This window comes from Aquarana catesbeiana, linkage group LG08 (assembly GCF_042186555.1).
Source record: "Aquarana catesbeiana isolate 2022-GZ linkage group LG08, ASM4218655v1, whole genome shotgun sequence".
Taxonomy (NCBI): Eukaryota; Metazoa; Chordata; class Amphibia; order Anura; family Ranidae; genus Aquarana; species Aquarana catesbeiana.
This window is the reverse complement of record NC_133331.1, coordinates 174,267,849-174,339,937: the sequence shown is the minus strand read 5'-3', so window position 1 is coordinate 174,339,937 and position 72,089 is coordinate 174,267,849.

Here is a 72,089-nt window from a genome sequence, read left to right as displayed (position 1 = left end):
ATATTAATTCGCTTTTCTAACACCTGGGTGGACTGTGAGCGCCAAGCATGGCACTCGCAGTTCACCTAATTTGAAGCCTATTAAAGCCTATGGCTCTAATCAGGTGCTTAAAAACAAAAAAAAAGCCTGCGTTTTTTGTCTGACCAGACGGAACCCCGGCCATCACTCTCAACACTTCCTTCAACATCAGCTGAGGCTCCTGAGGTCCAACCTGGGCCTTCCACCCAGGAAGAAGATGTGCAGGAGCCCAGCTTGACCCAGGTATAGCATTGTTGAAGATATTTCTTGTCAAAAATTGAATGATGTTAACTAGATGTTATTGATCACAAATTTCTGATTTAACAAAGTGGTTTACATATCAATAGACAGAAGAAGCCAAAAATTATTGGGACATGAATGAAAAATGCTGGGGTCAGAATGATAGTCTTTCCTATTTGTTAACATTCAATTTGCAACAGTCATGAGCTCAAAACTGTGTGTGATTGATGACCAAAAATCTAAAACTATGTACCATTTTCACACACAGGAAAGTCTCAGAACTATGTACCATTTTCATACACAGGAAAGTCTCAGCCTGGAGGAGGCCATGGCAAGCAGCCTGACCGAATCACAGGTTCCTCCCCTCCGCCCTCCAACCAAAAGGACCAGGAAGGTGAGGAAGCCACGGCTACTTTCCTAAAACATGCTACTGTAGCAATTAGTGTGGTCCCTGATGGCCAGGAGGCGTTTGGATACATCACAGCAAATAAATTAAAACGGATGGAGGAGTCCCAGCGCACTATATCCGAGGAAATAATTCTGCAGGCCCTGAACAAGGGGATGAGGGGTGAACTCATCCATCAAACACACCTCTGTGAGTTGGACCATGCTCCTCCACCACCTCCACCAACAACACAGCCACCCCACCCACCACAGGAGCATTGAAGGAAGTCTGGAAGGAAGTGTTGAGAGTGATGGCCTAAGCTTGGTGTGGTCTGGCAAAAAATGCAGGCTGTTGTAAGACCACAGCCTCAGGACATATATGTCATCTGCTGCTGCTCCCAATTTCTTGGAGTCCTGGACCGTAGTGTGCTCCCTATTAAATGGACTCCTCAGGTTACCAATTTTGACAGTCAAATCATTGATGTCTGCCCTGGGGTACAAAGGCTTCACCAATTCCAACTGTTTCTCCATCATTGCCTTCCTCTTTATTTTGATATGACCTTCTTCCTATTCAATTTAAATTTTTCGTTTTGACAAATACTGTGTTTTACTTCAAAAAGGACAGTTTGTCTGTGAGTAGGCAGGTACATTTCAAAAATACAATGTCAAATTAATAAGGGACACCAACATAGTTGTATCCTTGAGGGTAAAAAATACAAGATAATTATGGTGTTGTGGTAACTTGACACACAAAACCAAAAAAATATATTCTGGAGATCACTAAAAAAAACACCCAAAAAAATTATTATTATGGCGATCGCTAGAAAATAAACACAAAAAAAAAATATTATTCTGGAGATCACTAGAAAAAAAAATATGTTTGTCAGAACTCTGTGAATATCAGCAGCAAAGCAGCTCCATTATTATCCCATTATAAAGAAATCTCCATTACGAACGCTAGTTTTACAAGACCGAGCGCTTCCAGCTCGTCCTAGCTTCCGAGCATGCGTGTTTGTACTTTGGACTTTTGTCTGGAACTGGAATCCAAAGTGGATCGTAATCTCAACCCAATGGTACAACACTTTAGGGAACAACATAATGGAAAAACAAAGGGCTTGAAAGTGACGAACATAATAGCCCTAAAGCTCCCACAAATGAGAGGAGATTCTGATAGAATCCTCCAACAGTTTGAAAAAGGTTGGATTTTTGAACTGGGTACACTTTTTCCAAAAGGAATGAACCATGAATTACATTTTAGTGTCTTCCTAAAGAAATTAACAAATCTGGGTAGGCTCATGATTGAGTAGACTCCTATGTTGAGGTTTAAATATGTATTCTGTAAATGAAGACCAAATATCGTCTGTTTAATAAATGTGTCATATGTCCTTGTTCCACTATCTTTTAACTTATTTTCCAATTTGAATCTTTAAGGAAGTATTTGTCCAATGGTTGTGTGGTCTCCAGTGACACATAATTATGCCTATGTATTAACAGACTGAATTTTAACTTTTGTATCCCCCCTTCTTCTGGGCAACTAAAGGGTTAAGGTTTAAGGGCTCCCATTCATTTGCATTGCCCATAGGGCCTGTGGATATTTCAATTAAGGAATCTTCCTTAATTAGACCCTAATTTGTTGCCCTCTTTTGAGGTTCTGAAGAAGCTTGCTAGAAAACTGGGCAGGCGAAACATGTCAACCCAGGGGTACACTACTTGTAGCCTTTAAGCCAGTGGCGTAACTAGAACCTTCAGGGCCCCGATGCAAGAAACCATGAAGGGCCCTCCTGACCCCTGGACAGGGCTCTTTTCTCCGAGCCCGATGGCGGAACACTAGGGCCCGGTCACAAGTGGGTAGCTGCATATAAAGGAACCGATTTCTCCATTTCCCCCTACTTCTCCTCCTCTCCCTCCCACAGGAATTCAGCGGCTGAAGGAGGAAAATAGAGAGATGGGTTCCTCTATGTCGGCGTTTCTCAATCTTTTTCCAGTCAGGGCACCCTTGAAGTATACCCCTAGGTGAATGGGGCTGCACTGCAACCACCTTGCAACTGTGTGCATTGCATGCAGTTGCAGAATAGTGATGATGCATTTAAGGGGTTAAAACAGGCGGTCAGTAGGCAACATATTGCCTCTTTACCGGCTGTCAAATGCCTCTGAAAAGTGAACTGAGCATGGATCGCTTTTCGGAGGAACAGCATTTTTCTGCTGGTACTATGAACAAGCAAAAAAAAAAAAAATCGGTTCTGATTGTACACATAGGGGGTCAGGATTAAAAGCGTATACCTAAAATGTGCATACATACATGTAAACACACACACACGCACGTATAAACACACACACACACACATATATAAAAACACACACATATATATATAAATGCACATATGCACGCACATCCAGTGGCGGCTGGTGCTCAAAATTTTTAGGGAGGTGTAAGCAAACTGAGAAATTTAAAAAAAGAAACATCAATTGCAGCCACTGTGCCATCAAACGCCACCACTGTGCCATCAAATGCCGCCACTGTGCCCATCAAATGTTGCCACTGTGCCCATCGAAGTCTGCCACTGTGCCCATCGAAGTCTGCCACTGTGCCCATCAAATGCCGCCACTGTGCACATTAAATGCTGCCACTGTGCCCATCAAATGCTGCCAGTGTGCCATCAAATGCTGTAACTGTGCCATTGAATGCTGCCACTGTGCCCATTAAATGCCGCCAGTGTGCCCATTAAATACTGCCAGCATGCCATCAAATTCTGCAACTGTGCCATCGAATGCTGCCACTGTGAATCCCCCCTGCTCGCTCGCTGTCTGCCCAGCACTTACCCTGTCTTGGTGGGGCAGCAGGTGATGGCCACGAGCGGGGTCCTCCATGCATCTCCTGCCGTCCTCATCTCCCATCCTCTCCTCCTGATAGGCGTCCAATAGCTGCGCCTATTGTTTCAGCCAATCAGGTGACGGGTAACAGACCCGCACACCTGATTGGTGGAAAGGTGGTTCAGTGTTAGGAAAGTGAATATTAATTTGCTTTTCTAACACCTGGGTGGACTGTGAGCGCCAAGCATGGCACTCGCAGTTCACCTAATTTGAAGCCTATTAAAGCCTATGGCTCTAATCAGGTGCTTAAAAACAAAAAAAAAGCCTGCGTTTTTTGTCTGACCAGACGGAACCCCGGCCATCACTCTCAACACTTCCTTCAACATCAGCTGAGGCTCCTGAGGTCCAACCTGGGCCTTCCACCCAGGAAGAAGATGTGCAGGAGCCCAGCTTGACCCAGGTATAGCATTGTTGAAGATATTTCTTGTCAAAAATTGAATGATGTTAACTAGATGTTATTGATCACAAATTTCTGATTTAACAAAGTGGTTTACATATCAATAGACAGAAGAAGCCAAAAATTATTGGGACATGAATGAAAAATGCTGGGGTCAGAATGATAGTCTTTCCTATTTGTTAACATTCAATTTGCAACAGTCATGAGCTCAAAACTGTGTGTGATTGATGACCAAAAATCTAAAACTATGTACCATTTTCATACACAGGAAAGTCTCAGAACTATGTACCATTTTCATACACAGGAAAGTCTCAGCCTGGAGGAGGCCATGGCAAGCAGCCTGACCGAATCACAGGTTCCTCCCCTCCGCCCTCCAACCAAAAGGACCAGGAAGGTGAGGAAGCCACGGCTACTTTCCTAAAACATGCTACTGTAGCAATTAGTGTGGTCCCTGATGGCCAGGAGGCATTTGGATACATCACAGCAAATAAATTAAAACGGATGGAGGAGTCCCAGCGCACTATATCCGAGGAAATAATTCTGCAGGCCCTGAACAAGGGGACGAGGGGTGAACTCATCCATCAAACACACCTCTGTGAGTTGGACCATGCTCCTCCACCACCTCCACCAACAACACAGCCACCCCACCCACCACAGGAGCATTGAAGGAAGTCTGGAAGGAAGTGTTGAGAGTGATGGCCTAAGCTTGGTGTGGTCTGGCAAAAAATGCAGGCTCTTGTAAGACCACAGCCTCAGGACATATATGTCATCTGCTGCTGCTCCCAATTTCTTGGAGTCCTGGACCGTATTGTGCTCCCTATTAAATGGACTCCTCAGGTTACCAATTTTGACAGTCAAATCATTGATGTCTGCCCTGGGGTACAAAGGCTTCACCAATTCCAACTGTTTCTCCATCATTGCCTTCCTCTTTATTTTGATATGACCTTCTTCCTATTCAATTTAAATTTTTCGTTTTGACAAATACTGTGTTTTACTTCAAAAAGGACAGTTTGTCTGTGAGTAGGCAGGTACATTTCAAAAATACAATGTCAAATTAATAAGGGACACCAACATAGTTGTATCCTTGAGGGTAAAAAACACAAGATAATTATGGTGTTGTGGTAACTTGACACACAAAACTAAAAAAATATATTCTGGAGATCACTAAAAAAAACACCCAAAAAAATTATTATTATGGCAATCACTAGAAAATAAACACACAAAAAAAATATTATTCTGGAGATCACTAGAAAAAAAAATATGTTTGTCAGAACTCTGTGAATATCAGCAGCAAAGCAGCTCCATTATTATCCCATTATAAAGAAATCTCCATTACGAACGCTAGTTTTACAAGACCGAGCGCTTCCAGCTCGTCCTAGCTTCCGAGCATGTGTGTTTGTACTTTGGACTTTTGTCTGACGGACTTGTGTACACACGATCGGAAAGTCTGACAACAAACATTTGTTGGTGGAAAATTTGAGAACATGCTAGCCAACATTTGTTGGCGGAAAGTCAGACAACAAATGTCCGATGGAGCATACACACGGTCGGACTTTCCACCAACAAGCTCACATCCAAAATTTCCCGTCGGAAAGTCTGATCATGTGTACGCGGCATTGGATTGCGTATCATTGAACATATTCGAGCCATTAAGAAGAAAGAGAAGGAACTGGAATCCAAAGTGGATCGTAATCTCAACCCAATGGTACAACACTTTAGGGAACAACATAATGGAAAACCAAAGGGCTTGAAAGTGACGAACATAATAGCCCTAAAGCTCCCACAAATGAGAGGAGATTCTGATAGAATCCTCCAACAGTTTGAAAAAGGTTGGATTTTTGAACTGGGTACACTTTTTCCAAAAGGAATGAACCATGAATTACATTTTAGTGTCTTCCTAAAGAAATTAACAAATCTGGGTAGGCTCATGATTGAGTAGACTCCTATGTTGAGGTTTAAATATGTATTCTGTAAATGAAGACCAAATATCGTCTGTTTAATAAATGTGTCATATGTCCTTGTTCCACTATCTTTTAACTTATTTTCCAATTTGAATCTTTAAGGAAGTATTTGTCCAATGGTTGTGTGGTCTCCGGTGACACATAATTATGCCTATGTATTAACAGACTGAATTTTAACTTTTGTATTCCCCCTTCTTCTGGGCAACTAAAGGGTTAAGGTTTAAGGGCTCCCATTCATTTGCATTGCCCATAGGGCCTGTGGATATTTCAATTAAGGAATCTTCCTTAATTAGACCCTAATTTGTTGCCCTCTTTTGAGGTTCTGAAGAAGCTTGCTAGAAAACTGGGCAGGCGAAACATGTCAACCCAGGGGTACACTACTTGTAGCCTTTAAGCCAGTGGCGTAACTAGAACCTTCAGGGCCCCGATGCAAGAAACCATGAAGGGCCCTCCTGACCCCTGGACATGGCTCTTTTCTCCGAGCCCGATGGTGGAACACTAGGGCCCGGTCACAAGTGGGTAGCTGCATATAAAGGAACCGATTTCTCCATTTCCCCCTACTTCTCCTCCTCTCCCTCCCACAGGAATTCAGCGGCTGCAGGAGGAAAATAGAGAGATGGGTTCCTCTATGTCGGCGTTTCTCAATCTTTTTCCAGTCAGGGCACCCTTGAAGTATACCCCTAGGTGAATGGGGCTGCACTGCAACCACCTTGCAACTGTGTGCATTGCATGCAGTTGCAGAATAGCGATGATGCATTTAAGGGGTTAAAATAGGCGGTCAGTAGGCAACATATTGCCTCTTTACCGGCTGTCAAATGCCTCTGAAAAGTGAACTGAGCATGGATCGCTTTTCGGAGGAACAGCATTTTTCTGCTGGTAGTATGAACAAGCAAAAAAAAAAAAAAAAATCGGTTCTGATTGTACACATAGGGGGTCAGGATTAAAAGCGTATACCTAAAATGTGCATACATACATGTAAACACACACGCACGTATAAACACACACACACACATATATAAAAACACACACACATATATATATAAATGCACCTATGCACGCACATCCAGTGGCGGCTGGTGCTCAAAATTTTTAGGGAGGTGTAAGCAAACTGAGAAATTTAAAAAAAGAAACATCAATTGCAGCCACTGTGCCATCAAACGCCACCACTGTGCCATCAAATGCCGCCACTGTGCCCATCAAATGTTGCCACTGTGCCCATCGAAGTCTGCCACTGTGCCCATCGAAGTCTGCCACTGTGCCCATCAAATGCCGCCACTGTGCACATTAAATGCTGCCACTGTGCCCATCAAATGCTGCCAGTGTGCCATCAAATGCTGTAACTGTGCCATTGAATGCTGCCATTGTGCCCATTAAATGCCGCCAGTGTGCCCATTAAATACTGCCAGCATGCCATCAAATGCTGCAACTGTGCCATCGAATGCTGCCACTGTGAATCCCCCCTGCCCGCTCGCCGTCTGCCCAGCACTTACCCTGTCTTGGTGGGGCAGCAGGTGATGGCCACGAGCGGGGTCCTCCATGCATCTCCTGCCGTCCTCATCTCCCATCCTCTCCTCCTGATAGGCGTCCAATAGCTGCGCCTATCGTTTCAGCCAATCAGGTGACGGGTAACAGACCCGCACACCTGATTGGTGGAAAGGCGGTTCAGTGTTAGGAAAGTGAATATTAATTCGCTTTTCTAACACCTGGGTGGACTGTGAGCGCCAAGCATGGCACTCGCAGTTCACCTAATTTGAAGCCTATTAAAGCCTATGGCTCTAATCAGGTGCTTAAAAACATCCCCCGCCATTGTAATTCAGGTGCCCGGCGCCCGAAAAGGGGCCGAACACCTAAATATGGGGTGGCAGCGGTGGCCATGGATAGATTCATGCTATGCATGAATCTATCCATTGGTCATAGAGGGAGGGGGTGGCTGGAGAGAGGGGGCGGAGCCTGTGCGCCCTTATGGATGCACCGCCACTGATAAACACATGCACATACATGGACACTCACATACATACATACATGCACACTCACATACATACATACATACATGCACACTCACATACATGCATACATGCACACTCACATACATACATATGGATACATACATGTACACACACATACATATGCACACACTAGTGCATACATACACACACATACATACATACATACACACATATAAACACACATACAGTAGATAGATAGATAGAAAGATAGATAGATAGATAGATAGATAGATAGATAGATAGATAGATAGATAGATAGATAGATAGATAGATAGATAGATAGATAGATAGATAGATAGATAGATAGTCTTATAAAAAAAAAGTCAGACCTTTACCTTAGCTCTTCCTGCCGGGTACTGCACTGTAGGGGAAGACAAAGAGCACAGCACACGCTGTGCTTTCACTTTGATGAGCTCCCTGCACAGTCAATGCCGATTACAGTTCGGCTGACGAGCTTGTCTCAGCCGCCCCTGCCGTTCCTCCCATCGAAGAGTACAGGGGGTCCTCAAGGGCCCCCTGCAGCAAGGGGCCCGGTCCCCATGGCAATCTCAGTGACCCCTTTAATTCCGCCACTGCTTTAAGCACTTTTACAGGATACCAGGAGGGTGAAGATTTACATTGATTCCAGGACTAAGATTAAAGAGATGCAGAAAGGAAACGCCCGCCTGTAAACACAAATGATCCTTGAGAGCCATGCAGAACCCTGTAACAGGCTGACTCTGGACTGACAATCGATATGTTCAGCTGAGACATCCGTGCACGGACAATTTATCTTCCTCACTATCTTCTACCAACCGTGAGTTGGCTATATGTCAAAATTACATCATCTACAGCTGATATAGCTGTGGCCGCAGAGTGTATGTGCACAATTAGACTGTATTGCAATCGAGGGGATCGGATCTGAGGGATACAGTTATTCCCGCCCGAGCATCTTACTAATTGCTGTCTTTGATGCTTGATACAGCTGAGGATCTGTGCCTTATACATGTGTCGCAGTCTCTGCTGTGGAGTTCATATGCACGAATAGACTACACTGGTATCGGCAGAGAAGATCATAGCTGAGAGAGAGAGATTTATTTTCATCTGAGCATTTAACAAATTTGCTGGTTTGGGCGGTTGTCACAGCTGAGGATCTGTACTGCCTTGTTCATCCCTGGATCTTTTTGTTACCTTATAGGGCATCTTTTCATCATTATTAGCCCCTACCTGTATCCATAGGAAGAGAGATTGGTCTAACATACATCGCTACACTTGATGATGGCATAGATACCTATTTTCTCTCAGACTGACACTCCTTTGAACGGGCGAGTGCTAGTTTGGATTCTCTTGTTGCCAACCTCGGATCGGAAACTCAGCCCGTCTTGAACCCGGACTGTCACTGACCACTCTGCCTGTCTGCCAACCACAAGTACCTGTTCACTGTGGCCAGCTTGTGCCTCCCCTGGCATGGTAGCCAGGCACTATGGCATTGTGTATAAGACCTGGGGGTAACTGAGTATTGGTAGGCCTGCTTGCCTTATGGGAAAGGGGGTGTAACATACCAGGTGGTGGAGTCTGAAGTGCAGAGATAGGCCTCTCTTACAGCTCTGGCTCAGGAGCCCTGGTAAGGTAATAGGAAACACCAGAGCACAGAGTGGCACAAGTGGCTGTAAAGTCTTTTGCTGGCAGAAACTGATGTGCATTTCGGATACGCAGAGATGGCTGGCTGGATGCACACAGGTGAAATGACCAGAGCTAGAGGCAGGCACAGGTCAGTTGATGCAGGTGTAGGTAGGAGAGCCAAGGCAAGGTAAGACAGTCCAGGTCAGCAACGTACAGGCAGATCAAGGTGCAGACAGCAGGCAACAGAGTGGTCAGAAACCAGGCCATGGTCAGTAACAGCAAGGCAGAAAAACCAAGGGAGCAGGCAGGCAAATAGTCTAGAGGCAAGCCAGGAGTTGGTACAGGCATCGTTCAGGCAGAGTCTGTCAGATGAAGTCAGCAACAGAGAATCAACACAGGAACAGATATTCAGGAGTATAATAGACCAAACAGCACTGACACAGGGGACTAGTGCAGTTTAAATAGCCCACCTGGCGCCAATGCACACTTGCACATGCGGGAGGTCACTTATGCATCTGTGTTTATGCATACATTTTCCCTGTCACAGGGCTGCTATAGGTTAAGAACACAGAAACCAGCTATAGTGCCTGACCACCCATGCTATTTTACCACCTCAATACTAGGCACTTTCACCCCCTTCCTACCCAGACCAATTTTCAGCTTTCAGTGCTCTCACAATTTGAATAACAATTACTCAGTCATGCTACATTGTATCCAAATTAAATTTTTATAATTTTTTTTTACCCAAATAGAGCTTTCTTTTGGTGGTATATATTCACCACTAGATTTTTTATTTTTTGTGATATAAGCGAAAAAAGAGTAAAAGTTTTGAAAAAAAATATTTTCTATTTTTTGTTTTTAATAAAATCAAATAAAATCAAATTCTGTCATAAATTTAGGCCAGAATGTATTCTGCTACATGTCTTTGGTAAAAAGAAAATCCTGATAAGTGTATGACAATTGGTTTGTGTGAAAGTTATAGTGTCTACAAGCTATGCTACGTATCATAAAATGTCAGGACAGTACAAATACCCCCCCAAATGACCCCTTTTTGTAAAGATGACAGTCCTATGTATTTAGTGAGAGGCATAGTTTTTTGAAGTTGCAATTTTTTTTGCCCACAATTGTTTTAAAATTAAGATTTTTTTCCACAAAATTGTCATATTAACAAGTTATTTCTTGCAATAAACTTGCAATTACACCCCAAAATATATTCTGCTACTCCTCCTGAGTATGGCAATACCACATGTGTGAGAATTTTTCACAGCCTGGCCAAAAACAGAGGCTCAAAATCCAAGTAGCACCGTCAGGCATTCACATTTTTTAAGGCCCTGGAGCACCATGACAAAGGAATTACCCACAAAATAACCCCATTTTGGAATGCAAACATCCAATGTGTATTCTGTGAGGCATAATGAGTCTGTTGAACATGTCATCTTTTTCAACAAGTTTTTGGAAAATGTGGAAAGAAAATGAAAACTTAAGATATAAGATATTTCTAACATACAGCATTTACATAGCAAAAATTGCACCCCAAAATACGTTCTGCTACTTCTTCTGAGTATGGCGATACCACATGTGTGAGACTTTTCCACAGCCTGGCCACATACAGAGGCCCAACATCGAAGTAGCATCATCTGGCATTCTAAAGGCATAAATTACAAATTTAGTTTCCTGACTACCTATCACATTTTTGAAGGCCCTGGAGCACCAGGACAATGGAATTACCCACAAATTGACCCAATTTTACAAAGCAAACACTCCAATGTATATTCAATGAGGCATAATGAGTCTTTTGAACATGTCCTTTTTTTCCACAAGTTTTTGGAAAATGTGGAAAGAAAATGAAAACATATTTTCTTTCTCGTACATCACGGGACACAGAGCCACAGTAATAACTGATGGGTTATATAGGGTATCGCTAGGTGATTGGACGCTGGCACACCCTAACCAGGAAGTTCAACCCCTATATAATCCCTCCCCTTACAGGGATACCTCAGTTTTTTAACCAGTGTCTTAGGTGTTGGACGTGTAAAGATGTCCTGTGCTGAGCTCCAAAGGGAATATCCTATATCCTATACTGGGGCAAGCCAGGTGAACCGGATACATTTCAAAGTGTCCTTTCTAGGCCGAATTGGATTGTACCCAGGCCTCGTGTCCGAAGAAATGAGGTTTTACCTGTAACGCTTCCTCTTTTTAGAGAGCTGGACCCCGCATTTCAGAAAATGGTTTTTCTAGCCTTATTTCTGGCCGGGTGCTTTACAGGCCCAGAACTGCGGATCCCCCTATCCGTAGGGGGCCCTAGTCTCTGAAGGTTTTTCCAAATGGAGCCCACTGTGAGAGGTGAAGATTGGGTCTGTATAACAGAACCCTGTGGCTGGATAAGGTAAGGGAGATTCTACAGAATTTTTTAATTCTAGTAGGTTTCTCCTTTAAGTAAATGCATGCTATGCCTATTGTCGCTACCAGGGGCTGCCAAGAGCACATACCTTCTCATGCTGACTGTCTGTCTCGATGTTCATGCTGCACAAGCTCCTCCAGCATGCTCAGACGCCCACATTGCCAGCTGCAAGGCTATAAAAGGCACACTTTACAGGTGCACACAGCCTTTTGAGGGACACAGAGCTGACAGTCGCATGTAAGGTGGGACACGGGCATTCTCTAGGCAGCATTTACTAAGAAAACACTAGACTGGGCATTGGTAGCAGGGCTGTTGCTAGACTACATTGCGCAGCAATCCGTGTTCATTTTGTGATACCTCCACTTTGTTGCTTTGCACTATGGGTAGAAGAGGTTCAAATACCCCAAGAACCAGAGGCTCTAGGGGATCTCCTTCAGGTTCTGAGGACCCCCTTTCTGCAGCATCCTCCCCCCCGAGGAGCCAGGGACGGCTAGCCAGGGAGAGCCGTTGGGGTCAGGGGCTACACCTGCTTCTGGCACTTCAGCCCCTGTATAGATTACACAGGAGGTTTTTTCCTCAACCATTAATGGTTTAGAGGAAAGATTAATGGCCGTGATCACATCTTCACTCAGTGGAAGAAAACGCACTAGGCCTTCCTCTGCTACCCAGGACCCTCAGGCAGAGGAGCTCTGGGATAGGGGAGAAGAATCCCTTTCAGAGGATCGGGATGGGACGGATGATTCAGGTGGAGAAGGGCCCTCTTCAGCTTCTCAGGATGAGAAAGTCTTAGTGCAGATCCTTGCTGGATTGGTCCAATTCCACATTTAAGTTGCCCGTATCTGAAGCAGTTAAAGAACCCTCTTCTTCTTTGGGGTCACTGAAGCCTCCTCAAACAGCACATGCTTTTCCTGTTCATAATTTACTTGGAAAGCTCCTTTATTCTGAGTGGGATCACCCAGATAAATGTTTTTTTCCACCGAAAAAGTTTTCAACACTTTATCCTATGGAAGAAAAGTTTATTAAGATGTGGGGAATACCGGCCGTTGATGCCACCATTTCCTCCGTAAATAAAAGTCTGACTTGTCCTGTAGACAATGCTCAGATGCTCAGGGATCCTGTGGATAAAAAGATGGAATCCCTGTTGAAGGATGTTTTCGCCTTAGCAGGTTCAGTGGCTCAACCTGCAGTAGCAGTGATCGGAGTCTGTCAATACTTAAGAGACCATGTTAAGCAGGTCATCAAAGTTTTACCTGAACAGCAGGCCCAGGGGTTGGCTAACCTTCCAGCGGCCTTATTTTTTGCCATCAGAGATTCTATCATGCAAACCTCTCGTCTTTCACTTGGGTTGATGCATATGCGTAGAATCTTAGGTCCTGCTACCCAGGACCCTCAGGCAGAGGAGCTCTGGGATAGGGGAGAAGAATCCCTTTCAGAGGATCGGGATGGGACGGATGATTCAGGTGGAGAAGGGCCCTCTTCAGCTTCTCAGGATGAGAAAGTCTTAGTGCAGATCCTTGCTGGATTGGTCCAATTCCACATTTAAGTTGCCCGTATCTGAAGCAGTTAAAGAACCCTCTTCTTCTTTGGGGTCACTGAAGCCTCCTCAAACAGCACATGCTTTTCCTGTTCATAATTTACTTGGAAAGCTCCTTTATTCTGAGTGGGATCACCCAGATAAATGTTTTTTTCCACCGAAAAAGTTTTCAACACTTTATCCTATGGAAGAAAAGTTTATTAAGATGTGGGGAATACCGGCCGTTGATGCCACCATTTCCTCCGTAAATAAAAGTCTGACTTGTCCTGTAGACAATGCTCAGATGCTCAGGGATCCTGTGGATAAAAAGATGGAATCCCTGTTGAAGGATGTTTTCACCTTAGCAGGTTCAGTGGCTCAACCTGCAGTAGCAGTGATCGGAGTCTGTCAATACTTAAGAGACCATGTTAAGCAGGTCATCAAAGTTTTACCTGAACAGCAGGCCCAGGGGTTGGCTAACCTTCCAGCGGCCTTATTTTTTGCCATCAGAGATTCTATCATGCAAACCTCTCGTCTTTCACTTGGGTTGATGCATATGCGTAGAATCTTATGGTTAAAAAATTGGTCAGCTGAAGCACCATGTAAGAAGCTCCTGGCTGGGTTTCCATTTCGTGGTGCAAGGCTGTTTGGAGAAGACTTAGATAACTATATCCAAAGGATCTCTAGTGGGAAAAGCACTCTTTTACCTGTTAAGAGAAAGAGTAAGTGTCCCTCTTTCAAACGGACTCTTTCCCCAGTGTCTGGGGCGTCAGCCTCCAGGCAGTCGCAACGGCCTCCTCCATCTGGGTCAAGAAATAAGAGTCAACCCCAGGGACAAAAGAAGTCCTGGGGGAAGAAGTCTACTAGACAGGACACTAAGGCCTCTTTATGAAGGGGCGCCCCCACTCGCTCGAGTGGGGGGAAGACTGCTACATTTCTTAAAGCTCTGGCAGGAGGACTTCCAGGACAGATGGGTAATCTTCACGGTAACCTTAGGTTACAAACTGGAGTTCCAAGAATTTCCCTATCCTCGTTTCCTCAGATCAAATGTCCCCAGGGATCCAGAGAAAAAGCAGTCGCTCCTTCTAGCATTTGTCGCAAGAGGTCATTATGGTGGTTCCCACGAAGGATCGAGGATTGGGCTTCTATTCCAATCTTTTTACGGTCCAAAAGCCAAATGGGGTTGTCAGACCCATTCTGGATCTAAGGGATCTGAATCGATTCCTAAGGATTCGGTCTTTCCGCATGGAATCAATTCAGACAGTAGTCTCCATCCTGCAGGGAGGAGAATTTCTGGCATCGATAGACATCAGAGATGCATATCTGCATGTGCCCATTTTTCCTGCTCATCAGAAGTTCCTGCGCTTCGAGATAGGAGGGCGCCATTTCCAGTTCGTGGCTCTGCCTTTCGGGATAGCCACTGCACCTCAAGTGTTTACAAAGATCTTGGCTCCTCCTCTGGCCAGATTAAGGGCTCAAGGTATAACTGTCATAGCATACCTAGACGACCTGCTCTTGATAGACCGGTCCGGTCGGTAGCCTCTTTGAACGGGAACTTGAGGACCACAGTCAAGTATCTGGAACACTGAGGTTGGATTCTCAACCTAGAAAAAATCTTTCCTAAAACCAGTAAGAAGACTGGAGTATTTGGATGTGATCATAGATACAAGCCAGGAGAAAGTATTTCTACTTCAGATCAAGATCAAGATCACTGCTTTAAGGGAGCTGATTCTGGTAGTCAGGACCAAGAAGGGTCCTTCTGTCCGCCTTTGTATGAGGCTGCTAGGAAAGATGGTGTCTTCATTTGAAGCAGTTCCCTATGCTCAGTTTCATTCAAGACTGCTGCAACACAGTAACCTGTCAGCCTGGAACAAGAAGGTTCAGGCATAAGACTTTCCGATGCACCTGTCTCATGCTGTGCGTCAGAGCCTCAATGGTGGTTAATACCCGAAAACCTGCAGAAGGGGAAATCCTTTCTACCGGTTACCTGGACGGTGGTAACAACGGATGCCAGTCTTTCGGGTTGGGGAGCAGTTTTGGAACAGTCTGCGGTCCAGGGGGTATGGTCCAAAACCGAGAGGACCTTACCCATCAACATTCTGGAGATCCGTGCGGTATATCTAGCCCTAAAAGCCTGGACTCTCAGGCTACAGGGTTGCCCAGTCAGGATCCAGTCCAACAATGCCACAGCAGTGGCTTATATCAATCATCAGGGAGGCACCAGGAGCCGAGCTGCTCAAAGAGAGGTGGACCAGATCTTAGTCTGGGCAGAGAAGCAGGTGCCATGCATATCGGCAGTTTTCATTCCAGGGATAGAGAACTGGCAGGTGGACTATTTAAGTCGCCAGCAGTTACTCCCAGGGGAATGGTCTCTGCATCCCGACGTCTTTTGGGCCATATGCCAAAGATGGGGGGTCCCAGGTGTAGATCTCTTTGCATCCAGATTCAACAAAAAGATAGACAGATTTGTAGCAAGGACAAAGGATCCTCTTGCATATGGGACGGATGCGTTGGTGATTCCGTGGCATCGGTTCTCACTGATTTATGCATTCCCGCCTATTCTGCTACTGCTGCGACTTCTTCGCAGGATCAGGCAGGAAAGGAAGTCGGTACTTCTGGTAGCTCCCGCCTGGCCCAGGAGGACTTGGTATGCAGAAATAGTAAGGATGACGGTGGGTTCCCCATGGACCCTACCGTTATGCCCAGACCTGTTGTCTCAAGGTCCAGTGTTCCATCCTGCCTTACAAACGCTAAATTTGACGGTTTGGCTATTGAAACCCACATTCTGAAGAATCATGGGCTTTCAGGTCCTGTGATATCTACCTTGATCAATGCAAGGAAGCCAGCTTCCAGAGTAATTTATCATAGAGTCTGGAAAGCTTATGTATCCTGGTGTGAATCCAGGGGTTGGCATCCCAGAAAATATGTGATAGGTAGAATTCTTGATTTTCTAAAATTGGGATTAGAGATGAAGCTGGCCTTGAGTACCATCAAGGGCCATGTCTCGGCCTTATCAGTATTATTTCAACGGCCACTTGCTTCACATTCTTTGGTCCGAAACTTTTTGCAGGGGGTGACGCATCTTAATCCTCCGGTTAATGCGCCCCTAAACCCCTGGGACTTAAATTTGGTTCTGTCTGTTTTACAGAAACAGCATTTTGAACCAATACGTCAGATTCCTTTGGTCTTGTTGACAAGAAAGTTAATTTTTCTGGTAGCCATTTCTTCTGCTAGAAGAGTATCAGAATTAGCAGCTCTTTCCTGTAAAGAGCCTTATTTGATTGTACACAAGGATAGAGTGGTATTGCGCCCTCATCCTAGTTTTTTACCGAAGGTGGTTTCAGATTTTCATCTAAACCAAGATATTGTTCTGCCTTCCTTTTTTCCAGATCCCTGTTCTTCGGAAGAAAGGTCACTACATTCTTTGGATGTAGTAAGAGCAGTCAAGGCCTATCTGGAAGCACCTGCTCAAATTCGCAAAACGGATGTTTTGTTTGTGCTGCCAGATTGTCCCAATAGAGGACAGGCAGCGTCAAAAGCTACCATTTCTAAATGGATTCGACAAATGATTATTCAAGCTTACGGTTTGAAACAGAAGATTCCTTCGTTTCAGATCAAGGCACATTCCACAAGGGCTATTGGTGCTTCTTGGGCAGTGCATCACCGGGCCATTATGGCTCATATCTGCAAGGCCGCAACCTGGTCTTCAGTCCATACATTCACCAGATTTAATCAGGTGGATGTGGGAAGGCATGAGGATATCGCCTTTGGGCGTAGTGTGCTGCAGGCAGCGGTACAGGGTCCTCAGGTCTGATTGCACCCTACTTGGTTGTGGTTCCCCTCCCCTCAGATAGCATTGCACTGGGACATCCCATCAGTTATTACTGTGGCTCTGTGTCCCATGATGTATGAGAAAGAATTTTTTTTATAACAGCTTACCTGTAAAATCCTTTTCTTTTGATGTACGTCACGGGACACAGAGGTCCCGCCCCTCTTCTAATACACTTATATTGCTTTGCTACAAAACTGAGGTATCCCTGTAGGGGGAGGGAATATATAGGGGGTTGAACTTCCTGGTTAGGGTGTGCCAGTGTCCAATCACCTAGTGATACCCTATATAACCCATCAGTTATTACTATGGCTCTGTGTCCTGTGATGTACATCAAAAGAAAAGGATTTTACAGGTAAGCTGTTATAAAAAATCCTATTTTATTTACACAAAGTTGTCAATTTATAAGATATTTCTAACACATAGCATGCGCATACCAAGAATTACACCTTAAAATACATTCTGCTTGTCAGGGACTGGTGTTACCAGAAATATGTGGACTGTCACAGAAAATGCAGAGCACAGGTTCAGTATAAATAATGTAATTTATTAAAAGGTAAGTGAATACACAAAAGTAAATGCACCTCCAATATGGCAAACAGTGTACCAAACCAGCAACCAAAACCACAGTGACACACACCAAATGACTACCTAAACCAAATGTCCATATATGTGTAGGATACAATTGTGATCATAACAAGCCAGGGTCACACATGGGAGATCAAGCAGATAGGGCTAGGAGCAAGACAAGACAAGGAGAGCATAACAGGAGACAGAGAGAGCAGATGGGAAGGGATCCGGCTACAGGGCAAGGGTCCAGGAACGGATGCAGGGTTCAGGCTACAGGCTTCAGGATACAGGAACACAGGATTCAGGAACACAGGTTAGGGCACATGGATAAAATTACAAGGCGAGGTGTGCTAGTAATCACCAGGTTTAGGTATACTTCCTGCAATAAGTATCAGGTGATGCCTGATTGCAGAAGATAATGTCAGTTCCTGACTGCCAAGATCCAACCGCTGGTGGACACTGGAACTGCAGCCCATATGTCTGGGAGCCACAGTGCCACCAGCAGATGAAACCTTTTCTAACACTGTTACTCCTACTGAGTATGGTGATACTGAATTATGAGACTTTTCCACAGCCTGGCCACATACATAGGCCCAACATCCAAGTAGCACCGTCAGGCATTTTAAAGGCATAAATGACCCTTTTTATTTTCCTGACTACCTATCACATTTTTGAAGGCCCTGGAGCACCAGGACAATGGAAACACCAACAAAATGACTACAAAAAGCAAACACCCTAATGTATATTCTATGAGGCATAATGAGTCTTTTGAACATGTCATTTTTTCCCACAAGTTTTTGGAAAATGTGAAAAAAAATGAAAACTATTTTTTTTACACAAAGTTGTAAATTTTTCAAATATTTCTTACATAGGAGGCGTGGCTAGCCGACGGAGCAGATGGATGCACACTGAAAAACCTCTGATCCATCCCAGGCAGTACAGGGGTTTTACAGCAACTACAAGCCTTATTTTTAGTCACCAACTAGCACATCTAGAACGGGAACACTCTCTGATGCCAGCCCGTGAGACAAAATATTGTGCTATACCGGGGAAGATGACGGACTTCTTCACAATGCCTCGCAATCTCCACAGCCAAAATGGCACTGGCAGGCATAGAAAAGAAACGCGCGGCTCATACAAGCAGCACAGAAAGGCTCTGAAGCAGAACAGAAGCCGCAGCAATAATAACTACAAACAGGGGAACGTTCACTACTCCCCACCTCTGTCAGCTTCCTCCAGCCCAGCAAAGAGCAAACAAAAGACATCTACAGTGCTGACAGACACTGAGGAGGTAAGCGGTTTCAATCCTTTCCTAGATGACACCAGGGAGTTACAAGACTCCATTACTGACTTCCCCACATTGAATCAACCAGTTCTAGACACAACCCTTGAGGACATGCTGGTGTCTCTTCGCTCCACTTTACATGCTGATATAATGGCTATTACACAGCAATTCAAGTCAGAGATGTCTGCAGTTTCTAACAGAGTTTCCCACATTGAATCCAAAATGGGAGAATTTACAGCCACATTCAATGACATGGTTGATGCCCAAAATGACAGAGACGATGAGATCATGACAATTAAAACCAAATTGGCCTATTTGGAAGACGGATCTAGACGTAACAACGTTAAAATTCATGGGATCCCCGAATCAGTCAAACCCCCAGATCTGAAAAACTACTTTGTTAACCTCCTGAAAGCGGCGCTCCCAGAAGTACTGCTAGAGGACCTTGTCATTGATTGCATACACCAGCTACCAAGGCCTAAAAACATCCCCTCTCATCTACCAAAAAACACTATAGTCCAAGGTTTATTTTTATCACATAAAAGATCAATTCATGATGGCTGCAAGATGATGGATCTAACTCCAGAACTGCAGGATTTATCCTTCTTTGTAGATCTTTCAGCATTCACCTTGCAACAACGCAGGCAACTGGTCACCATTACTAAACCGTTGAATAACCACCACATCCCATACAGATGGCTTTACCCAGCCAAACTTCTGGTCACCAAAGACGGCAACACATATGTGATAGCCAGTATCAAGGAAGGCCTCCGACTCCGATGAGAGACCGGCAAATTCTAGACCCAAACAACACTGAGGAGGACGCGCAGCACTCTCATCCATCTACTTGGGCTAGCTCCAATGCTAAAATAGGCTGAAAGCCTAATTCTTCAACATTCCAGCATTACATCCCCTGATGGCCCAGGAGAATGCCAAACAGTTCTTTTCTTGTTTTACCCCCCAAGTTATAGCGGTTGCTTTTCCGCACAGATTCCACACGGAATTGTTCATTTTTATAACTTTGATTATTTCTTCCTCTTGTTTTTCTTTTACCATTCATCCCCACAGGACTGACACCACTGGACTTCCATATTGGATCGTACAGGCACACGGGACCACCTTCTCCAGCTCCCTGCCTCATTCTACCACAGCAACAAGGGCAAAAGAACCAACGCCAGGTAACATGATGTTACCGACCCAAATACATTCTACAGCACGGTATGTACTTTTTACACCTCCAAGATGGCATTAAACATTACCTCATTTAATGTGAAAGGCTTGAATAGCCCTCACAAAAGACAAATGGCCTGGAAGGAAGCGACCAGGCTCAAGAGTGACATTATCTGTTTTCAAGAGACTCACTTTATCTATCACAACCCCCCATCCTTTAGCCACCATAAATTTCCTCATGTGTTCATGGCAAATGGTCCCAAAAAGAAAGGAGAAGTTGCAATTGCCGTCAGAGACTCCATTCCTTTCATTCAACTTGCAACTCATTTAGATGCATCAGGCAGATACATCATTCTTGTGTGCGAGATTTTCAAACTCAAGTACACATTGGTAAATATATACCTACCAAACACAAACCAACTACGTTTTTTGAAGAAGATTTGGAAAAAAGTAGAAACCATAAAGCAGGGTCATGTGATCCTGTGTGGGGAATTCAATGCAAATCCAGACAAAGACTTAGACCTCTCCAACCCCATGCGTTCTCAACTAAGATGGGCAACTTTGTCCCAGTTTCTTGCATCTTCTGCTCTATTTGATGTGTGGAGATGCCAACACTCCTCGGAAAAGGACTTTACCTTTTTTTTCTAACGTACATCATACATACTCACATATAGATTTATTTTTGGTGAATAGATTCATGTTGCAAAAGATTGTTAAATCAAATATTCATGTTATATCCTGGTCTGATCATGCTCCCATTTCCATCAGTGTGGGGGATTGTGGTACTGAAACAAGAGCAAACAGATGGAGGAATGATATATTTACCCTCTCCCAACCTGAAAACTCAAAACTAATTAAAAATGCTCTAAAGGAGTTCTTTGAACTCAGTGCTCATTCGGTTGATGATCCCTTCACGCTCTGGAACACACATAAGGTCTATGTTAGAGGTTTGCTCATACAAATGAGCACTAAGCTCAGAAGGCAGCGGACAAAGCGGCTCAACGACTTGTTGACCAAAATTCAAAATCTTGAACTCATCAACAAACAAAATTGTCAGCAAGATTTCTGATTTCTCGCAAATTGAAAGCCAATACCTACCAATGTGGCAATAAGGCGGGGAAAATGCTGGCGAATCAGTTGAAGGATAAAATAATCAAACAAAAAATCCAACATGTGACAAATCCCAAATCGGGAAAATTAGTGTAAAACCCCAAAGTAATAGCAGGCGCTTTTAGCGCCAACCAATTCCGCCAGTAACCGTCATGGTTGCGCCAGATGAGTTTCCGTGTGCCTGCGTGCACGCAGATGCGCGACAGCCAGACCATGGCAGTCTGCACGCGCCGTTGCGCGCACATGTGCATGCACACGCGCATGCACACGCGAGCGCACGCCCTGATCTTGTGGGCACACCCCCCCAGCCTATTTAAACCTGCCACTGACACTTAAAGTTTGCTGGATTATCAAACAGCTTCCTGTGTTCCTGTGCCTTGTATACTCTGAAGACCCCTGATTTGACCTCTGCTTGGCTTGACCTGTGTTCCTGTTTATCTCCTCACTCTGACCCCGGCTTGGCTGACTACTCTCCGATCCTCTCGTCCTGTGTATGACCTGGCTTGTTCCTGTACCTCTCTCGGACTGTCTTCTGGTATCTGATCTCTGGCCTGGCTGCGGACCCTGTTCCTGGTTTACCCTGCTGTTGCTACTCAAGACTTCTCTCTGCATGGCTGCCACAACGCACTCTAGCTACTTACAGCCAACCAGCCAGCTTGCAGTAACCCTGGCAACCCGTGCATCTTTGGGCATTGCATCCCCTGTATCAAATCCAGGGAAGCGATGCACTAAGCCGCAAGGGACGCCCTCTCAGCAACCCGGCCTCACACAGACTTGACAGTATAATCCAGCCATGACTGAGGCTGGCAGAGGTGCGTCCCCGTTAAAGATTTTATGTCAACAAGCCACTATTCTGACCCAAGCAGTTCAGAAGTTACAGGAAGGCTATCTTCCAATAACGGATAAGTTGTAATACCTGTCAGAGTCATCTGCTCATGAACAATCCTCTGCGGCTCCTTTGATGATGTTCCCGCCTCCAGAACCCCAAGTTCCCATTCTGGAGCGATTCTCCGGGGAGACCGGAAAAAGTTCAGATCCCCCCAGACTGCCCGCTTCTTGTACCTAGCCCTGCAGTCCCGGACTTTTGCTTTGGAGACTGTTAAAGTCGGGTTCCTCATCTCTTTGCTGTCCAATGAACCTCAGGCTTGGGCCCATAACTTATGGGAACAAAAGAGTCCAGTCATTTGCACGGTGGACACGTTCCTGGCAGCTATGGCACAACCCTATGAGGATCCCCAGAGTACTGCCACTGCTGAAGTCGCCCTACATTCTCTGCAGCAGGTTAGGTGACCAGTAGAGGACTATACCATGGACTTCCGTCGGTGGTCCGCAGACCCAGCCTGGAATGAGACAGCTTTACTACACCAGTTACACCTAGGACTCTCTGAATCCCTCAAAGACAAGTTGGCTAGGATCGGGATTCCCACTACACTTGAGGGTCTCATCCAATTATCCATCCAACTGGATCAACGTTTTGCAGGAGAGACCGTCTGAATGATCACGAACCTGCAGACCCGCCAGTACATCCACCTTTGGATCAGTTCCTAAGCAGATTGGCCTGTTACGTTCCGCACTAACTCCTGATGAAAGACGGCGTCCTATCCTAGCCAATCTCTGCCTTTATTGTGGAGGAAATGGACATTACCTATGTGACTGTCCCAGAAAGTCCAAGAAGCCACCCACCTACTCTCCAGTATATTTCCAGGTTTCCGGGACTTCTCCCTCACAACTTGTTCTCCCCATCATGCTGCAGTTGGGAGAAGAAGAGATCCAGCTCCAGGCCATAATCGATTCTGGAGCATGCAGTTGCTTTGTGGACTTGAACCTGGAAAGAAACCTTAGATTGCCCCTCCTCCACAAGAAACGGGGTCTGGAAGTCCGTTTAGCAGATGGCACATTACCTAATTCTAGCCTTGTTACTCAAGAGACTACTCCTCTCCTTATTACTTCTCCTGATGGCCATCGGGAATTCATACGTTTTCATGTCTTGAGCTCACCTATGTCTCCAATTATCTTGGGTATTCCTTGGCTCCAAGCCCATAACCCCCAGATCGATTGGATCAAGAAGGAAGTCCTGTTCACTTCCCCCTATTGCCAACAACATTGTCTCATCCCTGAATCCAGAGATACCACCAGTTGTCTGACAGTCCAGTCTGTATCCCCCACTAACCAGAATGTACCCCGGGACCACAAATTCCTGGATGTCTTTGATAAGAGAAAAGCCAATGTTCTACCACCACCACGGCCATATGGCTGTCCTATCGAACTGCTTCCAGGGGCCGAGATTCCATTTGGATATATATTCCCCCTCTCTGAAGTGGAATTAGGAACACTACGACAATACATAGACGAAAACCTGGCAAAGGGCTTCATCCGTCCTTCTTCCTCTCCTGCCGGTGCTGTCATTTTCTTTGTCGAAAAAAGATAAGACTTTAAGACCATGTGTGGACTATAGGGAACTAAATAAGATCACCATAAAAAAACAATATCCACTTCCACTGGTCCCCAAACTCTTCAGCCCAAGTATTCACCAAACTTGACCTCCAGGGTGCCTACAACCTCGTTCGCATCCGTAAGGGCGATGAATGGAAGATGGCATTCAGAATGAGGTTCGGGTACTTTGAGTATTTGGTGATGTCGTTTGGGCTCTGTAACGCTCCGGCTACTTTCCAGCACTTCATGAACAACATCTTCTGGGAATATCTTGACTACTTTGTCATCATCTATCTGGATGACATCCTTATATTCTCAGCCCCCTTGGAGCTCCATCGGACTCATGTAAAAACAGTATTACTCACACTAAAGAAACACGGACTTTACGCAAAAGCAGAGAAGTGTGACTTTGAGAAGAAATCAATACAATTCCTAGGGCTCATCATCTCTACCGGTGGTGTAGTTATGGATCCACAGAAAGTGCAGGCAATCCTAGATTGGCCAACTTCGTCAGATAAGAAAGGGGTACAAAGGTTTGTAGGCTTTGCAAACTTCTATAGAAGGTTTATAAGGAACATAACCCAAGAGACCCGCTTACATGTTCATTTCCTGTGGTCCTCCGAAGCCCAATCTGCTTTTGAAAAACTGAAGTCTTTGTTTACCTCTGCACCAATTCTTCAACATCCTGATCCTGCCCTGCTCTACATTTTAGAGGTCGATGCCTCAGAGGTAACTACAGGAGCAGTACTTTCACAGCGCCTGGGACCCAAGTCTTTGCTTCACCCTGTGGCCTTCCCTTCCCATAAAATGAGCCAGCCCGAGAGGAATTACGAGGTAGGTGATCGTGAGCGTCTGACCATTAAGACAGCCTTAGAAGAGTGGAGATACCTTCTTGAGGGAGCCACGCACCCTATAATGATATTCACTGATCACAGAAACCTCGAGTACCACACAGATGAGGTTTCCCTCCCGGAAATTGGGACCAAGATTTATCGGCCCATTCAAGATTAGACGGGAGATTAACCCAGTAGCTTTTGAACTGTCACTTCTGAGTTCTTACAAAGTGCACCCTGTGTTTCATGTTTCCCTACTTCAAGCTGTTATCTCTAGTCCTTTTTCAGGAAGAGAAGAAGACCCTCCGCCTCCAGTTTCTGTGCGAGATGAGACAGAGTTTGAAGTTGAAGCCATCCTGGACTGCTGCCGGAGGGGTAGGATCATTCCATTTTTTATAAAGTGGAAGGGTTACCCAGCAGAAGAAAGTTCTTGGGAACCTGCAGCCAATATTCATGCTCCTAGACTTCTGCAGAGATTCCAAGTTCGTTATCCCTAAAGATGTGCCCGGTTGGGCATCTGGAGGCTGCCCCTTGGGGGTCACTGTCAGGGAAATGGCCGTGTTGTGGGTAATTCCGCCAGTAACCGCCATGGTTGCGCCAGATGAGTCTCCGTGCGCCTGCGCGCATGCAGATACGTGACAGCCAGACCACGGCAGTCTGTGCACGCCGGTGCACGCACACGTGCATGCACACGCATGCACACGCCCTGATCTTGTGGGCACACCCCCCGGCCTATTTAAACCTGCCACTGACACTTGCAGTTTGCTGGATTATCAAACAGCTTCCTGTGTTCCTGTGCCTTGTATACTCTGAAGACCCCTGGTTTGACCTCTGCTTGGCTTGACCTGTGTTCCTGTTTATCTCCTCGTTCTGACCCCAGCTTGGCTGACTACTCTCCGATCCTCTGCCTTCTGTGTATGACCCGGCTTGTTCCTGTACCTCTCTCGGACTGTCTTCTGGTATCTGATCCCTGGCCTGGCTGCGGACCCTGTTCCTGGTTTACCCTGCTGTTGCTACTCAAGACTTCTCTCTGCATGGCTGCCACAACGCACTCTAGCTACTTACAGCCAATCAGCCAGATTGCAGTATCCTTGGCAACCCGTGCACCTTTTAGCATCACATCCCCTGTATCAAATCCAGGGAAGCGCTGCACTCAGACGCAATGTACGCCCTCTGAGCAACCCGGCCTCACACTACAGACTTGACACCACTGTTCCTCCTGATTACACACAACTTGCTGCATACAAATATCTCAATAGACCATCCTACCATATGAGCATCCTTACATGCTTGGACATACTTAAAAGAAGCAACAGATCCAACAGTACATTTTACTAATGTCCCCATCTCACTGGACACCCTACATTTGTTGATCCCGAACATATCCCGGAATCACTGGCTGAGGAAGGATATACAACTATTAAAAGACCTTATGAAGGATGACAAACTGATGTAATTCTCGGACATTCAAGCAAAATTTTGTATTCCTTCATCAGAGTTCCTGACATATCTACAGATATCCTCCTTGAATTAACAACTGAACACAAACTATACTCCAATCCCCACTCAGTTTTGGAAACACCTAAACTCCACTAATCCTAAAGCAAAAGGAATTTCCCTGTTATACGATTTACTCAACTCCAAGTCAGTCTTTATCAAATCCAACCCACTAATTAAGTGGGAAAAAAGTTAGATAAGGTTATTACAGAAAAACAATGGCTCTTAGTGATTAAATGTAACCATCAGTTTTCTAGGTGCTCCAATTATGACGAACTAGCATGGAAATTTCACACTAGATGGCACTTTAACCCATACATAGTCACCAAATTTTCAGATGTTAACTCAAATCTTTGCTGGAGGGGATGCGGACAACTGGGAACGCTGGTTCATGTGGTATGGGTGTGTCCTCACCTCCGTGGCTTCTGGTTAGAAGTTTTTAGGCTGATTGCAAAGGTCACTGGGGTCTTTACACAACCTTCTATAGAGAAAGCAATCCTGAGTATTAACATGTCGGAGTACCCATTATTGGTAAGATCCATAGCAATGCATATTATTTTTGCTGCCAGATCTCTAATGATGAGCAAATGGAAAACCAACGAGATCCCCAGCATGAGAGAACTAATCACAAAAGTCAATACTGTGGCAGAATATGAAAAGTTACTGGCATACAGGGATGGTTCCAATGCAAGATATGTTTCCAATTTTCAATATGGAACTCCCTAAATCCCCCCCCCCCCCCGGTTGTAGTGCTGTATTCTATTATACTGTTATGCCTTTCTTCCATTCCCCTCCTTTCTCTTCTTTTCCCCCAATCATTTTACTGATGAAACGTTAAAATTTTACCAATATACTGTTGTGGTATACAGTAGTTTCATAAAATTACATTATATAATTGTTCAGATAACACAAGTTACTAATGATGCATATGTGTACTAATGTGAAGTTAATTCCTTCCAGTTTGACAAATGAGAATAGAGAGACTCAGGAAGAGTCCACAGAGATTTTCTTAAAATATGAATACATTCTGTAAATGCCTTATTGTACATCAATTGTTACATCAGTAGTTATATTCTCTGTAAAACGACTTGTTTCAATAAAAATTATTTGACTTAAAATATTTCTAACACATAGCATGTACATACCAAGAATGACACCGTAAAATACATTTTGCTACTCCTCCTGAGCATGGCGATACCACACATGTGAGACTTTTCCACAGCCTGGCCACATACATAGGCCCAACATCCAAGTAGCACCTTCAGGCATCTAACACATAGCATATACATACCAATAATTACACCCCAAAATACAGTCAGGTCCATAAATATTGGGACATCGACACAATTCTAACCTTTTTGGCTCTATACACCAGAGCTTCACCGATAGTGACAGCTCTTTGGATCTCATATCCAGAGTTGACAGCAACAGATTCCAAATGCAAATAGCACACTTGAAATTAACTCTGGACCTTTTATCTGCTCCTTGTAAATGGGATAATGAGGGAGTAACACACACCTGGCCATGGAACAGCTGAGCAGCCAATTGTCCTATTGCTTGTGGTCCCTTAAAAAGTGGGAGGCACATATACAAACTGTTGTAATTCCTACACCGTTCACCTGACTTGGATGTAAATATCCTCAAATTAAAGCTGCAAGTCTGCAGTTAAAGCACATCTTGTTTGTTTCATTTCAAATCCATTGTGGTGGGGTATAGAGCCAAAAAGATTAGAATTGTGTTGATGTCCCAATATTTATGGACCTGACTGTACATTCTACTAAGCAAAGGGTAAAAAAAAGGATTACCTCTGGTTTTAGCAGGCAGGAATACTGTCCCAGCAAAGGCAAAAGCATTGGTCCAGACAGCCAAAGGAATTGTCCAGGAATTGTCCAGGCAGCAGGCAGATATATGTCAAAGTATTGGTCCTGGCAGTAGTCAAGTACATGGTCCATAAGCAACAGAAATAAAAAAGATGTATCTCTGCGCTGTGATGGGGAGGCAGCTGATACAGATAAGTAATACACCAAACTTATAAACAATCTTAAAAAAAGTGTGTAGCTCCAAAAGTAAATGAACAGCAATGAGATGAGAATACAGTGTTATAAATGGACAGCTCATTGAAATAAAGTCCAAAAAAGTGTTAAAAGTGAAAAAAATGCTAAGTCCAATCATGTGGATGGAAATCAACAATAAAAAAACAATGTATTGAAAAATATAGATTTAAATGCACAGTCCCATGATAGGATCAGCAATATAAACGTATAGGTGAAAACACAATAGTTCAGTGCGAAGATGTGCACAAAAATTTGGTGGTGACTTGAAAAATGAAGAGGTGATCCAGTACAGTGCTCCAGAATCATCCACCGCACCCCTGTGTAATGGGCACTCACCAGAAAAGCTGGCTGTCGTTACAGCAGCAAACACGCATTTAGTGTAGATCCGCCATCTGTTGTGGGGATGGCTGTTCAGCAACTCGCACCATCCAGATGTAGCTGTAGTAAATAAAGCTCACTGGGAGCCAGATGAAGTCTCAATAGTGTAGTATTTATTGGAATAGTAAGTTAAAAACCAAAATAAAATGAATCATAAAAACATATGACAATGGGTGCCACTCCCGACCCAGTATCGAACAGTGGCCTGACGTCAGCACTAGTGTCTGCTCCCCAAAGCTTTTCATCCAATAGGATGTTATCAAGGGGTCCTCTAGTGTCAGACGTCAAACTAGTTTATATATCCTCTCAAAACTGCTCAAATCACGCTGTCTCCTTAGAGAAATTGCAAACAGAAAGTGACCCGTCGGCCATTTTGCCGTTGAACAGAAATGACACAGCCACCATTATATCTATGCTCAAAGGCACAGGAAATACCAAAAATGCCATTTTGTTGAAGACCAGGAAGTAACCAAAATAATTCAATGGAACAACCACCAAAGGATAAGAGCATTGGTGTCCCCTAATGCAGAAAAAGTGCATATCCTGTCTGAAAAAAATTCTCAGAGAGCATCAAAAATAAATTAATATATAAACAAAAAACAGACCTCACAACCAATGAGCAGTAATGATTTGCCAAAGTAAAATATATTAATACAGAAGAATGCATAAAAATATTTATATAAAAAAAATTAAAAAACACATTTATAGGGCAAATATATCTAAAAATAGATAGCAATAGGCAAACAGATTTATTTTTTATCAATGAAGCTGTTGATATCCCACTCAATATTATGTCCTGAGGGGGAATGACAGTGTAATTCATGTATCCACCAAACTTCTAACTTGGATATCTTTTTTGTTACAGATTCTCCATTGTAATGTTGCTTTAACAATACTAGCTAATTTTTTAATCTTTAGGGTTTCTGGCATGGTACTTTCTGAAGTGTCCCTTAAACATCTTGTGGTTCTACCCACATTTAAAAAAGAGACAGAAAAATGAATTCCTATTTCACCTAGGATACCAATTATTTATTATTTACCAAAAATACACAAGCAACTTACTACTCCTACTGGGAGATCCATTATCAGTTGTATTAATTCCCTTGTCCCCAGGGTCGGTGAATATATTGATTACTTTCCCCTAGTGGTTAAGACCAGATCTTATATTAGGGACACCTAATGGGTCATCTCTGACCTTGAAGAAGTGGTATTAGAGGAAGTTGACCTTCATGTAACAGCTGATGTCACATCTTTGTATACCAATATCTCCCATAAGGATGGGATGGAAGCAGTCAGTCATTTTTTGACTAAAGCTGACTATATTCTGCCACCACAGAGAGAGTTTATCCTTCAACTTCTTGATTTTGCAATGTCCTTTAATTACTTTTGGTTCAACAAACTGTTTTTTCTACAAAATAAGGGTGTGGCGATGGGCTAAATTTGCGCCCAGTTTAGCCAACCTGTTCATGTCCCTTTGGGAACTATTAACGACATATGATGAACAGTGGCCAGCTCTTCTTTTTTATAAAAGATATATCGACAACATCCTCCTCATTTGGAGGGGTAGCGAACAGTCGCTACACAAATTTATGCAACTGTTTAATGACAACCCTAACAATATTGAGCTATCCTATACCTTCAGTACCAAAGAACTACACTTCCTCGACTTAATGTTGATGGTAGAGGAAGGCGGTATTACTATTAAATCATTTTTCAAGAGTACTGATAGAAATAGCTATATCCCCCTCTCTAGCTGCCATAACCCTATCTTGTTCAAATATTTTAACTGAAGTATACAACAACTGACATGTCAAGGTACATAAAAATTTGGTTGGAATTCTTGAACATAAAGCATTAAGTAATACATCATATGTAAATAACAATAAGGAGTTGTTACGGAGGTACCAATGCATACCAGAGATAGTTCTGAGACATTAGGCACTAGATATACATGAAAGAGGTAATACAGACTTTGTAACAGCTTTAGTAATGTGGAGTGATAATCAGTACCTCAAATAGAGAGGGGGAGACATTTAATGTTGGACAGAGACTAGTCATTAGCTAGGAATGGGGACATGGATTGAGTTATTATGCACAAACCAAGGAGTCGTTGTCTCAATAGGTGAGACTTAGGTAGAGGGCTAGAAGTTCATGTTCAACTTAGATCAATTAGATAACAGTAAGTAGGACTGTACACATGTCAATAAAAGTAGGTGTCAAATCAGGGAAACATATTATAGTGACATTGTAAAATGATGTCCTAACATAGGACAAAGACAAAAAATGATTAAGAGTATGGTAGTGTCAATCGTGTAGTGCCATGTAGTACCCCTGATAGGGATAGTGGTTTCTAAGTGGTTAAAAATAGGTAAAAGTAGGGTCGTAAAAGGAGATTCAGACCAGGGGGAAGGGGTAGGGGGATTTAGGGTGAATGGGTGTTCCAGCTAAGATGCCAGTAGATTACATATTAAGTAGGTGGGGGGTAGGGGAAGGGGGGAGGGTAATCATGGTCCCTAGAGAGGTCCCAGATGAGTTGCAACCTTGGAAGCAAAGTGGGGAATATTGGGGGAGGAGTATTTTGTAGTTGATTTCTAGTGCCACAATGTGGGGCGAAGCTGATGTGGTCACTTGCCATATTTTTGCCAAGTCAGCTAGGTCAAGGGATAGGTTAAGGTCTGACTCCCATTTGCTTGTGTATGATGGTGGAGAGCATGTCGTGTGTGATAGGAGAAGGGCATAGAGGTCCGAAATTAGATCTCGCCTATGTGGGTCTTTGTTGCAGGCCTGTTCAAAGGTGGAAAAGCGGGAGGCGGAAGGTGCGGAAGGGACAGAGGGTGCGTTGGAGGAGAAAAAATGTTTGAGTTGTGGGTATCGAAAGATTTCAGATGAGGATAGGCCATACTTTTCGTATAGATCTGGGTAGGGTATGATTGAGCCATTTCTAAAGATTTGGTGAGCTCGTAGTATGCCAGCTTGATACCATGCCAGAAAGGAAGATGGGGATGACCAAGCTGGGTAGAAGGAATGGGTTGTGGCTGAAGGATAGGAGGGGATTGTGGGGAGAATGAAAGTTAAAACAACGTTTGAGTCTATCCTATATTGATAGGCTGTGTTTGGTGACGTGGGTTGGTGATGCCACCTCGATGTGAGGGTGCTAGCCAGAGAAGGTTGGCTGTAGAGAGTGGGTCGCAGTCTGCTGCTTCGAGCACTACCCATAAGGGTGTTTCTTTGGTGGAGTGGTATTTAGGAAGTTGTGCTAGCTGTGCAGCATGGTAATATTTTGTAAAGTTAGGTACACTTAGTCCACCTCTTATACGGGGAGTGTAGAGAGTTAGTTTGGGTAGGTGAGGTTTGACTTTTCCTCATATGAAGAGTAAGGTTTTCTCTGTAGAATATGTAGGTAGTAAGAGGGGACCTGTATCGGTAGTACTCGGAAGAGGTAGAGAATTTTAGGGAGAATGGACATCTTTACTACTGTTATTCTGCCCATCCAGGAGAGGGGCAAGGATGACCATTTAGACATAAGGGAGGAGAGGTATGTTAGCATAGGCGGGTAGTTGGCTGAAAAGAGATCTGAAGGGTTAGTTGTGAATTTAACGGCAAGATGTGTGATCTACGAGGTGGCCCAGGAAAATGGGATAATTTCTCAGAGGTGAGATTGTAGGGAAGGAGGGAGGGAGATGTTGAGGGCTGTCAATTTTTTTGGGTTAATGTGTAGGCCAGATAGTCAACCAAAGAGAGGAGTGGTCAGTAAGTTTGGGGTAGAAATTAAAGGAGAGGTAAGGAAGATTAGGACATCGTCAGCGAATAAACATAATTTATGTTGATATCCCGCTAATTCTAGGCCTTGGATGTTTGGGTTGGAGTGGATTAGGAGTGCCAGGGGTTCAATTGCCAGGGCGAAAGAAGTAGGGAAAAAGGGCCATCTTGTCGGGTGCCACATTCGATGGGGAACAGTATCCTGAGTGGGTAATGAAGGCTTTGGAGTTTTGGTATAGAGCTGAGACCCACTGTAGGAAATGGGAGCCGAACCCCCAGCACCGTAGGATGGAATGGAGGTAAGACCAGGGCAGCGCATCAAACGGTTTGCGTATATCTAGCGAAATTTGGCAGGTAGGTATAGGGCGGGCACGGACAGTGTGGGCCAGGAGCATGGCACGTCTGATGTTGTCACTTGCTTGGTGGGAGGGGATAAACACCGTCCGGTCTTTGTGAATGAGTGTGCCTATAAACCTGTTTAGTCGTGTTGAAAGTATTTTTGCCAAGATTTTAATATCTAAGTTTAGAATAGATATCGGTCTATAGTTAGACCAGATGGCATCATCCGTGTTGGGTTTAGGGATCATGGAAATTGGTGCTGTAAGAGATCCTGCATGAAATGACTGACATGAAAGAAGTGAGTTGTATGACTTTTGAAGGAGTGGAGTAAGTAGAGCAGTGAATTTCTTGTAATAGGTGGCAGAGAATCCATCTCGGCCTGGTCATTTACGTGGTTTAAGGGATTTTATGGCAGATAGAATCTCGTCTGCTGTGATGGGATGTTCCATGGTTTCGCGATGGGTGGAGGAGAGTGACGGAAGTCGGACTGAGGATAGGAGGTCTTCTAGTTGTGGTTGGTCGCTTTTGGTAGATCCTTTATAGAGGGTAGAAAGACATCTGCGGAATTTGTGTAAGATTTTATTGGGATTACTGGAATAAGAGTCTTTGGTTAATTTCAAGCAGATAGGTTTGGGGGTATAATCAGGTTTGCATAGAGTCAGGGCTAGAAACATGTCTGGTTTGTTTGCTTTAGTGTAAAGGGTGTGTTGCGATCCATGGAGGCATTTTTCTGCCTACTCAGTCAAGAAGAGGTCTAGTTTTAGGCGCGCTTTTTCATATGTGCTTTTATTAGATGGAATAGGCGAGATTTGGAATGCTTCTGAGGCTTTATAGAAGATCTCTTCCAATCGTTTGTGCTGAATTTGCTGATCTTTATGGATATATGATGCTAATTATCGGTTTGTGGGCCTCCCATAGAGATGGGGGGGGGACATCTGGTGTACAGTTATTATACAGGTAGTCTTTAATAGCGTATTCAATGTCTTAGCAGTTGGTTGGGTTGGTCAATAAGCTGTCATTTATAGTCCAGGTGTAATGGTTAAGTTTAGGGATTAAGGACGAGAAGGAAGTAATGACCGCATTATGATCCGACCAGGAACAGGGTGCGATTGTCGAGGTTAGGATGAGCATGGAGGAGCTGATGTTAAAGGGAATATGATCTATCATGGAGAACTGTTTATTGGGGTGAGAGTAGTGGGTGTATTGGCATCTAGCTGGGTTCTGTTCTCTCCAGGAGTACAGCAGTGAGTGTTGGTTCAAGAGATGTTGAAAGGAGAGGCTTTGTGCGGTTGGTGGGGTACGGGATTTGTCTAAGAAAGGATAGATTGTCTGATTTGAGTCTCCACAAAGTAGAAGCATTCCTTTTTTGTGGGAGGTCACTACATCAAACAAATGGGAGAGAAAAGCAACCGGATATTTGTTAGGGGTATAGTAGGAGACTATGGTAACTTGACTATCCAGGAGGTTACCTGTGAGTATCGGATAGAAGCCTTCTGGGTCTTTGGTCTCCTTCAGGGGTGTGAATGGTGTGGAGTGGTGAAATGCGATAAGGTGGAGTTTGGTGGAGGCAGAGGTGGAGGCAGAGGCTGTGTACACTTGGGGATATTGCCTGCTGAAGAACTTGGGGGTGGAGGTTAAGGAGAAGTGCATCTCCTGCAGACAAACCACTTGGGCTGACAGGGCAGAAAAAGAGCAAAATGCTTTTTTTACGCGTAGCCAGGGAGTTGAAGCCTTGCACATTGAGCGTTAAGACATTGAGGGAGTCCATCGTTAGGCTCTGTGGTCGTTTGGTAATGACTTTTTGCGATCCTGAGGTCTGAGGGGACCCCTCTAGGGAGGAAAGGGGAAAGTGAGTAGGTGTAAGTACGAGGAGGGTAGTGGGGAGGTGGGGGGAAGGGGCTAATAGGTAGATGAGTTAGACACTACACAGGGTAAGGTAGTAGCAGAACTGAAGGTCCAGGGAAGTGGAAGATTCTTCTATTCCACAGGCCCTATAAAATAGGGTGGAAGTCTAAGGAGTACCTGTTTGGTATAGGTAAAATGGAAAATAAAACCGGTTGACTGGTTCTCGAAAATGTCCCATTGTATTCCACTTAAGAAGTTGCCCACTTCTAAGGAACTGGCTTCCATTTTTGCTCGGGAGATCTTTCGCTTACATGGGCTACCCAAGGTGATTGTCTCGGTCAGGGGTAATCAGTTAGTGTTCCCTGGTTCTGGCTAGCCTTTTTGCACAGTTGGGAATTCAGCTTGCTTTCTCCTCTGCGTATCACCCAAAGTCTAATGGGGCCGCAGAGTGAGCCAATTAGTCCTTGGAGAAATTCCTGTGTTGCTATATTTCTGACCATCATAACTGGTCAGACCTTTTACCGTGGGCGGAGTTTGCTCACAATAGTGCCTTGAATTCTGCTTCCCAATTGTCCCTGTTAATGGCAAACTTTGGTTTCCAACTTTCCATGTTGCCTGACTCGTTTGTTCCGCAGAGTATTCCTGCATTAGAGGAGCCTCTCCGTGATCTTCGTTTCACTTGGGCACAACTTCAGGAGGCTTTGCGTCATGCTAATGCAGATGCCTGCCTGCGCCTTCCTACCAGGTTAGGGACAGGGTCTGGCTGTCATCGCACAACCTCCCACTTTGTGTTCCCTCTCTGAGGTTCGCACCTCGGTTTATTGGGTCTTTCCGTATTCTTCGCAGGATAAACCCAGTGGCTTACCTGTTAGACCTTCCTTCTAGTATGCGTATCTCAAATGTATTTCATGTCTCCTTATTAAAATCTTTGATCTGCAACTGCTTTACCACCTCTGTGCCTCGTCCTCACCCTGTACAGGTTGAGAACAATGAGGAGTATGAAGTACAGTGCTTTGTTGACACCGTAGGTTCCATGGGCGCATACAGTACCTGGTGCATTGGAAAGGGTACGGTCTGGAGGAACACTCTTGGGTCTCATCCTTTTCCCCTTTTCCCCTCAAGCCTGCTGGTCCTCCAAGGGGGAGGGGTCATTGAGGACGGAGTACTGTCAGGGCTGGGCTCAGCCCTTACTTTTCAAAGCCGTCCGCTAATAGCATCTCCTTTCTCTCTACAGTGACTCACCTGTTGATGATATCCTGCTCCTCAGTCCTGCCTACTTAAGCCATCTAGCCCAGATGATCTCTGCCTTCTCCTTGGTTACATCTCTTGAGATGCTCTCTTGTGTTCCTGTTAAAGACTTGCTTGGCTGACATTCCTTCTGGCTCCAGATCCTGCTTGCTGTTCTACTACGCTCATTTCTGGCTCCCTGACGTTTTGGCTTGTCTGACTATCCATTCCGGTTCCTGAACTCTGGCTATGTTTTGACTATGTTTACTCAGTTTACTGTTTTATTATTATTATTAAACAAGTGTGGATTTGATTGGCAGCTGCAGGAGTCAATGACTCCTGATGACCATCAATCTGCCCAGTAAGGAGGGGGAGAGAGTTGTTGTTCTAGTGCATAGTGCTGGACCGAGATTAGGCTGAGATAAGTATGGGGGGGTAGAGCTGCACAGAGAAGGTTTTTTTTACCGTAATACAATAATACAGAGTTATAGTAGTTAATTCTAGCGATTAATGCATTAAGGTCAAAAACCTTTTAGCCTTAGAACGACTTTAACTTCCCTGATTTGATCAACCACTTTCAGTTACTTCTTCAAATAATAGGCGTGTTCACAAATAAAGAAACTGATGAATAAAGAATATTGTTTTTATGTTTTATTTTATTTTTTTTTTATCTTTAATCACAGGGTTTGGCTTGGTAACTCACCATGCAAGAACTGTCTTTGTCAAATAAAATAATTCAAATAAGTTACCATTTATTAATCTGTGAAATTTTAACTGCATTAAATACTACAATTTCTTATTCTGTATGTGTTCATGTATAACCCCTTCCCGCTGAGCGTACGCAGATGTGCCTACTCTGCTTTTCAGGGTTATACCGGGATAATGCCCGCAGCTGCAGGCATTATCCTGGAACTGTTTTTTTGAGCCGGCGATCGGCTATCCAGTTATAACAACCGATGTGGCTAAAAGCCGCTCGGCTGTTATACCAGAGGAGCACTCCTATACTCCTAATCGTAAACACCGAAGCAACGTCATGACGTCACTTCCTGTTTACTCGGCTGCCAATGGCGCCGATTTTAAAAAATATACAGTATTCAGAATCACCAAAAATGCCGATCTGAATAATTTGAAGTGCAAAGGAGGGATCGGGGGTCTTTTAGACCCCCGATCCCTCCATAAAGAGTACCTGTCACCACCTATTACTGTCATAAGGGATGTTTACATTCCTTGTGACAGCAATAAAAGTGATCAAAAAAAAAATTTTTTTAAACACAATTTATAAATATAAATAAAATTAATAAGAAAACGCATACGGAAGTCGCAACCGCATATGTAAACGGTGTTCAAATCACACATGTGAGGTATCGCCACTATCCTCAGAGCAAGAGCAATAATTCTAGCACTAGACCTCCTCTGTAACTCTAACGTGGTAACCGTAAAAAAAATTTTAAGCGTCGCCTATGGAGATTTTTAGGTACCGTAGTTTGTCGCCACGAATGCATGCAATTATAAAGCGTGACATGTTTGGTATCTATTTACTCGGTATATACATACATATATATATATATATATATATATATATATAATCTTTGGGGCTCTAAGTAATTTTCTAGCAAAAAATACTGATTTTAACTTGTAAACACCAAATTTCAAAAATAGGCTTAGTCGTGAAAGGGAAAGGGTTAATACTAATAGGACTATTCTTATTCTGTAGCAATGCTCTAAAACACTTAATATCATATTGCAATTGACATATTATACAAGACTCTGCAAATATGTTGATTACATCTAGGACCATTTACATGCTCATATACAGGAGTACCAAAGGTCTTCCTAATACACTGAGAATTTAGAATATCCCATTCTAGCAGAGTTGGTTTGAACAAAATGATTGACTTTATCTACATATTTTAACATGCAGACGTTAGATATTCATTCAAACTATACCTATAGATAATTATTTACTTGAAAAAAAAAACACAAGGCAATTTTCCCTTTTTTTATTTTCTTGTATAATTAATATTTATAGATTTTTTTATAAAACAATACGAAGCATAAAAAGACAAAAAATATCAAAATAATACGTTTAGTCAGTGAAGGACCGGCACCAAATGTGACAGGCACTGTAAAACAGTTAGTACAGCAATGTGAACATATGCAAGGAGGTAGAATAAATTTAGTGACAGACAGTTGTCAAATTTATGAAAGTTGCCTTCACATACCTAACAGTGAGTGAACCATACAATTGAAACTCAGTTCAAAGTGTACTTAAGAAGGCAAGGCCTGTGTGTGAGTGTATATGTGTATATATATATATATATATATATATATATATATATATATATACACACATTACTTCACATGACACCGGTCTCTAGAAGAGCATGATTACAATGTCATAGAAGGGAGGTCCCATGTCTGAGATGGAAGATCAGACCACTGACAAACCAATAAATATAAAATAAAAATCAACATAAGCTGCAAAAAAATAATAATAATACAACCATTGGTTATATACTGACAAACTTTGTCAGGACTACAATATCTCTCTGTAGTAGTTGTAACTGTGACAGAAAATGGCCAGTAACATAGCAGCAGGAATAACACAAAGGGGAAAATACACTATAGTACCAAAAGTCTTGGGACACCTGCCTTTACAAGCACATGAACTTTAATGGTATCCTTGCCTTAGTCCGTAGGGACTAGGGATAAGCTTCGAGTTCGAGTCGAACTCATGTTCGACTCGAACATTAGCTGTTCTTAGCTGTTTGGGGACCCAGGTCCTGCCCCAGGGGACATGGATCAATGCAAAAAAAAGTTTTAAAAATGGCCGTTTTTTCAGGAGCAGTGATTTTAATAATGCTTAAAGTCAAACAATAAAAGTGTAATATCCCTTTAAATTTCGTACCTGGGGGGTGTCTATAGTATGCCTGTAAAGGGGCGCATGTTTCCCGTGTTTAGAACAGTCTGACAGCAAAATGACATTTGGAAGGAAAAAACCCATTTAAAACTACCCGCGGCAATTGCATTGCCGACAATACACATAGAAGTCCATTGATAAAAACGGCATGGGAATTCCCCACAGGGAAACCCCGAACCAAAATTTGAAAAAAAAAAAATGACGTGGGAGTCCCCCTAAATTCCATACCAGGCCCTTCAGGTCTGGTATGGATTTTAAGGGGAACCCCGGCCAAAATTAAAAAAAAAAATGACGTGGGGTTCCCCCTAAATTCCATACCAGACCCATCAGGTCTGGTATGGATTTTAAGGGGAACCCCGTGCCCAAAAAAAAGAAAAACGGCGTGGGGTCCCCCCAAAAATCCATACCAGACCCTTATCCGAGCACGCAACCTGGCAGGCTGCAGGAAAAGAGGGGGGGACGAGAGTGCGGCCCCCTCCTGAACCGTACCAGGCCACATGCCCTCAACATTGGGAGGGTGCTTTGGGGTAGCCCCCCAAAACACCTTGTCCCCATGTTGATGAGGACAAGAGCCTCATCCCCACAACCCTGGCCGGTGGTTGTGGGGGTCTGCGGGTGGGGGGCTTATCGGAATCTGGAAGCCCCCTTTAACAAGAGGACCCCCAGATCCTGGCCCCCCCTGTGTGAAATGGTAAGGGGGTACTTACCCCTACCATTTCACTAAAAAACTGTCAAAAATGTTAAAAATGACAAGAGACAGTTTTTGACAATTCCTTTATTTAAATGCTTCTTCTTTCTTCTATCTTCCTTCATCTTCTTCTTCTTCTGGTTCTTCTGGCTCTTCTGGTTCTTCCTCCGGCGTTCTCGTCCAGCATCTCCTCCGCGGCGTCTTCTATCTTCTTCTCCTCGGGCCGCTCTGCACCCATGGCATGGGGGGAGGCTCCCGCTCTTCTCGTCATCTTCTTCTTCGTCCTCTTCTCTTCTTCCTTCTTCTCTTCTTCTCTTCTTCATTTTCTTCTCCGGGCCGCTCCGCATCCATGCTAAATTTGCGCCCAGTTTAGCCAACCTGTTCATGTCCCTTTGGGAACTATTAACGACATATGATGAACAGTGGCCAGCTCTTCTTTTTTATAAAAGATATATCAACAACATCCTCCTCATTTGGAGGGGTAGCGAACAGTCGCTACACAAATTTATGCAACTGTTTAATGACAACCCTAACAATATTGAGCTATCCTATACCTTCAGTACCAAAGAACTACACTTCCTCGACTTAATGTTGATGATAGAGGAAGGCGGTATTACTACTAAATCATTTTTCAAGAGTACTGATAGAAATAGCTATATCCCCCTCTCTAGCTGCCATAACCCTATCTTGTTCAAATATTTTAACTGAAGTATACAACAATTGACATGTCAAGGTACATAAAAATTTGGTTGGAATTCTTGAACATAAAGCATTAAGTAATACATCATATGTAAATAACAATAAGGAGTTGTTACGGAGGTACCAATGCATACCAGAGATAGTTCTGAGACATTAGGCACTAGATATACATGAAAGAGGTAATACAGACTTTGTAACAGCTTTAGTAATGTGGAGTGATAATCAGTACCTCGAATAGAGAGGGGGAGACATTTAATGTTGGACAGAGACTAGTCATTAGCTAGGAATGGGGACATGGATTGAGTTATTATGCACAAACCAAGGAGTCGTTGTCTCAATAGGTGTGACTTAGGTAGAGGGCTAGAAGTTCATGTTCAACTTAGATCAATTAGATAACAGTAAGTAGGACTGTACACATGTCAATAAAAGTAGGTGTCAAATCAGGGAAACATATTATAGTGACATTGTAAAATGATGTCCTAACATAGGACAAAGACAAAAAATGATTAAGAGTATGGTAGTGTCAATCGTGTAGTGCCATGTAGTACCCCTGATAGGGATAGTGGTTTCTAAGTGGTTAAAAATAGGTAAAAGTAGGGTCGTAAAAGGAGATTCAGACCAGGGGGAAGGGGTAGGGGGATTTAGGGTGAATGGGTGTTCCAGCTAAGATGCCAGTAGATTACATATTAAGTAGGTGGGGGGTAGGGGAAGGGGGAGGGTAATCAGGGTCCCTAGAGAGGTCCCAGATGAGTTGCAACCTTGGAAGCAAAGTGGGGAATATTGGGGGAGGAGTATTTTGTAGTTGATTTCTAGTGCCACAATGTGGGGCGAAGCTGATGTGGTCACTTGCCATATTTTTGCCAAGTCAGCTAGGTCAAGGGATAGGTTAAGGTCTGACTCCCATTTGCTTGTGTATGATGGTGGAGAGCATGTCGTGTGTGATAGGAGAAGGGCATAGAGGTCCGAAATTAGATCTCGCCTATGTGGGTCTTTGTTGCAGGCCTGTTCAAAGATGGAAAAGCGGGAGGCGGAAGGGGCGGAAGGGGCAGATTGTGCGTTGGAGGAGAAAAAATGTTTGAGTTGTGGGTATCGAAAGATTTCAGATGAGGATTGGCCATACTTTTCGTATAGATCTGGGTAGGGTATGATTGAGCCATTTCTAAAGATTTGGTGAGCTCGTAGTATGCCAGCTTGATACCATGCCAGAAAGGAAGATGGGGATGACCAAGCTGGGTAGAAGGAATGGGTTGTGGCTGAAGGATAGGAGGGGATTGTGGGGAGAATGAAAGTTAAAACAACGTTTGAGTCTATCCTATATTGATAGGCTGTGTTTGGTGACGTGGGTTGGTGATGCCACCTCGATGTGAGGGTGCTAGCCAGAGAAGGTTGGCTGTAGAGAGTGGGTCGCAGTCTGCTGCTTCGAGCGCTACCCATAGGGGTGTTTCTTTGGTGGAGTGGTATTTAGGAAGTTGTGCTAGCTGTGCAGCATGGTAATATTTTGTAAAGTTAGGTACACTTAGTCCACCTCTTATACGGGGAGTGTAGAGAGTTAGTTTTGGTAGGTGAGGTTTGACTTTTTCCCATATGAATAGTAAGGTTTTCTCTGTAGAATATGTAGGTAGTAAGAGGGGACCTGTATCGGTAGTACTCGGAAGAGGTAGAGGATTTTAGGGAGAATGGACATCTTTACTACTGTTATTCTGCCCATCCGGGAGAGGGGCAAGGATGACCATTTAGACATAAGGGAGGAGAGGTATGTTAGCATAGGCGGGTAGTTGGCTGAAAAGAGATCTGAAGGGTTAGTTGTGAATTTAACGGCAAGATGTGTGATCTACGAGGTGGCCCAGGAAAATGGGATAATTTCTCAGAGGTGGGATTGTAGGGAAGGAGGGAGGGAGATGTTGAGGGCTGTCAATTTTTTTGGGTTAACGTGTAGGCCAGATAGTCAACCAAAGAGAGGAGTGGTCAGTAAGTTTGGGGTAGAAATTAAGGGAGAGGTAAGGAAGATTAGGACATCGTCAGCGAATAAACATAATTTATGTTGATGTCCCGCTAATTCTAGGCCTTGGATGTTTGGGTTGGAGTGGATTAGGAGTGCCAGGGGTTCAATTGCCAGGGCGAAAGAAGTAGGGAAAAAGGGCCATCTTGTCGGGTGCCACATTCGATGGGGAACAGTATCCTGAGTGGGTAATGAAGGCTTTGGAGTTTTGGTATAGAGCTGAGACCCACTGTAGGAAATGGGAGCCGAACCCCCAGCACCGTAGGATGGAATGGAGGTAAGACCAGGGCAGCGTATCAAACGGTTTGCGTATATCTAGCGAAATTTGGCAGGTAGGTATAGGGCGGGCACGGACAGTGTGGGCCAGGAGCATGGCACGTCTGATGTTGTCACTTGCTTGGTGGGAGGGGATAAACACTGTCCGGTCTTTGTGAATGAGTGTGCCTATAAACCTGTTTAGTCGTGTTGAAAGTATTTTTGCCAAGATTTTAATATCTAAGTTTAGAATAGATATCGGTCTATAGTTAGACCAGATGGCATCATCCGTGTTGGGTTTAGGGATCATGTAAATTGGTGCTGTAAGAGATCCTGCATGAAATGACTGACATGAAATAAGTGAGTTGTATGACTTTTGAAGGAGTGCAGTAAGTAGAGCAGTGAATTTCTTGTAATAGGTGGCAGAGAATCCATCTCGGCCTGGTCATTTATGTGGTTTAAGGGATTTTATGGCAGATAGAATCTCGTCTGCTGTGATGGGATGTTCCATGGTTTCGCGATGGGTGGAGGAGAGTGACGGAAGTCGGACTGAGGATAGGAGGTCTTCTAGTTGTGGTTGGTCGCGTTTGGTAGATCCTTTATAGAGGGTAGAAAGACATCTGCGGAATTTGTGTAAGATTTTATTGGGATTACTGGAATAAGAGTCTTTGGTTAATTTCAAGCAGATAGGTTTGGGGGTATAATCAGGTTTGCATAGAGTCAGGGCTAGAAACATGTCTGGTTTGTTTGCTTTAGTGTAAAGGGTGTGTTGCGATCCATGGAGGCATTTTTCTGCCTACTCAGTCAAGAAGAGGTCTAGTTTTAGGCGCGCTTTTTCATATGTGCTTTTATTAGATGGAATAGGCGAGATTTGGAATGCTTCTGAGGCTTTATAGAAGATCTCTTCCAATCGTTTGTGCTGAATTTGCTGATATTTATGGATATATGATGCTAATTATCGGTTTGTGGGCCTCCCATAGAGATGGGGGGGGACATCTGGTGTACAGTTATTATACAGGTAGTCTTTAATAGCGTATTCAATGTCTTAGCAGTTGGTTGGGTTGGTCAATAAGCTGTCATTTATAGTCCAGGTGTAATGGTTAAGTTTAGGGATTAAGGACGAGAAGGAAGTAATGACCGCATTATGATCCGACCAGGAACAGGGTGCGATTGTCGAGGTTAGGATGAGCATGGAGGAGCTGATGTTAAAGGGAATATGATCTATCATGGAGAACTGTTTATTGGGGTGAGAGTAGTGGGTGTATTGGCGTCTAGCTGGGTTCTGTTCTCTCCAGGAGTACAGCAGTGAGTGTTGGTTCAAGAGATGTTGAAAGGAGAGGCTTTGTGCGGTTGGTGGGGTACAGGATTTGTCTAAGAAAGGATAGATTGTCTGATTTGAGTCTCCACAAAGTAGAAGCATTCCTTTTTTGTGGGAGGTCACTACATCAAACAAATGGGAGAGAAAAGCAACCGGATATTTGTTAGGGGTATAGTAGGAGACTATGGTAACTTGACTATCCAGGAGGTTACCTGTGAGTATCGGATAGAGTCCTTCTGGGTCTTTGGTCTCCTTCAGGGGTGTGAATGGTGTGGAGTGGTGAAATGCGATAAGGTGGAGTTTGGTGGAGGCAGAGGTGGAGGCAGAGGCTGTGTACACTTGGGGATATTGCCTGCTGAAGAACTTGGGGGTGGAGGTTAAGGAGAAGTGCATCTCCTGCAGACAAACCACTTGGGCTGACAGGGCAGAAAAAGAGCAAAATGCTTTTTTTACGCGTAGCCAGGGAGTTGAAGCCTTGCACATTGAGCGTTAAGACATTGAGGGAGTCCATCGTTAGGCTCTGTGGGAGTTTGGTAATGACTTTTTGCGATCCTGAGGTCTGAGGGGACCCCTCTAGGGAGGAAAGGGGAAAGTGAGTAGGTGTAAGTACGAGGAGGGTAGTGGGGAGGTGGGGGGAAGGGGCTAATAGGTAGATGAGTTAGACACTACACAGGGTAAGGTAGTAGCAGAACTGAAGGTCCAGGGAAGTGGAAGATTCTTCTATTCCACAGGCCCTATAAAATAGGGTGGAAGTCTAAGGAGTACCTGTTTGGTATAGGTAAAATGGAAAATAAAACCGGTTGACTGGTTCTCGAAAATGTCCCATTGTATTCCACTTAAGAAGTTGCCCACTTCTAAGGAATTGGCTTCCATTTTTGCTCGGGAGATCTTTCGCTTACATGGGCTACCCAAGGTGATTGTCTCGGTCAGGGGTAATCAGTTTGTGTTCCCCGGTTCTGGCTAGCCTTTTTGCACAGTTGGGAATTCAGCTTGCTTTCTCCTCTGCGTATCACCCAGAGTGAGCCAATTAGTCCTTGGAGAAATTCCTATGTTGCTATATTTCTGACCATCATAACTGGTCAGACCTCTTACCGTGGGCGGAGTTTGCTCACAATAGTGCCTTGAATTCTGCTTCCCAACTGTCCCCGTTAATGGCAAACTTTGGTTTCCAACTTTCCATGTTGCCTGACTCGTTTGTTCCGCAGAGTATTCCTGCATTAGAGGAGCCTCTCCGTGATCTTCGTTTCACTTGGGCACAACTTCAGGAGGCTTTGCGTCATGCTAATGCAGATGCCTGCCTGCACCTTCCTACCAGGTTAGGGACAGGGTCTGGCTATCATCGCACAACCTCCCACTTTGTGTTCCCTCTCTGAGGTTTGCACCTCGGTTTATTGGGTCTTTCCGTATTCTTCGCAGGATAAACCCAGTGGCTTACCTGTTAGACCTTCCTTCTAGTATGCGTATCTCAAATGTATTTCATGTCTCCTTATTAAAATCTTTGATCTGCAACTGCTTTACCACCTCTGTGCCCCGTCCTCACCCTGTACAGGTTGAGAACCATGAGGAGTATGAAGTACAGTGCTTTGTTGACACCGTAGGTTCCATGGGCGCATACAGTACCTGGTGCATTGGAAAGGGTACGGTCTGGAGGAACGCTCTTGGGTCTCATCCTCGGACGTACATGGCCCTGTCCTTCTCCATGATTTCCATAGACATTTTCCCCTCAAGCCTGCTGGTCCTCCAAGGGGGAGGGGTCATTGAGGAGGGAGTACTGTCAGGGCTGGGCTCAGCCCTTCCTTTTCAAAGCCGTCCGCTAATAGCATCTCCTTTCTCTCCACAGTGACTCACCTGTTGATGATATCCTGCTCCTCAGTCCTGCCTACTTAAGCCATCCAGCCCAGATGATCTCTGCCTTCTTCTTGGTTACATCTCTTGAGATGCTCTCTTGTGTTCCTGTTAAAGACTTGCTTGGCTGACATTCCTTCTGACTCCAGATCCTGCTTGCTGTTCTACTACGCTCATTTCTGGCTCCCTGACGTTTTGGCTTGTCTGACTATCCGTTCCGGTTCCTGAACTGTGGCTATGTTTTGACTATGTTTACTCAGTTTACTGTTTTATTATTATTATTAAACAAGTGTGGATTTGATTGGCATCTGCAGGAGTCAATGACTCCTGATGACCATCAATCTGCCCAGTAAGGAGGGGGAGAGAGTTGTTGTTCTAGTGCATAGTGCTAGACCGAGATCAGGCTGAGATAAGTATGGGGGGGTAGAGCTGCAAAGAGAAGGTTTTTTTTACCATAATACAATTATACAGAGTTATAGTAGTTAATTCTAGCGATTAATGCATTAAGGTCAAAAACCTTTTAGCCTTAGAACGACTTTAACTTCCCTGATTTGATCAACCACTTTCAGTTACTTCTTCAAATAATAGGCGTGTTCACAAATAAAGAAAGTGATGAATAAAGAATATTGTTTTTATGTTTTATTTTATTTTTTTTTATCTTTAATCACAGGGTTTGGCTTGGTAACTCACCATGCAAGAACTGTCTTTGTCAAATAAAATAATTCAAATAAGTTACCATTTATTGATCTGTGAAATTTTAACTGCATTAAATACTGCAATTTCTTATTCTGTATGTGTTCATGTATAACCCCTTCCCGCTGAGCGTACGCAGATGTGCCTACTCTGCTTTCCAGGGTTATACCGGGATAATGCCCGCAGCTGCAGGCATTATCCTGGAACTGTTTTTTTGAGCCGGCGATCGGCTATCCAGTTATAACAACCGATGTGGCTAAAAGCCGCTCGGCTGTTATACCAGAGGAGCAGGAGGGAACCCCCCCTCCCGCCGCGTCCCGCCGCTCTTACCGGGCCTCCCTTTCCATCGGGAGGCCCAATGACCAATCGGCCGCCTCCGGCGGCTGGGGACAGACTGGAACGAAGCCATGAGCAGCTTCGTTCCAGCCTCCTAATCGTAAACACCGAAGCGATGTCATGACGTCACTTCCTGTTATACAGTATTCAGAATCACCGAAAACGGCGATCTGAATACTTTGAAGTGCAAAGGAGGGATCGGGGGTCTTTTAGACCCCCGATCCCTCCATAAAGAGTACCTGTCACCACCTATTACTGTCATAAGGGATGTTTACATTCCTTGTGACAGCAATAAAAGTGATCAAAAAAAAATTTTTTTAAACACAATTTATAAATATAAATAAAATTAATAAGAAAAAAACATTTTTTTAAAGTGCCCCCGTCCCCGCGAGCTCGCACAGCAAAGAAAACGCATACGGAAGTCGCAACCGCATATGTAAACGGTGTTCAAATCACACATGTGAGGTATCGCCACTATCCTCAGAGCAAGAGCAATAATTCTAGCACTAGACCTCCTCTGTAACTCTAACGTGTTAACCGTAAAAAAAATTTTAAGCGTCACCTATGGAGATTTTTAGGTACCGTAGTTTGTCGCCATTCTACGAGTCACGAGTGCATGCAATTATAAAGCGTGACATGTTTGGTATCTATTTACTCGGTATATATATATATATATATATATATATATATATATATATATATATAATGTTTGGGGCTCTAAGTAATTTTCTAGCAAAAAATACTGATTTTAACTTGTAAACACCAATGTTCAAAAATAGGCTTAGTCGTGAAAGGGTTAATACTAATAGGACTATTCTTATTCTGTAGCAATGCTCTAAAACACTTAATATCATATTGCAATTGACATATTATACAAGACTCTGAAAATATGTTGATTACATCTAGGACCATTTACATGCTCATATACAGGAGTACCAAAGGTCTTCCTAATACACTGAGAATTTAGAATATCCCATTCTAGCAGAGTTGGTTTGAACAAAATGATTGACTTTATCTACATATTTTAACATGCAGACGTTAGATATTCATTCAAACTATACCTATAGATAATTATTTACTTGAAAAAAAAAACACAAGGCAATTTTCCCTTTTTTTTTTTTCTTGTATAATTAATATTTATAAATTTTTTTATAAAACAATACGAAGCATAAAAAAACAAAAAATATCAAAATAATAGGTTTAGTCAGTGAAGGACCGGCAGCAAATGTGACAGGCACTGTAAAACAGTTAGTACAGCAATGTGAACATATGCAAGGAGGTAGAATAAATTTAGTGACAGACAGTTGTCAAATTTATGAAAGTTGCCTTCACATACCTAACAGTGAGTGAACCATACAATTGAAACTCCGTTCAAAGTTTACTTAAGAAGGCAAGGCCTGTGTGTGAGTGTATATGTGTGTGTATATATATATATATATATATATATATATACACACATTACTTCACATGACACCGGTCTCTAGAAGAGCATGATTACAATGTCATAGAAGGGAGGTCCCATGTCTGAGATGGAAGATCAGACCACTGACAAACCAATAAATATAAAATAAAAATCAACATAAGCTGCAAAAAAATAATAATAATACAACCATTGGTTATATACTGACAAACTTTGTCAGGACTACAATATCTCTCTGTAGTAGTTGTAACTGTGACAGAAAATAGCCAGTTACATAGCAGCAGGAATAACACAAAGGGGAAAATACACTATAGTACCAAAAGTCTTGGGACACCTGCCTTTACAAGCACATGAACTTTAATGGTATCCTTGCCTTAGTCCGTAGGGACTAGGGATGAGCTTCGAGTTCGGGTCAAACTCATGTTCGACTCGAACATTAGCTGTTCGCAAGTTCGCTGAACAGCGAACAATTTGGGGTGTTCGCGGCAAATTCGAATGCCGCAGAACACCCTTTAAAAGTCTATGGGAGAAATCAAAAGTGCTAATTTTAAAGGCTTATATGCAAGTTATTGTCATAAAAAGTGTTTGGGGACCTGGGTCCTGCCCCAGGGGACATGGATCAATGCAAAAAAAAGTTTTAAAAATGGCCGTTTTTTCAGGAGCAGTGATTTTAATAATGCTTAAAGTCAAACAATAAAAGTGTAATATCCCTTTAAATTTCGTACCTGGGGGGTGTCTATAGTATGCCTGTAAAGGGGCGCATGTTTCCCGTGTTTAGAACAGTCTGACAGCAAAATGACATTTGGAAGGAAAAAACCCATTTAAAACTACCCACGGCTATTGCATTGCCAACAATACACATAGAAGTTCATTGATAAAAACGGCATGGGAATTCCCCACAGGGAAACCCCGAACCAAAATTTGAAAAAAAAAATGACGTGGGAGTCCCCCTAAATTCCATACCAGGCCCTTCAGGTCTGGTATGGATATTAAGGGGAACCCTGGACAAAATGTTTAAAAAAAAATGACGTGTTGTTCCCCCTAAATTACATACCTAACCCTTCAGGTCTGGTATGGATTTTAAGGGGAACCCCGCACCAAAAAAAAAACGGCGTGGGGTCTCCCCAAAAATCCATACCAGACCCTTATTCGAGCACGCAACCTGGCAGGCCGCAGGAAAAGAGGGAGGACGAGAGTGCGGCCCCCTCCCCCTCCTGAACCGTACCAGGCCACATGCCCTCAACATTGGGAGGGTGCTTTGGGGTAGCCCCCCAAAACACCTTGTCCCCATGTTGATGAGGACAAGGGCCTCATCCCCACAACCCTGGCCGGTGGTTGTGGGGGTCTGCGGGCGGGGGGCTTATCGGAATCTGGAAGCCCCCTTTAACAAGAGGACCCCCAGATCCCGGCCCCCCCCTGTGTGAAATGGTAAGGGGGTACTTACCCCTACCATTTCACTAAAAAACTGTCAAAAATGTTAAAAATGACAAGAGACAGTTTTTGACAATTCCTTTATTTAAATGCTTCTTCTTTCTTCTATCTTCCTTCATCTTCTTCTTCTTCTGGTTCTTCTGGCTCTTCTGGTTCTTCCTCCGGCATTCTCGTCCAGTATCTCCTCCGCGGCGTCTTCTATCTTCTTCTCCTCGGGCCGCTCCGCACCCATGGCATGGGGAAGGCTCCCGCTCTTCTCTTCATCTTCTTCATCTTCTTCTTTATCTTCTTCTTCACCAGGCCACATGAGGGCATGTGGCCTGGTACAGTTCAGGAGGGGGGGGCGCACTCTCGTCCCCACCTCTTTTCCTGCGGCCTGCCAGGTTGCGTGCTCAGATAAGGGTCTGGTATGGATTTTAGGGGGAACCCTACGTCATTTTTTTTTTTTTAATTTTGGCCGGGGTTTCCCCTAATATCCATACCAGACCTGAAGGGCCTGGTATGGAATTTAGGGGGACTCCCACGTCATTTTTTTTTTTGGTTCGGGGTTTCCCTGTAGGGAATTCCCATGCCGTTTTTATCAATGAACTTCTATGTGTATTGTCGGCAATGCAATAGCCGCGGGTAGTTTTAAATGGGTTTTTTCCTTCCAAATGTCATTTTGCTGTCAGACTGTTCTAAACACGGGAAACATGTGCCCCTTTGCAGGCATACTATAGACACCCCCAGGTACGAAATTTAAAGGGATATTACACTTTTATTGTTTGACTTTAAGCATTATTAAAATCACTGCTCCTGAAAAAACGGCCGTTTTTAAAACTTTTTTTTGCATTGATCCATGTCCCCTGGGGCAGGACCCGGGTCCCCAAACACTTTTTATGACAATAACTTGCATATAAGCCTTTAAAATTAGCACTTTTGATTATTCATGTTCGTGTCCCATAGACTTTAACGGTGTTCAAGCAAACTTTTTTCCTGTTCGCATGTTCTGGTGCGAACTGAACAGGGGGGCGTTCAGCTCATCCCTAGTAGGGACTAAGACGTAGAGTTGGCCCACCCTTTGCAGCTATAACAGCTTCAACTCTTATGGGAAGGCTGTCCACAAGGTTTAGGAGTGTGTCTATGGAAATGTTTTTTTTTTTTTAAGATTTTATTTGCCAAATAGTTATACATGTTATTAGCAAAATGCAACAAATATATATATATATATTACAATCCAAAATGCCAAAATGTATTCAGATTCTAATATAGCATACAAATAAAAGAATAGTACCTTTATTATATTACTTTTGTCATTACTCTTTAAACATTTGGCTGTTTTTTTGAAAATCAGGAGTAACTGAATTTAGTCTAAACAGTAGTATAGCAGAAAAGATATCTTACGTTTCTATAAACAGAAACTATATCGGTCATACAATATTCCTAAAAAAAAAAAGAGAAAACCAGAGGGAAATGTCCCTCAAAAACCCTTTGTGCTGTGTGCTGCTGTGATTCAACTCCCCACGAGATCATTTAGTTACTATCTAATAGATATTAATACCTTGCGTAGTTACAGGACAGATTGTAGCGTGTTTTCAGAATTAATCCATCTTCCCCATACTTTATTAAATTTTTTGTTCGATCCTCTAGATTCATACGTCATTTTATACATGGTGATATTGGCATTAACCAAACTCTTCCAGGCATTCAGTGTAAGATAGTCTCTTCTGATCCAGTGAAGTGCAATTAGTTTCCTTACATAGTAAAACAGTAACCTTAGTAGTGTTCTCATATTATTGCTCATAACTACATCTTCTATGATCCCTAGAAGGCCCACCAGTGGGCTACATATGTTTGGTATATCTAAAGTGTCAGCAATAAACTGGGTCACCTGGGACCATAATGGCTTCACTCTGTCACATTCCCATACTATATGTATAAAAGAGCCCTCTGCCCTCAAACATTTATGACAAATAGGATCCTCCTTTCGTCCCATTTTATAGAGCCTCAAAGGGGTATAATACATTTGATGCAAGTACCTAAGCTGTATTAGTTTGTCTCTGGCAGAAATAACCGTAGGTAAGTATGATGCAAGAACTCCCTCTCATTGACCATCTGTAATTTCTGGAATGATCTCCACCCATTTTTCTTTAAGTTTACTTTCTCTAGGATTCTCCCTTTCTGCTAGTGTATTGTAATATGTAGATATTTGTAGTTTATCTATGTAGATATTTATAGTATGATCTGGATTAGCAAGTAGTCTTTCTATCTTAGAATTCTCCAGTGGCACCGGTCCAACCCCAAACTGAGCATAGGAAGCATGTCTCAATCTGGTATATTGGTATTCCCATGCCTCTGGGATATTCAATTCTCTTCTCAACTGTGAAAAGGTTTTTAGTTCCCCATTGATATACAATTGGTGTAAGTATGTGAGCCCGTATTTAGCCCATCTAAATCCGTCTTCGAAATTGAAAAATTCTTTCAGGTTAGGGTTGAACCACAACGGTGCATTAGGGGATAAGTGAAGGGGATTATCTATTATATGTTTTATACAGATCCCCAATATCCTTTAAGCAGATTTTAGTATCTCCTTACCCCCTTCAGTGGGGACTTCTCCCCTAAAAAAGAAATTCAGTAAGGTTTCATATGAAGTAACAGCTGCTGCTTAAACTGCAACCGCAGCATTATTTAATTGTGGGAACATTCTCCAATGGATAAATACCAATTGGGATGCTAGATAGTACAATCGTAGGTCAGGTATTGCCAAACCACCTCTGTGAACTGGTAGCTGTAACACCTCAAGAGAGACCCTTGCAGCCTTATTGCCCCATAAAAAAAATGTCAATAGGGAGTTTATATGTTTGAATATTTTTTTCGGGATATATATTGGTGCATTAGAAAGAACGTACAAAAATTTTGGAAGGAAGACCATTTTAAATAGATTGGCCCTGCCATAGAGTGTAAGAGGAAGATCCTTCCATTTCTGTATTCCTTCACTAAACGTTCTGATTATAGGCCATAGATTGGCCTCAATGAATGAATCTACCGGTAATTGGACCACTATTCCCAGGTATTTAAACTTCTCTACAATGGCCAGAGGGCACTGGGCTGGAAGTATTAAGTCCGGCTGTGGATCCAGCGGAAAGAGGACTGACTTGGTCCAGTTGATTCGGAAGCCAGAGAAATCTCCGAACTCCCGGATCAACGAGAATGCCGTGGCCAGCGACTTGTCTGAATCTCTCAAGTATAGGAGCATGTCGTCTGCATATAACGACACACGCTCTACCAGGTCTCCAACCAGAAACCCCTGTAAAGTGTCATTAGTTCTAAGTTTAGCAGCCAGTGGCTCTATGGCCAAAGCAAATAGGAGAGGAGACAGGGGACAACCCTGTCTCGTTCCCCTATAGATCTTGAAAGAAGCTGAAACAGAACCATTTACTCTAATACTTGCTCGAGGGTCATTATACAAAAGTTTGATCCATGAAATAAATTTTGGCCCAAAATCCAGTTTACCTAGAAGAGAAAATAAATAATTCCATTCTACGGAATCGAACACCTTTTTGGTGTCTAAGGACGCTACAACGTCTATGGAAATGTTTGACTATTTTTCCAGAAGCGCATTTGTCAGGTCAGGCACTGATATGGACAAGAAGGCCTAACTCACAGTCTCCACTTTAATTCATCCAAAAGGTGTTCTATTGGGTTGAGGCCAGGACTCTGTGCAGGCCAGTCAAGTTCCTCCGCCCTAAACTCGCTCATCTATGTCTTTATGGACCTTGTTTGTGCACTGGTGCGTAGTCATGTTGGAACAGGAAGGGTCCATCCCCAAACACAAGTTGGGAGCATGAAATTGTCCAAAATGTCTTGGTATGCTGATGCCTTAACAGTTCCCTTTACTGGAACTAAGATGCCAAGCCCAACCCCTGGAAAACAACCACACACCACAATCCCTCCTTCACCAAATGGTTTGGACCAGTGCACAAAGCAAGGTCCATAAAGATATGGATGAGCGAGTTTGACCTCAACCCAATAGAACACCTTTGGGATGAGTAAGAGCGGAGACTGGGAGCCAGGCCTTCTTGTCCACATCAGTGCCTGACCTCACAAATGCCCTTCTGGAAGAATGGTCAAATATTCCCATAGACACACTCCTAAACCTTGTGGACTGCCTTCCCAGAAGAATTTAAGCTGTTATAGCTACAAATGGTGGGCCAACGCAATATTGAACCCTATGGACTAAGACTGGGATGCCATGTGTGTGTGTAAAGGCAGGCGTCCAAATACTTTTAGTAATATAGTGTATATGTAGCTATACATATATTACAGGTAGGTCAGTTGTAGCTGAGTAAGCTTATCAACATTCAGAGAATAATACATCCAACCAAACCAGATGTTGAGAAACTGTTGTTCTTTATGTTTAATAAGATAAACCCATCGCTGTGCCTCAATAATTCTCTCTGCCAGTCTTTAAGGGTAGGACAGTTACTCCGCTTCCAATATCTAGGGATGAGACTTTTGGCTGCATTCAGAAGATGTGGGGTAACACTTTGTTTATATGATTTTAAAGAGGAGGGGGTAACATGAAACAGTTAGTGAAAAGGAATGAATTCAATGATCCCAAGTGAAGTTTTTTTTTAATTCAAAATTTCTTGTCAGAATTTATTTATTTTGGGGCGTGTCCACCTTAAGTGCAAATATGTGCCCTAATATGGACAGCCTCTCCAACACCTAGAATCCACTCATAGGAAAATTCTTTCTAGTCGTTCTAGTTGGGGCGTCCGGTACCACCAGGAAAGAACTTATAGTGAGATTCTTGGGTTTTAGTGCTTATGGAAGAGAGATGGGAAGGTTTAATAATATTTTAAGGTTGGGGGCGTAGTAAAGCTGAGCCCCAGTTCTGCCTCCTATTCACATATAAAATAGAAGGTAGCTTCTGGCTGCACTCCAAACCAAAGCTTGCATGTTTTAAATAGTGAGTGTGTATTTTCATCTTGGTGAGCACACATCTTTTCAAACTACGTGAGGAAGTCAGAGGCATGGGGTTTAGGGCATAAATTGTGGAAAAAATCCTGCAGTTGCCTGTGTTGCCAAGCATCCAGAGGGAACCCTCCATATACTTGCCTTAGGTGTTCCAAAGCTAAAAGGCACCCTGCAGGGGCAAACCAATTTTCCTTTTTAATCCTTTAGTCAACAAAAACATCAACAGTGGTAATGGTGTACTTTATGAAAATTAACTATACCCTTGGCTTCAGAAGCTGGTGTTGCCCTCTTTAGCAGAAATTATTTCTTGTAGGCATTTTGCATAATTGCCTTTAATTTTTGACACCATGATGACTATGACATTCTTGACTACTCCCCCATGCAAAATTCCTTCAGTTGCAAGATGCTTTTGGGTTGACATGCATGAACTGTCTAATTTATATCCCCCACAACATTTCATTGGAATTCAATCAGGGCTTTGACTAGACCAGCCCATACCTCTCCATTTCTTCTTTTTGAGCCATTTCCATTTCAACAATTTTCAGACCACTTTTAGGCCTAATGTTATTACCAAGCACATTTTGACATAATTGAGAATTTACAGTTGACTCAATGAGCCCTGAAGCGGCAAAGCAACCCAAACCATAACATTTTCATCACTGTGCTTCACAGCTGGTGTGAAATTCTTCTCGTAAATTCTGTATTTGATTTGCGGTTTGTGTTACTGTGACCAAACAACTGTTTGATTCACAAGTCCACAGTACATTGTTTCAGAAGGCACAACCTTTATCTATACATTCAATGGCAAACTCTAGCCTTGCTCTACTGTGCTTTTTGGACACCAAAAGCTTTTTACTAGCACATATCCCACACAGGTTAAATTGGTTTAGTCTCTTCCAGATTGTTGATGCATGCATTTTAAACCTGCAATAACATTTTAGGGTTCTTGGAGACTTCTTTTAGCATGCTAGCAGTCTTTTTAAATCTGTCACTTGTAGATTATTTTCCTTACAGTAGAATAATTGATTCAAATAATTTGGCAATCATTTTAAATCTCTTGTCAGACTCCCAGGCATCCACCTCTTTTTTATTCTGAGGGCATTAAAGAGCTCTTTTGTTCTTGGGAATATGCACCCACATGTCAATACCAAATAAAACAAAATACTGTAGAAATCTTAGCTTTAAGTAAAACAGGTGCATACTTCCTAAAGAGGTTCTAATTTTTGTTCCTAATCTGTATCTGATTCTAATTACATGGCTTTAAAGGGGTAAAAAAGTAGGGGTGTACTTATATTTTTCACATGAAAAAATTAGCAGTTTCAATAATAAAGACTGTGAGAATAAATGCACCATGTCAATTGTATGTGTTATTGTTCAACAATTGTTTGCTTGAACATTTCCATGGGGTGCATTTATTTTTTTTCACGACTATATAAATATTACCAATGCCTCCTTTTCTAGAACAGACAACTTTGTGGATATTACAAACCTTGCTAAAAGAGCATCTTAGTGGGCAGCACGTGTAGCAGAGTGATGTGGGGGTAAGGCTGCCCACACATTATACAATTTTCTTGTACAATTTTCCTTTAGATTTACCAAAACACTTTTTTTTTTGTATGCAATCATGCAGACACCTGTACTACATAGTTAAAGGCAAATCTAAAGGAAATTAAATAAGAACATTGTATAATGTATGGCTAGTGGAGGAGTGTGGAGGGTATGACTTCATTAATTTTATAGAATAAAAGATAGGATAGCTTATTCTGGCAGTAGTTTTTACCAAAAACACACAGAGGAGGCTGAGCTTGTGCAAAAGGACATCATCATTCAAGAGTGATTAGTACAGCATAATGTCTAAATACAGCCTTGAATACAGTTTAAGGGTACAGACTCCCCTCTTTTAGACAAAATGACAGACAAAACATGAAGTGTTGTTTAGCTTCTCCAAAGTCGTTTTAACTCCTTGCAAGGTTTTTTGTGACACCATTCCATCCTAGTGAGCCTGTGGGGCAAAGATCTGATTGTTCTTTTTAAAAGAGCCATGATAAATTCTCTCTTGGGCATAACCTTTAAAGGAAAAATACATTCTCTGACCATAATTTCTTATTTTGTCTTTACTAATTTTCTGTCTCACGTGTATGTATATAGAAGTATGTCAGTTTAATATGCAGTCTTGCTTCTTTCTTGAAGAAACACTATCTATATATATCTATATATATCGATATATATCTATATATATCGATATATAGATATATATCGATATATATAGATATATATCGATATCTATATATATAGATATCGATATATATCTATATATATATTTACTGTTTGCTTACTCCTTTTCACGTTGTTTTTGCTCATGTTTGATGAAACATTAAGTCCATCCAATTACCGCATAATGTGTACACGTCTAATGTCTTACTACAAGTAATTGGTACAAACTGCTAAAATAAGACTATTTCCAAGCTTTATGAACTTGTTTACTGGATCAACAGCTATTTGTATCCTGAAGTCATAAATAACCTTTTTTCCCTCCTTTTTAATTACTCTACCATATTGATTAGTACTCATTTGCAGTAAATCTGTATTGGCAACTTCCTCATTACACTCTTTGAAATGTCCTTTTCCCCTTATAACGTCCCGTGTACATTTCTACCTCTCTTCAATCTGCAGGTCAATAAAACATGCATATTAGAGTGTAGCTTGCTCATTATGCATAGTACTTGAAATAAGTTCCTGGTTGGTGCAAGGTGATATGTCACCATTACAAGGCAGAATGGCTAGAGGCTTTGTATAAAATTGTCAATACTGGATCCTTGACTTGGTGTAAGAATGCTTGCTTGTCAATGTTTGCCATATGAAACGAAGATGCTAATTGTGCACTCCTTTATTACCACTGGTCTCCTGGGAGGGAATTTATATAGCGGGAAATGTGAGAAAATTACTATGCAGAATTCTGGGAAATTGAACATGCAGGACTTATGAAAATCTTTAATTTTAAAGGGGTACTATAAGGATTTCGGGCCTGCGAGTGCACGTAGGTCTGCGAGTGGCCTGTGAGTGCACGTAGGTCTGCGAGTGGCCTGCGAGTGCACGTAGGCCTGCGAGTGCACGTAGGTCTGCGAGTGGTCTGCGAGTGCACATAGGTCTGCGAGTGGCCTGCAAGTGCACGTAGGTCTGTGAGTGCACGTAGGTCTACGAGTGTTCTGCAAGTGCACGTAGGTCTGCGAGTGTTCTGTGAGTGCACGTAGGTCTGCGAGAGTTCTGCAAGTGCATGTAGGTCTGCGACTGTTCTGTGAGTGCATGTAGGTCTGCGACTGTTCTGCGAGTGCACGTAGGTCTGTGAGTACCTGTGTATTGTCTTGAGTATTAGTGCCAGGAAGCTAGCTGTTAGGTAATTTGGACAGGGTAAAATCCCCAATCCTCACTAAATTTAATAGGTACGATGCCCGGCGGGTGTGGAGAGGCGACACTTTGTACATCTTGCTGCATGTATGCGTTCCTTGATCATCCGATCGAGGGCGAATACTGCTGTGCAAAATGTAAGCACATTGTTTCGCTGGAAGCCCAGGTTCTGAATCTGGGGAAGCAACTGTCAGCACTGAGAAGTCCCTCCACACTAAAGGAGAGCCAAGAATGTACACGGCAGGTGCCAGCAGGGGCCAGCACAGGGGCGGGTGGAGATAAAGAGGTGCAGGCACTAGCAAAGAGTAGATGGGTGACAGTCAGGAAGGGTAGAGGGGGAAGTGCCAGGGAGGCCGATCCAGGACTGGAGCATTCCAATAAGTACGATCCATATAGTGACATTGGTGAAACCAGTCAGGGACCAGCACTGCTGGAGCTGAGGGACTCTCCTAGCTGCTGGGGGAAGAACTCCTCCAGTGAGAGTGGGGGGGCAGCGAAGGGAAAGGAAAGACAGATTCTGGTGGTAGGGGACTCAATTCTTAGAAGGACAGAGAGGGCAATCTGTAACCAAGACCTGAAGCGCCGAACAGTATGTTGTCTACCGGGTGCTCGGGTTCGGCACATCACGGATCTTGTGGACAGATTACTGGGAGGGGCTGGGGAAGACTCAGCTGTCATGGTGCACGTTGGCACCAATGACAAAGTCAGAGGCATATGGAGTGTCCTAAAGAACAATTTTACGGACTTAGGAGCTAAATTGAGGAAAAGGACCTCCAAGGTAGTATTCTCAGGAATACTACCAGTACATTGAGCCACACCAGAAAGGCAGAGGAAGATTAGAGAAGTAAACAAGTGGCTGAAGAGCTGGTGTAGTAAGGAGGGGTTTGGGTTCCTGGAGGACTGGGCCGACTTCTCAGTCGATAACCGATACCTAAATGAGGAGGGTGCAGATCTGCTGGGAATGAAGATGGCCAAAAAGTGAGAGAGGTTTTTAAACTAGGTGATGGGGGAGGGTCCAGAGGTAGATATAGTCAGCGTGGAAGATATTCCAGAGGGTAGTATTGGGGGCATTAGTGGTAGGTTGACCAAAGCACAAAAACACAAGGTAAGTATAGTAGCAAGTCCTAGTTGCAATCTCAAAACACCCAATACGAGGACAATATCCGGCCAGTCTAAACTATGTGGCACGTTCACCAATGCCAGGAGCATGGCAGACAAGATGGGTGAACTAGAGATACTGTTGTACGAGGAGGATTTTGATTTTGTGGGAATTTCAGAGACCTGGTTCAACAGCTCTCATGATTGGCTGGCAAACATTCAAGGGTATACCCTTTACCGCAAGGATAGAAAGGGTAAAAAAGGGGGAGGGGTATGCCTATATATCAAGTTCAAGTATATCAAGTACATCATGTACAAGTGAATGTGAGAGATGACATCACTGAGGGAGCTAGGGAGGAGGTGGAATCCTTATGGGTAGAGCTCCAAAGGGATGAAGCTAAGGGGAAAATAATACTGGGAGTATGCTATAGGCCCCCTAACCTGAGGGAGGAAGTGGAGACAGATCTCCTATCACAATTTGAATTAGCAGCAAGGATGGGAAGTGTTATCATAATGGGGGATTTTAATTATCCAAACATAGACTGGGTGGTGGGAACCGCGCATTCATTTAAGGCTCACCAGTTCCTCAATGTCTTGCAGGACAATTTTATGGGTCAGATGGTAGATGCACCAACTAGAAATAAAACATTACTGGATCTACTGATTACCAACAATACAGACCTGATCACGGATGTGGAAATACGGGGCAATTTAGGTAACAGCGATCACAGGTCAATTAGTTTCAGTATAAATCACACAAATAGGAAACATAAAGGGAATACAAAGACACTGAATTTCAAAAGAGCCAACTTCCCTAAACTACAAACCTTGCTAAAAGGCATAAATTGGGATAAAATATTAGGAACAAAGAATACGGAGGAGAGATGGGTTTGTTTTAAGAGCATATTAAATAAGAGCATTAGCCAATGTATCCCATTGGGTAATAAATTTAAAAGAGCGAACAAAAGTCCTGGATGGCTTAACTCCAATGTAAAAATGCATATAAAAGCAAAGGAGAAGGCCTTCAGAAAAATACAAGGTTGAGGGGTCATCCTCAGCATTCAGTCTTTATAAAGAATGCAACAAGAAATGTAAGGGTGCAATTAGGACGGCTAAGATAGAACATGAAAGACACATAGCGGAGGAGAGCAAAAAAAAATTCCAAGAAATTCTTTAAGTATGTAAACAGTAAAAAAGGGAGGACAGACCATATTGGCCCCATAAAGAATGAGGAAGGACATCTGGTTACAAAGGATGGGGAGATGGTGAACGTATTGAATTTATTCTTCTCCTCAGTCTTCACGAGTGAATCAGGGGGCTTCAGTAACCTCCATGGTTAACAAAGGACAGAATTAAAATTAGACTTGAGAAACTTAACATTAATAAATCACCGGGACCAGATGGCTTGCATCCGAGGGTACTTAGGGAACTCAGTCAAGTGATTGCCAGACCATTGTTCCTAATTTTTACTGACAGTCTACTGACTGGAATGGTACCAGCTGATTGGAAAAAGCCAATGTAGCACCAATATTTAAAAAGGGCCCAAAATACATCCCTGGGAATTACAGACCAGTTAGCCTAACATCAATAGTATGTAAACTCTTGGAGGGGACGATAAGGGACTATATACAAGATTTTAGTAATGAGAAAGGTATTATTAGCAGTAATCAGCATGGATTCATGAAGAATCATTCTTGCCAAACAAATCTACTAACCTTCCATGAGGAGATGAGGTGCCATCTAGATAAAGGAAGGCCCGTAGTTGTGGTGTATCTGGATTTTGCAAAAGCATTTGACACAGTTCCCCATAAACGTTTACTGTACAAATTAAGGTCTGTTGGCATGGACCATAGGGTGAGTACATAGATTTAAAACTGGCTACAAGGGTGAGTTCAGAGGGTGGTGATAAATGGGGAGTACTCGGAATGGTCAGGGGTGGGTAGTGGGGTTCCCCAGGGTTCTGTGCTGGGACCAATCCTATTTAATTTGTTCATAAATGACCTGGAGGATGGGATAAACAGTTCAATCTCTGTATTTGCAGACGATACAAAGCTAAGCAGGGCAATAACTTCTCCGCAGGATGTGGAAACCTTGCAAGAAGATCTGAACAAATTAATGGGGTGGGCAACTACATGGCAAATGAGATTCAATGTAGAAAAATGTAAAATAATGCATTTGGGTGGCAAAAATATGAATGCAATCTATACACTGGGGGAAGAACCTCTGGGGGAATCTAGATGATAGGCCCAGCAATGGCATGCAATGCCAAGCTGCTGCTAACAAAGCAAACAGAATATTGGCATGCATTAAAAAGGGGATCAACTCCAGAGATAAAATGATAATTCTCCCACTCTACAAGACTCTGGTCTGGCCGCACCTAGAGTATGCTGTCCAGTTCTGGGCACCAGTCCTCAGGAAGGATGTACTAGAAATGGAGCGAGTACAAAGAAGGGCAACAAAGCTAATAAAGGGTCTGGAGTATCTTAGTTATGAGGATAGGTTACGAGCACTGAACTTATTCTCTCTGGAGAAGAGACACTTGAGGGGGGATATGATTTCAATATACAAATACCGTACTGGTGACCCTACAATAGAAATAAAACTTTTTCGCAGAAGAGAATTTAACAAGACTCGTGGCCACTCATTAAAATTAGAAGAAAAGAGGTTTAACCTTAAACTACGCAGAGGGTTCTTTACTATAAGAGCGGCAAGGATGTGGAATTCCCTTCCACAGGCGGTGGTCTCAGCGGGAAGCATCGATAGCTTCAATAAACTATTAGATAAGCACCTGAATGACCACAACATACAGGGATATACAATGTAATACTGGCACATAATCACACATAGGTTGGACTTGATGGACTTGTGTCTTTTTTCAACCTCACCCATTATGAAACTAAGATTTGGAGTCAGTTTTTTTTATGTTTATACATTTTTGGGTGCCTAATAAATTGCATAGTGTATTAGAAGTGATTCTAAAGGCTTGAGGCTTTTTATCTTAATGCATGCAATATATTAAGGTAAAAAAACATCTGTGCCAGAGGGAACCCCCCCAGCCCCCCCCTCCACACCCGTAATCTGAGCCTGATCTTTATCCAGGGATGTGCATGAGATCAGCTCTATCCCTCCTCACTGGGCAGATGGGGGCGGGGCAGAGCCACGTTGTCTAGTTTATAGACGTAGACATGGTGGCTTGGGAGGGAGCCCGTATAAGTGCCCCCATAGAAAACGGCTTCCTATGGTGGGCACTTGCCGAAGAAGAGGAACCAAGAGCACTGGCGAGGGACTCCAGAAGAAGAGGATGGGGGCTGCTCTGTTTAATACCATTGTACAGAACAGGTAAATATGACCTGTTTACTATTTTAATAAAAAAAAAAAAGGAAGCTTTACTTTAAAGGATAAGTTTACCTTTCATAATGTGTTACATGTTACACCCATATTCAGGGTATAACATGTAACATGTTACGAATGGACCACCCCCCGCACCCCCAATTCCCCAATCTGAAAGCTAGCGGGGACCTTCTCCCCTCCCCCATCCCACTAGCTCTCACAATTTAAAAAAAATGTGGCCAAGCGGGGCACTGCTTGCCCGGCCACGTCACTCATTCACAGTGTTCTGTGAATGGAAAACGACAAGGTCTTTTGCAGTTGTGGAGCACTGTGGTAGTTCATTCTCTCTTCCTGTCAGATTGTATCAGCACGTATGCTATGTATGGGCACACAGATACACTGACAGATCTGCAGGATACCCGCTTAGCAACAACAATCTGCTGATCACTGGTGCAATGCTTTAGAGGCTCCAGAAACATAAAATTATAAATACACATTTTTTTTACCTGTAAAAAAATGTGCATTTATTATTTTTTTTAAAACAGATGGTCCACAAGTTACAAATGCCTACACTTGAAGTACCACCACTGCACCAAGGATAATGCAATAAATGAAAAGCTGCCACTTAAATAAATTAAACGTAAGAAAAATATTTACCCTGTGTATTACAGTAAATAGTAGTGCTGGTGTCTCAAAATTACACAATGATCACCTTATGATATGTGTGAAAAACATAAAAATATATACAGTTTCAATCATAGTCAAAATCTTCCACCACACCGCGAGCACTTGGTGATGCCACTCCCTGTACGGTAACAAGTTGTGACGTTGGATGCTAAACCATGAAGTAACACTCCGAGGTTTATGACCTTGTGTGAGTGTGATACAGGACACACACACCAGGTCCGCTGTGACCACATGTGCCAGTTCTTGCTGTGGCTACTAGATAAGATACATGCTTGTTTATTTATTATTACATGTGAGTGCAATTTTTGATGGCTTTTTATTTTAATTTAACTTAATAAATTTATCATGATGATACTGCATTATCTGAGCACTTTATTTCATTTTTCTGTGGAAAGTATCTGACATCTGATGCACAATTGGATATCGGTGGATGATTTAACCCTGGGAGGGTTGATATTTATTTGCTGAGCATGAGAATGCAAGGCATCTTCATCTGGTGAGTGCATTTCTTAGAGGGAGTGGCATCACCAAGTGCACACCGTGTGGTGGAATATTTTGAAGACTATTATCTATATGTGACAATATGGCGCCAAATTGCCACATAGTGTAGTAAGTTAATTGATTGAATACATAAGTAAAAACAACTTTGTATGCACTCACAAGCAAAGTGGAGTACTAGGCGTGTCGCTGTGGTAAAACTCCAAGCCTTGTATGGATAGATCGGTAAAGCTGACACAGCCTCCTGTCTCCCAAAATGTCCGGCGGACCGGACTCTGTCGGGCAATTCGATCGTGTGTGGGCTCCAGCGGACTTTTTTTTCCCAAAAGTCTGATGGACCTAGAAATAAAACATGTTTTAAATCTGTTCGACAGACTAGGCTTTCTAGCGTGCAAACTGTTCGTCTGTGTGCTTGTCCGCATGTTCTGAAACAAGTACAAGATGGAAGCGCTCGGTCTGGTAAAACTAGCCTTCAGATTGAAGCTAGAACATTCCTCACGCTGCTAATTCTGTGATCTTTTAATACAGCGCATTATTTTCTTCATTATAATGCTAGAAGAATGAAGTTGTTTTGCTGCTTATATTCACACAGAGTTTTTAAAAGCCAGATCTCCATAAATAATGTTTACAATTCTCTTTTAGACTCATCTTTTATAATTTTATATTTCAACAATATATATTTTCCAATTTGGTAAAAAATAAAAAAAATTCTAGTGATTTCCATTTTTTATTTTTTTTGGAGTTTCAAGTTACCACAATAACATTATAATCTTGTATTTTTTATGAACCTTAATGAGGTGTCCCTTGTTAATTTGACATAGGGGGGTTATTTACAAAAGGCAAATTCGTTTAGCACTACAAGTGCAAAGTGCACTTGAAATTGCACCGAAAGAGCACTTGGAAGTGCAGTCGCTGTGGATCCGAGGGGCACATGCAAGGAAACTAAAAAAAACAGCATTTTAGCTTGCACATGATTGGATGATAAAATCAGCAGAGCTTCCCCTCATTTCAGATCTTCCCCTCAGATTTACAGCGACTGCACTTCCAACAAGTGCACTTGCAGTGCAATTTAAAGTGCACTTTGCACTTGTAGTTTGCACTTAGGGATGAGCCGAACACCCCCCTGTTCGGTTCACACCAGAACATGCGAACAGGCAAAAAATTTGTTCGAACACGCAAACACCGTTAAAGTCTATGGGACACGAACATGAATAATCAAAAGTGCTAATTTTAAAGGCTTATATGCAAGTTATTGTCATAAAAGTGTTTTTTGGACCTGGGTCCTGCCCCAGGGGACATGGATCAATGCAAAAAAAAGTTTTAAAAAGGGATGTTTTTTCGGGAGCAGTGATTTTAATAATGCTTAAAGTGAAACAATAAAAGTGTAATATTCCTTTAAATTTCATACTTGGGGGGGGGGTGTCTATAGTATGCCTGTAAAGGGGCGCATGTTTCCCGTGTTTAGAACAGTCTGACAGCAAAATGACATTTCAAAGGAAAAAAAATCATTTAAAACTACTCGCTGCTAGAGATGAGCTTCGAGGTCGAGTCGAACTCATGTTCGACTCGAACATAGGCTGTTCGCAAGTTCGCCGAACAGCGAACAATTTGGGGTGTTCGCGGCAAATTCGAATGCCGCGGAGCACCCTTTAAAAGTCTATGGGAGAAATCAAAAGTGCTAATTTTAAAGGCTAATATGCAAGTTATTGTCATAAAAAGTGTTTGGGGACCTGGGTCCTGCCCCAGGGGACATGGATCAATGCAAAAAAAAGTTTTAAAAACGGCCGTTTTTTCAGGAGCAGTGATTTTAATAATGCTTAAAGTCAAACAATAAAAGTGTAATATCCCTTTAAATTTCGTAGCTGGGGGGTGTCTATAGTATGCCTGTAAAGGGGCGCATGTTTCCCGTGTTTAGAATAGTCTGACAGCAAAATGACATTTCGACGGAAAAAACTAATTTAAAACTACTTGCGGCTATTGCATTGCAAACAATACACATAGAAGTTCATTGATAAAAACAAGGGGAACCCCGAACCAAAATTAAAAAAAAAAAATGACGTGGGAGTCCCCCTAAATTCCATACCAGGCCCTTCAGGTCTGGTATGGATATTAAGGGGAACCCCGGCCAAAATTTAAAAAAAAAATGATGTGTTGTTCCCCCTAAATTCCATACCAGACCCTCCAGGTCTGGTATGGATTTTAAGGGGAACCCTGCGCCAAAAAAAAAAAAAAAAAACGACGTGGGGTCCCCCCAAAAATCCATACCAGACCATTATCCGAGCACGCAACCTGGCAGGCTGCAGGAAAAGAGGGGGGGACGAGAGTGCACCCCCCCTCCTGAACCGTACCAGGCCATATGCCCTCAACATTGGGAGGGTGCTTTGGGGTAGCCCCCCAAAACACCTTGTCCCCATGTTGATGAGGACAAGGGCCTCATCCCCACAACCCTGGCCGGTGGTTGTGGGGGTCTGCGGGCGGGGGGCTTATCAGAATCTGGAAGCCCCCTTTAACAAGGGGACCCCCAGATCCCGCCCCCCCTGTGTGAAATGGTAAGGGGGTACTTACCCCTACCATTTCATTAAAAAACTGTCAAAAATGTTAAAAATGACAAGAGACAGTTTTTGACAATTCCTTTATTTAAATGCTTCTTCTTTCTTCTATCTTCCTTCATCTTCTTCTTCTGGTTATTCTGGTTCTTCCTCCGGCGTTCTCGTCCAGCATCTCCTCCGCGGCTTCTATCTTCTTCTCCTCTCACCGCTCCACACCCATGGCATGGGGGGAGGCTCCCGCTCTTCTCTTCATCTTCTTCTTCATGTTCTTCTCTTCTTCCTTCTTCTCTTCTTTAAGAAAGAACGCCTACATTAAAAGGGTTATATTACAAGATAAAGGTACCATCATCCCAAAAGTCAAGTACAAAGAGAGGCAAGGGGTAGGGGACGGCCGCAGTTGGCTGCTCCTGTCGGCCAGTATCCCAACCCCCCACAGGGGAAAAAGGGGGGACTATTGCGGTACTCAGTATAACTAATTATACGGTAAGAGGAGGTAAAAAGGGAAAATAACAATTTGATAAAATTTCAATTTAAATAGGAATAATATTAAAAGATTATTACAGTGTCACATACAGTTGCAAAACAAAAGCAATATATACAACCATATGGATTACACCCAATGAAGATGGTCTATACATATATAGCTTGAATTCTCGTCCGGTTTCGCGGTTTTCACCGCTTCCTCAGGAGAGCCATATCTATAGTGCAACATAGAATAGATTGTAATAAATGCAACTAAATCAAAAAAATGTGTAAGAGAGTTGTTATCGCAGCAGAGTCATTAAAAATACATTGAACAATTACATACAATTGTATACAATAAAGATGAGCTCACCCGTTCAGGAATTCTCTGTGGGTATGCAAGGCCCCATGTAATTCCCCCTACGGCGAACACAGGGGATAACAAACAGCCTCTGGTGGATAGATTTTTAAAAAAATTATTATATTGGATTATACAGGTCACTGGACTAAAGAATCCAAGGAAAGATGGAATAAAGGGGTGCCAGTGAAAAAATTCTAGAATTTCAAAGCCAGTGTGCAGGAGAGGGGTAAGAGGAAATTAGTGATGATGGAGGGAAAATGGTGTGGAGGAATGAGGGGGGAGGGAAGAGGGAAGAGAGGGGGGAGATGACTGTGGAAGTCCCGTCAAGTCACCGTGCATCAGAGGGGGGGCGGGGTCACCGGGTGGCCCCGCCTCCCGTTATTTAAGAACCGTCAGGCGAGGAGACGCCGTCACACAGTGGGAGCCTCCCTCCATGCCAGCATGGATGCGGAGCGGCCCGGAGAAGAAAATGAAGAAGAGAAGAAGAGAAGAAGGAAGAAGAGAAGAACATGAAGAAGAAGATGAAGAGAAGAGCGGGAGCCTCCCCCCATGCCATGGGTGCGGAGCAGCCAGAGGAGAAGAAGATAGAAGACGCCGCGGAGGAGATGCTGGAGGAGAATGCCGGAGGAAGAACCAGAAGAACCAGAAGAACCAGAAGAAGAAGATGAAGGGAGATAGAAGAAAGAAGAAAGAAGAAGCATTTAAATAAAGGAATTGTCAAAAACTGTCTCTTGTCATTTTTAACATTTTTGACAGTTTTTTAGTGAAATGGTAGGGGTAAGATTCCAGATTCCGATAAGCCCCACGCCCGCAGACCCCCACAACCACCGGCCAGGGTTGTGGGGATGAGGCCCTTGTCCTCATCAACATGAGGACAAGGTGTTTTGGGGGGCTACCCCAAAGCACCCTCCCAATGTTGAGGGCATGTGGCCTGGTATGGTTCAGGAGGGGGGGCCGCACTCTCGCCCCCCCTCTTTTCCTGCGGCCTGCCAGGTTGCGTGCTCGGATAAGGGTCTGGTATGGATCTTTGGGGGGACCCCACGCCGTTTTTTTTTTTTTTGGGCACGGGGTTCCCCTTAAAATCCATACCAGACCTGATGGGTCTGGTATGGAATTTAGGGGGAACCCCACGTCATTTTTTTTTTAAATTTTGGCCGGGGTTCCCCTTAAAATCCATACCAGACCTGAAGGGCCTGGTATGGAATTTAGGGGGACTCCCACGTCATTTTTTTTTTTAAATTTTGGTTCGGGGTTCCCCTGTGGGGAATTCCCATGCCGTTTTTATCAATGAACTTCTATGTGTATTGTCGGCAATGCAATAGCCGCGAGTAGTTTTAAATGGGTTTTTTCCTTCGAAATGTCATTTTGCTTATAGACTGTTCTAAACACAGGAAACATGCGCCCCTTTACAGGCATACTATAGACACCTCCCTGCTACGAAATTTAAAGGGATATTACACTTTTATTGTTTGACTTTAAGCATTATTAAAATCACTGCTCCTGAAAAAACTGCCATTTTTGAAACTTTTTTTTGCCTTGATCCATGTCCCCTGGGGCAGGACCCAGGTCCCCAAACACTTTTTATGACAATAACTTGCATATAAGCCTTTAAAATTAGCACTTTTGATTATTCATGTTCGTGTCCCATAGACTTTAACGGTGTTCGCGTGTTCGAACTAACTTTTTTCCTGTTTGCATGTTCTGCTGCGAGCCGTACAGGGGGGTGTTCGGCTCATCCCTACTCGCGGCTATTAATGAATTGCCGGTCCAACAATACACATAAAAGTTCATTGATAAAAACAGCATGGGAATTCCCCACAGGGGAACCCCGAACCATAATTTAAAAAAAAATGATGTGGGGGGGTCCCCCTAAATTCCATACCAGGCTCTTCACGTCTGGTATGGATATTAAGGGGAACCCCGGACAAATTTTTTTTAAAAATGTCGTGGGGTCCCCCTCAAAATCTATACCAGACCCTTCAGGTCTGGTATGGATTTTAAGGGGAACCCCGGCCAAAATTTAAAAAATGGCGTGGGGTTCCCCCAAAAATCCATACCAGACCCTTATCCGAGCATGCAACCTGGCAGGCCGCAGGAAAAGAGGGGGGGCGCTCTCTTGCCCCCCCCTCCTGAACCGTACCAGGCCACATGCCCTCAAAATTGGGAGGGTGCTTTGGGGTAGCCCCCCAAAACACCTTGTCCCCATGTTGATGGGACAAAGGCCTCATCCCCACAACCCTTGCCCGGTGGTTGTGGGGGTCTGCGGGTGGGGGGCTTATCGGAATCTGGAAGCCCCCGTTAACAAGGGGACCCCCATATCCCGGACCTCCCCCCTGTGTGAAATGGTAAGGGGTTACAAAAGTACCCCTACCATTTCACAAAAAACTGTCAAAAATGATAAAAATGAAAAGAGACAGTTTTTGACAATTGCTTTATTTAAATGCTTCTTCTTTCTTCTATCTTCTATCTTCTTGAAGCTCATCCCTATTTGCACTTGTATTGCGAAATGAATTTGCCTTTTGTAAATAACCCCCATAGTCTTTTTGACATGTATCTGCCTACTCACAAACAAACTGTCCTTTTTGAATAAAAACACATAGTAAATTCTTTTTTGTAAATAAAATAGCCATTTATTCTGGTTAACAAAATAAAGAGGAAGGCAACACTGGAGACATTTTTGGAATTTGTGAAGCCTTTTGTCCCCCAGGGCACACATCAAGTCAGTGGAAAACAAAATTGGGATCTTGCGGAGTCCATATAATAGGGAAAACATTCTGCATCTTCTGTCAGACCAGACTGAAGACAGGCAATCACTTTCGACTCTTCCGTGGAGCCTTCCCTCCACACTGCCCTGCAGCCTTTCCTCCACGTTGCCCTGGAGCCTTCCCTCCACGCATCTCTGCAGCCTTCCTTGGAGGCTGTGCCTCTGGTGGTGTACTTGTGGCAGGAGGAGGAGGAGGAGTAAGGGCTTCATCATAAATATGGCTGGTTTCAGTAAGCTGGCCCCTCAACCCCTTCTGAAGGGCCTCAGAAAAAAGCCCCTCACAGAGGAGGCGTTGGCCCTTCTCCAGTTCCATCAACCTGGTGGCCAAATATGTATTATAGGCCTCTTCAGCATTGGGGGGGTTACTGAGGATTTGGGTTGCTTCCCGAATGAGGACAAGTGATTGCTCCTCTGTTCTGGTTATCTTCCTGGGCCTATTGATGGGAAGGCAGAGGGGAGGCACCTGGCATTCTGTGAGGCTCCTACTAGGCCCAGCCACCTCTTGCCTTCCACTGGGCATGGCCTCCTCCTCTCTACCACTGGGCATGGCCTTCTCCTCTCTACCGCTGGGCACGGCCTTCTCCTGGCTGAGCTTATCCTGTGTATAAAAAAAGGGACATAGTCCGTCATATGATGGCTGAGAGAAACAAACGGAACCGGCTGGCCATAATCCCAAAGCATTCTCCACAACTCTTCTCGCTCTGGCCAGCCGGTAGTTAAAAACCCTCCTCTCCGGGGTGAGGGTCCTTTGGGGGAACGACCTTATCAGGTGCTTGCCCAAACCGAAGGCTTCATCAGTGATGAATACAGAGGGGAGTCCCTCAACGTTCTTGGCATCAGGTGGCAATCCCAGGCCACCAGTCTGGAGACGCTGGTAGAACTCCGTTTGGGCGAAGACTCCTCCATCTGACATCCGGCCATTCTTCCCCACGTTCACATACATAAAATCATATTGTGCTGATACCACCACCATCAACACTACACTATTAAACCCCTTGTAATTGAAGTAGTAAGACCCCGAATGGGGTGGTGGCACAATGCGAAAATGCTTACCATCAATCGCCCCTACACAGTTGGGAAAGTCCCAACGGTCAGCGAACTGGGAGTCCACAGTCTGCCATTCCTGTGGCGTGGAAGGAAACTGTGGAGTCAAACAAGAAAAAAAATATATATAAGGATAAAACTTACCTTAATATAGTCATTCTGCAGGTCCTGAATAGTAGTAGAACAGGTGTCTGGGATAATGATCCCCAGAGCCTGGGGGAGATGCCTGTCGAGAACTTAAGGTCCTGAAGGCTTCTCCCAGTTGCCAAGTAACGCAACATGGCAACTAGCCTCTGCTCCGTAATGATGGCTTGCCGCATGCAGGAATCCTGCCTATTGATATAAGTGGTTAGTAAAGCCAGCAGACGTTGAAAAACAGGGGCCCTCATCCTGAGATAATTCCTGAAATCCTCAGGATTATTCTCACGGATCTCACAAAGCAAAGGCATGTGCAAGAATTGGTCATGCTGGCGCAGCCAATTCTTTGTCCATGAACTCCTCCTCGCCCTGTTCATGAACTGGGCTCGAGTCAAAGTATGAACCGCAACACCAAGCCCCCACACAGCACGAACTCGAGAACGAGTACGTACACACACCATGGCTTCAAAACGGTTGACTGGTCAAACAAACAAACTTAAACAAATGCACCGAAGAACAGCAAGGTCTGTGAAGAGTGACCTGAAGAACAGGAACGAGCGGACCAGAACGGCCTGATATACAGGTACGAACTGACCAACACGCACTGAAAACCAGATACAAACCCCACAAGCACAAACTGAACCGCAGAAAACGATCGAAATAAGCTGAAGTCTGAAAAGCGCGAATCGTCTCTAACCACTACTAAAATTAGATAAACACGAGATTAGCAGGAGCCCAAAGGATGATGTACTGGGGCTTGAACTTCCTTTTTCTAGTCCTGTCGTACGCGATGTACGTCACCGTGTTCAAAACCAGCAGACTTTTGGAGTGATCGTGTGTGTCCAAGTCCGTTCATTTGAAAGTCCGGTGGACCTACGCTGCAAAGTCCATAGAAAAAACTGTTGGACCTAGTCTGTCGAAAAGTCCACTCGTGTGTACGCGGCATTATGTGCAAGAAAACAAAAAAAAAAGCAAGGTTCCCAGCAGACTTTTATCGGTATGTGTTGAAATAGATAGGGGGGCTGACAGTATGTGATTAGGGAGAGATGGCTGTGTTATATCGTGTTATTTCAAACACAGTACTGTGTTGTGCTATAGTTTGCAGAAAGAGATAGCTGATGCTACAAAGTGATAAGAAATGCTATACATAATGCAATGCATTGTATGCAGAAACCTTTTGCCTGTATTTTCAGATAATGGAAGGATATGTCCAATGTGCCTTCAAACCCCAGATCACTGAAAGGAGGAGCATTAGTGGCAGTGGCTGCCTCCAACCACAGTCAAAGGCAGTACCTGAAGCTGTTGCTAGCTAGAAAAAGGTTTCCTATAATCAGCCCCTGAACCCACAATTGTACCTTTTACATCATTACCAGCTCCTGCCACGAAAGCTGAGCTGCCAACTCCCCTGTGCTGCCACCATTTCCAGATCCTGCCACCACTGCTGGCCTTCCACCTCTCCTATGTTGTC